Below are 60,948 nucleotides of genomic sequence, written 5' to 3'. Positions count from 1 at the left end.
ACCAGGACACAATTGATGATAGTAGGAGTTCCAGCAAAGGCAAAAGAGAATGTCCCTGGGTGCACCATAAGTTTTTGGAGTTTGGGGAACCTTATAGAGGATGCAGACAATGTAGAATATTCTGGTTGGCAATGGAGCTTGATCCACTGATGCCATAAGCACTGTGATTGAACATTACCAAATACACTCTCATCAGGGAATCTGTTATATAAATATATAAAATAGTAATTGTAAGCAACTTTGAGAAATGAAGTCTTTATTTTTTTACAAAAGTTTTCATAAATGCATTTTATAGTTGGATGCATGCTATAACAAAGCAAATGAAAATATAATTGGTTAAGATACTTTTATGCATATTTAAAAAGTAATATTTTAATCCCCTCAGTTTTCAAAAATTGAAAGTAGAATAAGCAAGTCTTCAAAAAATATCCATTTCCACCCCCCCATGCAGTTACTGCAATGATTTAACAAGGAAAATTAAAATAATCAGTCCAATGAATGTTTAAAAGCCATTGTCACTTTGTGAAAACACTTTCTTGGGACCAAGTTTAGAAGTGCTTGTATTTCAAGTATTTACCTATTGCCTCTGTGTTACAACCCTTAAAGTGATCTCACTGAAGAGTTTCCCATTTGGAGTTTGGTCCTCATCCTCATTTGGATGCTAATCCCATCCTGATTGTAGTTAATTATAGATTCACAGGATTATATAACATATTTGAGAGAAAATTTAGATTACTAGGATCCTTTTTTCTTTTCATTTAAATGTCCTTAAAATAAAAACTGGCAAGAAAACACAGCCAACTTATAGTTTACCAATTTCATACATGATTAGCCATTCTTTTTTTTCCTGAGATATTAAACAAGTTTCTAAGTAGTTGGTTTTCATGCAAAAATACATTTTCCCATTCTTCACATTCATTTTTATAGTATTTTGTATTTTAAATAACTACACACATTTGTGCTTTGTACATTTGGAGCAGAAAAGATAATTTCACATTTTTTAGAGCAGAAAAATAAAAGATAATCAATTTTTTGATGGGTGACATAATCAAATTAAGTGCTAACTTCAGGTTGCTAAAACATTACCTGATTACAAAAATTCCAATGGAAACTTGTTTTTCTCATGCTTTTAATTTTACCTAAATTTAGAATGTAAGAGTGACTTGTGTAATCCTTGAACTTCTGAGTTACTAATACATGGAGCTAGGCCTAGGTACTATACCTGGCCACAGTCTCCTTTCCCACCTGGAGGGGAAGCCTCAATACTATATAAGGACATTTTTATGGCAACAGGAAAAAAATGGTGCATACTTCATGTTATAATATATACAACAGGATTGGTTTGTAAAACGAGAAACAGGTCCAAAAGGCCAAACAGTTAGGAACATATTTATGCTTAAGCAACTGATTCTCTGTTACACCTCTAGTCTTAAACAGGATCCAATGGCCAAAGTGAGCATGACTCTTAAGTACATAGTTTTTTTTTTTTTTTCTGCATTGGTTAAAGAAAAACACAAACTTTTTCTCTACAAAATAAGGTTGAAAAATCTGAAGCAAGAAATATTTTTTCATTAGTACATATTGTTTCATTTGTCATTTATTACAAACTTAAGTGGAATTATAAGAATAGATGAGTACATGCAATGTATTTAAGGCCCAGTGTTTACTTTTCTCAGCACATCTGCACTAACCCTAACCAATGGGCCCAACTATGATAATTTAACTAGAGATCAGAAAGTCTTTTAGAATACAGGATCTTTTGAGTGACCAAAAAAAAAAAAAGAAAAAAAAAAAAAGAAATCTTAAGCTGTCCATAAGTAATTATATCAACTGCTATAAGGTGTAAATAGAATCAAAATAAGTTTCAAATGCTTAAATTACATTACTTGCCCTTAAAATAGTATGAATTTCCAATTTAGGTAACGATTTTCACCTTTAATTGATAAAATATATATTAAATATTTTTAAAAGCCAGTGCTGTACAGATATGATTTTGGACATCTTAAGTATTTGTTCAGTTAGAAATGCCTTTGAAAATTAATATTAATTATGAAGATTAGGCATGGGTGGCACACACCTGTATTCCCAGTGACTCAGTAGGCTGAGGCAGGAGAACTGCAAGTTTGAAGCCAGCCCCAGCAACTTAGCAAGACTGGGTACAGTGGTGCATGCCTGCAATCCCAATCACTTGGGAGGCTGAGGCAGGAGGATCACAAGTTTGAGGCCAGTTTAGCAAGTGAGCAAGGCCTAAGCATCTTAGTGAGACCCTGTTTCAAAAATAAAAAATAAAGAGGTAAAGGGCCCCTGGGTTCAATCCCCAGTAACAAAAACAAAAACAAAAACAAAAAACAATAACAATGTGCACAGAACTAACTCATTTATTAAATGCCAAATTTGCATGTCTTCAGAAAGACTATGCCCAAGAAATATGTAAAAAAAAAAAACTGAATAAATACATCAAATGATGCCGTTGTCTACTTTTGACAAGACTTAAATGTAAGTGTACAAGCACTGATGTAGATTCATCCAGTAGACCCATATGATTATGCAGTTTTTAACTGACAGCATTCATTCAGAGTTTGGACTTCCTCCAGGGGAAGGAGTTTCTGCCCTGAAACACTGAGCACATATTTTGAATTAACATACATAAACTGCATATGAATTGTTTGATGGACCTAAGGTATTCTAAGGGCATTTTAAAGAGATTCTTCAAAATTGTTATTAAGAAATTATTTTCTTTGGAAATAATATCCACTTCTCCCCATATCATACCTTGATAGTCTTATTGAAAGAAAGTGAAACTGTTCAGAATTGCAGCCATATTTGGTTTCCCAGGCCTGGTAAATGGAAGAAGGAAAGGCCCCAGCAGCAAGAAGTATTAGGTATATTACTGCTCCTCACTCTGAAAAAGAAACTCCATGTTTCTTTTTAAGTCTTCCCCAAGGATCTGTTCATCATAGAGTCAATAGATTTAAGAATTCATTATGGTAAGAAATCCACAAATATGTGCAAACTATATTTGATTAGTTTTACATTACATTTTTTTATAGGTAGTTCTTAAATATCTTAATGACATTAATAAATGAGAAAACATTGAAAGACTTTCGTAAGTTGTTCTATGATTATCATATTCTAGAATATCTGAATTTAAATTTTTCATGAATAAAAGTAAATCAGAGATAAAACTTCCACCTCAATAAGGATTGTCATGTTTAACAAATCTGAAATCATGAAGAATGAGTTATCATGTTTTAGTGTGATTCTATACACATCATTTTAATTTTTAAGTCTGACTTGATTGTAGTTTTGATAATCAGTTGTTGAATGAGGTAGACATTGCCTAGATATTTGCTGTATCTGGTTATTATTCCACAAATAATTAAGTACAATATCAGTTATGCTTTTCCTTTATGTTTAATAGTTCTGTGAACATTGAGAATATATTACTTTTAGTGGTACACAGTTCTTGAGAAAATCTCTTAATTTTTACATTGCCATTTGCAATATTTTAGCAGCTTGCTACAATATAATTTTAATAAAAATAAAGTGTACTCAGTGATGATAGAGAAAATATTGTTAAAGACCTCTTGGGACAGGAAAAGGCTCAGTCATAAAATCAGGTGCTTATTCTTTCCCAGCTGTGTCATTTTTACTCGTTAACTTTCAAGAATTACTATAATATTGCTGCACAGTCCATTATACTGAGAAGAACTTTCCTTGAACTTCACATGGAGGTTGAGTAAAGCTCTTCTATTTGTTTTTTGAAGTACTCTCTCAGCTCGGGTCTCTTAGCCTTTAGTGTTGGTGTCAGCAAGCCATTTTGAACTGAGAACATGTCAGAATGGATGTAAATGGCTTTAACCTAAAAATCAAATGCAGAATACATCTTTAACAGGAACAAAACATAGCATTAAGAGCATACATGGTGAAAGTAAACAGGTATATAGGAACAGACAGATGTGTTGATAAACACTATGCTCAGTCAAAAAAATTCAGCCCACTTGATGTGTCTGAAAGCCATTTCCCCCCTTCCTTCTTATTTTTCCAGTGAACAAAAGTGAATTGGTTGCTTACTCTGTGCCAGGTACTGAGGATATAAAGAGGTATTATAAACATACCCACCCACAGGGAGTACACATTTGCATACAGCAGAGCAGACAGAGATGCTGGGCAATTATTAACATGGTATACATGGGATGAAGGACCTTGAGAGTTCAGTAAATGGTAGGTAAGAGGGAGGAGCATCAGGGAAGACTTCCATTTCAGTGAGGATTAGAAAAATGAGTAATAGTCAACCAGCAAAGGGGAAGAGAAGGGTAGAGAAGGGCATAATAGGTAGAGGCAGCCTCAAGAAAAAAGCTAGGGGCGGGGGTTGCGGGATGGTTAGAAATGGCAGAGCATAAGAAGGGAAATCCAAGAGGTTTCTTGGTCTTGTATAAAATAGGTAAAGTGAGTGATGAAGCTGAAATGGTTGATGGGCCACTTTATGCAGGAGCCCAACCTTACTCTATAGAGTGGTACTGAAGTGGTACATGGAGGTTGAGTAAAGCTCTATTTGTTTTTTGAAGTACTCTCTCAGGTCGGGTCTTTCACAAAGAGCAATGGCAGGGCAGAACACACACCTTAGAACCATTTCTCTTGAAGAAATTTCTCTTGGAGAAGTGAGAAGGTGGCTTGTGAGAAAGCGCAGACTGGAAGCAGGGCAACTCTTCAGAAGGACTAGGCAATTCATGGGAGAGGAGTGAAAGGCCTACAGAGATGAGTAAGCAATTCTAACCACTCAGAGATGAACTGGCGAGAAGAGTCGAGAGGAAGGCAACTTCTGGGATTCCTAGGTTTCTGTTTTCGATGGCTGCCTAAAGACAAGATGCTATTCACAGGAGGAATATACAGTCTGGGGGGATATGATAAGGTCCAGTGAAAAACAAGCTTCACCATGGAATTTTATTTCACCAGAGGGGAGGCATGGAGAGATCACAGTGTCCACATTACCTACTCTGATGGGGTAGAACGCAAGCCTCCTCATTCAGTCTCCTTGTGAAGCAGAATGAGGACTGGACAGGATGGAAGGGACTGATCTAGGGGAGCATGGTTAGGCTCCTCTCATGTGCAGCTCCAGCAGGAAGGCTCATGGTCAGTTCTTTGAAAGTCTTATGTTCTGGGCTTGGGTAGGCTAAACCCTGAAGTGACATCATGACTAAGTAGTTACATCTTGACAACTGGACCCAAATTCAGTAATTTTGTTGAGATGATACACTTATATCATTAAATAGCGATGATATTTAATCAAGGCTGCAAACTGCGGTACTGCAGACTTCAAAGAATTAAATAAAAATATATGTTCTAAATGCACACTTACATTCATTCATCATTTGGTGTAATTGATAATTATTGAGCAACTACTATGTGTCAGGTACCATGTTAGGCTTTGGGAATACAAAGAAGACTAAGTAACAATCCCTGCCCACATGTAGTTTATAATCTAATGAGAGATACTGCAGTATGATACAACTACTATGGGCACGGCACAGAGAGGGATACTGATGGCAAGCAGATGGTTGCTTCCATGTACCCATTCCTTCCACAATAATAGAACCATGACTTGGTTTGGGACCAAAACAAGCTATGTCAATCATTACAGTCCTGTTCCCTGATTTCTTAGCTCTACTTTCATCTAAGGGAGAGCCATGAGATCTGTTTTTGGCTATTGAAAAAGGAAAAGTTTTGCTTTGCTATTAAAGTGGCTATCTACACCAATTTTCCTTCTTTTCTTGAAGGTGGACAACGTCCAAACCTATAGCTTCCACTTTGTAACCATGAGGTAATAAACCAATGTGGAGAGTAGAATGATGGATGAGTCTAGGTCTTTGAGGATCTGCACCTACCTGGGACAGCCTGTCTTTCAACTTCTTGTGTGTATGTGTGGAACCAAACCCAGTGTGTTACAGTTGATTGCATTTCTCATTTTTTTTTTGTACTGGAGATGAATCCAGGGTTACTCTTATCACTGAGCTAAATCCCCAGCCCTTTTATTTTTTATTTTGAGACAAGGTCTCACCGGTTGCCCAGGTAGACCTTGAACTTGAAATCCTTCTGCTTCAGTATCCTGAGTTGCTGGGACCACAGGAGTCCACCATGCCTGAAGTGACTGCATTTCTGATATACCACCTAAGCCGGGTATGGGTGGGATTCACTGAAAAGGGATGCCTGAGTTAAACTCTGAAGGATAAGTAGGCTTTAGACAGATGAAGATAGCCAGGGGAGAGGGTGCCTGCTATATGGTCTGTGGTTAGCAAGGTACTCAGAGAGGCAATATGGGCCAACACATATCTGGAACACTCAGTGTAGGCTGAGGCATAGGAATAGGGTTTGTGAGGTTAACTGGTCAAATCATAAAGGAGCAATACAACTAGCTAGGGGGTCTGGACATGACTCTTTAAACAATTTTAAGTATTAAGAAACAGGATCAGAAGGGCTCTTTGGAAAGATTACTCTGTTAAGAAAGAAGTAGGGGAAGAGTGGAAGACGGAAGACCAGCCAACAGTCAAGACAGATTGTGGTTTGGGCTGTGAAGTTGGTGGTGGGGGTAGAAGTCAGCTTTGAAGTAGCATTTGCAATTGGTTTATTGGTTTGGGTAAGTAGTAAAGAAAGAGAGGTCAGAATAACTTTAGATCTCTGCTTGAGAAAATACTACAATGTTAAAAACTGGAGGAGGAACAGAGAGAGGTGGGTAGATCAAGTGTTCACATTAAGATTTACAGGCTTCTGAGATAAAATGGACTTTGAACATTTGAACATGTTTTAGAGACGCAGCCTGGGCTTGAGAGAGTGAAGGAGTGACTTACAGAGCAGAGAGGAATCAAAGTGTGTAGAAGCCATGGGAAGAAGAGTGAGAGGTCACTGTGTTCAAAGCCACTGTCTTATGAGAACAGTTCAAAAAGTCCAAAGACACAATTCAGAAAAGAGCTTATTAAAAAAAAATCAATGTATATGCAAGGAATTTCAATAACTGTTTTCAAACTCTCTGATGCTAACAGTCCGCTACCCCGGCAGGTAGGTATTTAAAGATAACAAAGCATTTTTTTGCTCAGAAAACTCTTAAATACATTCATTAATTTTAATTTTTGGTACTAGGGATTGAATCTTGGGTTTCTTGGCTTCCAAGCAACATTCCCAGCCCTTTTTAAATTTTTTTTATTGTTGCATCATATTTGTACATAGTAGTGGGATTCATTATGCCATAGTCATTTATGGACCTGAAAAACTTGATCAATCTCATTTCTAGTACCTTTCCTTTCCCTCCCCCTCCTTCTCCACCTACTTGCTTTACTAATCTCCCATCTATCATTATTATTATAAATTATTATCATTTTTGAAGGGGTCTTGCTAAGTTGTCCAGTCTTGCCTTGAACTTGTGATCCTCCATAAAAAATTCTAACAGATTCTGCCATTTTTACCCCTATTTGTACCTAAAGAATGTGAAAGTTTTCAGATGAGTACAGCATTAATAAATCAGATTCATCTTTATCTCTTCAGATATTTGTTCAAACAAAGGATACATGTTTGTCTTAGAGTAGCATACTTCAGTAAAACAGCATTTGGAGCCTTTTAAGTCAGGAGTTGAACAAACATTATGCTAAAAATTCAGCTAGCATTACAGGCAGCCAACTAACTTCACCTCACTTGTGGAAAGGATTCCTGCTTGGATTTCCAACTTTAATAGCTGGAAATCTGAGGCTATTGGCTAAAGTTTGGTATTGTGAAGAATTTCGAAATTAATTAAAGTTCTTATAAAGAACATTTTGTTTGCAAACTCTCCCTGTGCTTTTTACTCAAAGAAGCAAGCATTTGTTCAGGAATAGGGATGTTATTTTTTGGACCCTTGTTGTTATCAGGCATAAATCATCCTAGGACATGTGCAATTCTTTGGAAATAGGTCCCAAGAGAGAAGTTTGGTATACTGAGAAGGATGGAGTCTACAGAGATCATCCTGGGGGGAAGTGATGTGGGTTTAGAGAGGTAGCAGGTATGGACATGGAGAAGGGTGGTGGATGAGGTGGGGGAGAGGCAGAGACAGTGGAGGTAGCATGGAGGAGGGAAGAGGCAAGGTGGTTAAGTGGTTAGGGAGAAGCAGGGTATGGAGCGCCAATCCAACAATGGCAGTACTGCTCAACTTTTGTACAAGATGTCATTTAACTTCTACTTTTAAAAGTCTAGAAATCACCATTTGGTGAAAAAATTAATTAGCTTGCAGAAAACATTAACATAATCTAAAGTAATTTAGAGGCTTTCAAGTAACTTTTAATTCTATATAAATTGATGTTACGTAGTATAATACCTCATATTTACTGTCAATATGTAAAATGAACAGTCCAAAAGTTCTCTTTTGATAGAAACAATATCACATAAAGACCTTAGTAGATGTAAAGCATCTCCCCTCCTTCTTTTGCTCATCAATTAATAATATAATTTTTAAAAGGAGACACACAAGTCAAGATATAATTTCTACAGTCTCCATGCAGCCTGGATTTCAGCTAATCTGCATTCCCAATAGCATGCGAAAAGCACTGTGTCAATGGGACAAGGATCTATGCTCATTACTGGGATATAGGGTAAACACCTCTGAAAATATGGCAGTGACAATCTATAAAATACACAGTACAGGGAAGATGAATTTTGTAGGGAGAGCTACATAATGCTATTTAGATGGTGAGTAGACTATAAAATAAAACGTGATCTTAGGACTTTTTCTTACTTAAGCAGATTTTATAGAAGAATGGAAACAAGTACACTTTGCAAATCTGCCAAACCAGCTCTCTGCAGCAAATATTGGTACAGGGATTGAGTGGGATATCTGCAATTCAACCTGTCTACCTTAAAAATAGCTCTGCCTGAAAACAGACTATATCATCAAATACAACCTTGCAAAGTCCAAGCAAACAAGCAGCCTAAATTCAGCTCCCCTTTCAGTCCTTCAGTGAGCAGATTAGAACAGCCCTGCTGCCAGGATGCCAGTCCTTGCTTGAGTCTGACCTACACTCGAGTCCATTTCAATTCTTCTATAAAAATACCTATAAAATCTGCTTAAGTAAGAAAAAGTCTGGTCAGTAAGTGGGGGAAAAAATAAGTTGAACCAGTCATTTAACTGACCTTAACTGTGGGCCTTAACAATAGCTTTTTTTTTAAGAAGTAAATCAATTTTCTATAATAAGAACCAAACTGCCCAATTGTGAACCTGTAAAAAAAGCATGAGAATCCTTCTTCTCCTGTAATGCCACACATGCTATGAAAGAGGCTTCCCAATTTTTATGTCAATTTATAAAAGCATGAGCTTTTCACAATTTTGAAGGAATATAATATTTTAATTTTTTCAAAGGTATCACTCAATGAAAACTTTAACATAACATAGGTAGTAGATAATAAACAGAGTGAATAATTTAGGACAGAAGCAATAAAGAAAAAAGATAAAACATTTAAATGAATTAGGAAAATGATCATTTCTGAGTTAAAGGCAAATTGACTAGGTAAGTAATCAATTCAGTGGGAGGAAATATAGTAAAATATTCCCAGTGAGGGCTTCACTAGTTAGAACTCAAGAAATCTATTACTCACCGATAGTTCATATTGCCTATGCAAATTCATAAGGCACATAAATATCAAGAAAATTATTAATCATGATGTTAAATATGCTCAAATATTTCCCAGTCACCTACATATTTTAATTATTGATACAATAATTATAAGTTGATACAATTATCATAAATGCTTCCTATCTACTCATTAAAATATATCTTCCAAAGCTCTCTATAAATTAATAATGATTGGCTTAATTTGAGGAATTGCATGGTTTTGGAAGTGATTCTTACAGTATATCAAAAAAACTTTTTTTTGGTAGTTGAAAGTTGAATGGAAATTAACCTCTCTCAGAAAATCTGAACTTCTAAAAGCTTTTAATAAATTATTTAAACTCTGGACTTGGCTGTTTGCATGTGTATGTTTAGAGTTAAGCCTTCACTGACCATTCATTTTTGAGGAGGGAAAAGTCCTAGGACAAGCTGACAACGGATTATGGATTAACTGAAACAATTTTGGCTGAGCTTTGGCTCTCCACTGGGAGCATGGCCTCCTCAGGCCTGAGGCCTGGTGCTTGCTCTCCTACAGTCAGCTGAGAGTGCACACTGTGGTGGGGAGGAAGCCAAGGAATAAGGAGAAGGGGAACAGAAAAAAACCTGGAGGTGACAACCTTGGCAATATAACTAAAGACCTTCAGGGATGCCACATGGCAGCTCTGTATTTGAGGTTACCATGGTGAAGACAGATGAAACTGTATAAGGCATGTGGAAAGCCAAGAACACGTCTCCTCTCAGTAAAGGACCTAACCAAGCAATAATTAACACTGGAAACTTAATCAAAGGTCCCTTTTAAGCACAATCTTAAGAGATAGTTGACTGATTTTCTGTGAAAAGCAATCTGGATGGCCTGGGAGGGTTCTTATGTAGCGGGGAAGTCATGCATCTTAATGCCAGCAGAGGGCGTGCAGGCCTTATTAATGTGGAAGGATGACTACAAGAGTTTCTAGAGGACTTACAGCCTGCCCTTCAAATTATGACAGAGGCCCAGACGAACTGGGTCTGGGACCACTCACTCCTTTGTGGCCCATGGACTACATGGTCACATATAATCCAGTAACACAACTCCCCATCAAGGTAGGGCAATGAAATTAGTTCTATAAAATTTGTAAATTTAAATTATTATTATGTACCCCAAATTGACCTTCCATTTAGAAAAATAAATGTAACTTGCCTGAAATCCTCAAGATTTACTTATCCAGGATTTAATTGTTCTAAAAACATACTGACAGATGTTTACATTCATCCATTTAGAGAGAAATAGCAATATTCTTAGATCCTAAAAATATGTTTAGATTCCCTCAGTTTGAAATTAAGACACTAAAATCTTGATTGGTGGAAATGCTTTTTTAAAAATGTTTTTTAGTTGTGGATGGACACAATACCTTTATTTTATTTATTTCTTTTTATGTGGTGCTGAGCATCAAACCTAGTGCCTCACATGTGCTAGGCAAGCACTCTACCACAGAGCTATAATCCCAGCCTGGTGAAAATGTCTTTTAACTTCAAATCGATACATTACAAGAATTTTATATTTAAAACTCATTTTTAAAATGTTTCTAGGTTATCATCAAATAAACAGACAAAAATTTAAAATTTTCATAAACCTTGCAGACCCCCCCCACAATATATGAGGAAACAAAACTTTATAAAAAAATTCTTACAGGATGTTCATTTTTGTGAAAAATAATTATTTTAAATACAAAGAATAATTTTAAATCAAGATGTTATGATTTTAGAATTTTTCTCCTTGAATTTTTGACAAAGGAGGTTATATAAATGTTACATGAAAGTACTTACATGTACCATGTACATGCATCATGTACATGCTTATGAGCTCAGTTATAGTAAGAACATTGCAAAGAGTAAATGTCTTAGAGAATTGCCTGTCCTCTCTTTAAATATTCTTCCTCTTTGTAGAAAGCACACTTAGATGACAGATATCAATGGCCTGAGGGAAGACCCAAATCTATCCAATGTCTTAGCAAGTAAGCGTACCCATGGTAGCCAAGAAGACAGTCCCCATAAAATTAAAAATAATATAGGACTCTGGTCTTTAGTATTACAGGCATCTTGGGATACAGACCAGGTACAAATGAACTACCAGTGACAGTGGGGGTAATATTTCAGCCTTATGAATGCATGAGATTATGAGGACAAGCACTGTCTCACTTATCCAATGACCTATTTTAATTCAGGAAGCGGCTATTGTAGTCAACCCAAACAGGCCTTCAGGGGTCCATTGGTACACAGCCTGCTGGCTTCCACACCATAAAGGGCAAGGAAATCTAGGTCAGAGTTGCCACTGGGTTAATTTAATTTTCATCACTAACTAAAGGGCTATAAAGAGTGTAGGGAGGGTAATAGTTACCTGTTCAAAAGAATGGAGGCCACTTTCTTTTCCTAACCTTACCATGTCTTCCAAAATGGCTTTCTTCAGCTCCTAAATTAAAAATCACAGAAATAAAATTATAAGAACATATTTTGAAATGGGCATAGAGGAAACAACATATTTTGAGTTAAAAGCAACTGGTGATGGTGCAGACATCTGATCCCTTGCACCTGCCCATCTGGAGGTGTTGCTCCCTGGCAGCGTCTCAATCACTACCTTGCATCAGACAAAAAAGGGCTGCAAATGGCCAGAGGAGTGGCCATAAACAGGCTCAGTGATCAAAAAAAAAAAAAAAAAAAAAGGAAATTTTTTTTTTTTTAATTTAAAAGCAGCCTGTTGGTCAGCCTGGTGAGTCCTGCTGCCCCTAGATGAGCCCAGGGCCTGGGGTGGGGTGGGGGGTATATGGCTGCTCCTCAGAAATAGACCAAGAGACTTGAAGGGCTAATGCTAAGGTTAGAGAGCAGCAGTCCTCCTCTAACATGTGCTATGAGAAGGTTTCAGGAAGGTGGGAATGGCCAATGCTCTAAGCAGAAAGAACTGTGTTCCTGTTTCAATTCCACGACTATCTCTATAAACCCAGAACATACAAAATCACATTTGGAGAGTGCATGTTCAGTGAGTCAGAAAGCCTGGGTTTGCATCTGACTCTGCTGTTTGCCAGCTGTGTGGCCTTGGGAGAGTCACCTCCTCCCTGGCCTGTCCTCCAGGCTGTAACACAACAGGGTTGGATAAGTGATGTCTCTTGATTCTAAAATCCAATAGCTGGTCAAATTTCCCAGAAACATGAACTTCTTCAATAGTAACTAAAAGACAAACCTCTGGTTTAGGATTTCCACTGTATATAAAGTAATATTAGAAATTCCCTCTGTGTTCAAATTTCACTGGTCCAACAGTTTTTCTGTCTTTTTCTTATGTGGCATCATAAAACACTCAACAGCCTTTGAGGAAACAGCCCTAAGATACTGACCTTATTTATGCAGAGATCTGTATATAGTCCTTCAATTCCTCTCTTCAGAGCCCAGCAGGGCATGACTTCAGGGTCAGGCACTACTATGCCCACCAAAAAGGCCTACAATGCCCACCAAAGGAAAACATAATCATGACAAAAGCTTTTAAAGTGGTTATTTGTGATCCAGCATTAAAAATAATCTCTTGGTATCTTCATACTCCACCCTTTTCTAAAAATAAGCATATGCTTATGAAACATTCTCTCATGTTATGAAACATTTTCTCTAATATATCACACATTCTTGACTGTTCATTTCCTGATATATCCCCCTACATATGATATGGTGGATATTTAAGGACATCAAGAATCAGTAAAATTAGACTGATATCCCAACGTTGATTCTCATGCCAATCTTAAACCTGCATATTTTTTGATGTTAATCAAAGAACTCTATATCCAAATTCTACGATCCCATGGTTAAGACCATTTAGAAATTTTTACACTAATGAAACTTCATTCATAAAGAACTTAAATTCAAATGGTATTTTCTTCAAAAATAATTTAATATTTAATTATATTCATGCAATGACAACATAGAACACATTTGATAACTTTGATATCATAGAATGTTAATGATCTAAATAATAATAATGGCAAAATAAGTATAACCCCCCCAAATAATTTAATCTTAATAAACTATATTATCATCAGAACCATTATTTGTGTGTAATACTATACCCATTTATCTATAAAATTTTGTCTTTGCATCTCATCTCAAAAATCTCTCTTGGAAGTAAGCGGAACATAAGTTAAAAGTAGTGGGCATGTTTATGATTGCTACTTCAAACAATTTACTTGACCTAACTGCAGTTAACCAAAATACAAGTAACCAAGATTTCTTCTTTAGAAAGGACTTGTTTAGGTGGATCCTAGTGTCTGATTGGAAACTAAAATTTAATTTAGATTTTTCAGCAGTACTGTGCTTGCAGAAGGGATGGAGCATGGGTAGCCTTACCTTTAAGCTGTCTCCATGGACATAGATTTGTGCCACAGGTTCACTACGGATATAGATATTCTCGATCTTCTCAGGTGCAACATATTCTCCCTGAGCAAGTTTAAATATGTGCTTTTTCCGATCAATAATTTTAAGAGTTCCCTCCTGTGGAGTTGGACAAACAGCTTCCTAAGATGATACCCTCAAGACAGAGTCCCTCAACTCTGCCCTTCCCTACCCTGCATACCCCCTTCCCAAGTTCCTCCTTCCTGCTGTGCATCACAGGTCAGTGACATTCAAGCTCTGTTGAGTGCTGAGTACTCACTATCCTATCTTCTTCCTTGGCTACTCCCACATCTGTCTAAGATCTCCACTTCTTTTTCACAGACCTCCCAGAACCTCACTATTCTCAAAGTGCTTCAAAAATTAGGCTGTTTTTCCAGCAGGATGCAACACACCCTAGGTGAAGCTCCTCAAAACTGTTCCAGCCACCGAGCCCCAAACCTGGACCTGTCCTTGATGTTTGCCTCTCCTGGATCTTTAGCTGTCAGGCTCATCCATCTTTACTCATAAATCCCTTTCTTCTCTACTGCCTCCTCCCATCAAAACCACATCCTGACCAGACTTCTGCATATACTCTGTCCCCACTCGATCTGTTTGAGCTAACAGAGCCAGAGCAACCTCTATAAGACAAAAAATAAGCAGGCCCTGTTTTGCTCAAAACCCTGGTGAACATCAATTGCTTTTCCTATACTGGTTTCTTTGGTTCTAATTGCATCCCATGAGCTGGGAGTTGTCACCCTTGTTTCACAGGTGAGATGAGGATCAGACAGTTCAGGTAACTCTCCCAAAGCCATACAATTAGGAAGCAGGGGGATCAGGACTTGAATTCAGGTCTTTCTAAATTAGAAAACTATACCTCTTCCTTGATCTATCTAATGCTATAAAATAATAATGATTTCTGAAAGCAAATGTCTTTTTTAAAAAATGTTTCAGAACTTGTATTTGTTTATTTTTATTTGATGCTAAGGTTGAACCCAGTGCCTTACTCGAGCTAGTCAAGTGCTCTGCCACTAAGCTACAGCCTCACCCCAAAGCAAATGTCTTTATAGATAATTTCTACCTAAATTTCAAGAATGGCACATTCAAACCTTGCATATACTCTTCCAAAACACAGGAAAGGGGATGTATCAAAATACTCATCAACTCATAATAGAATAGTACATAAAAAGAAATTACAGGCTACTCTCAAAAACCATAATAGACTTGTATAAAAGGAAAATTGCAGACCAATCAAATGTATAAGTAGAAAGGCCAAACATAATTTTTAGAAAAACAATATGAAGAAAATCATATCATGGTTAAGTGGAACTTATGCCAGGAAAGCATGGTTGTCTTACATGAGAAATTTAGAAAGAATACATATTTATTTCAATTGTTATAGTAACAATTTTAATTAAAATTCAGCCATCATTTAAAAATAAAAACTTTAGAAACTGACTTCACAGGCCTCCTGCCTGCTGTTTTAGGCTGTGTTGGAGTGCATGGAGCTTCACATGAACTGATTCACTTGCTTCTCACCATGCCCTGTGGGGTGAGTGGTTTCATTCAAGTTCAGGACATCAGCAGCATATCTAAGTTTTGTGGGACTTTGAACTTTTACAATTTTGAGAGCCTTCTAATATAAAATAAAGTGCAGGGCTTTGGAAGGTGTGGATGCAAGCGAGAGCAGATGAGATAGTGTGCCCTCTGCAGGTGAACAGGACCCCACACCTGTGGGCCTTCAATTGGGACTGCTTGCCTTATAGCCCTCCTCATATCTCTACTCTAGCCTGTGCTTCTCAATCTTTCCTTTCCTCTTAGATCAAGGCTTATTCTGAGAACTGGGTTCAATAGGCACCTGTCCTCTCCCACCTTTCCCCAGGTGTATGTTCCCCTGCTCATGCCCATCACATCGGGCTGGATAGTGCTGAAAAATATATGTGTTCCTGAACAGAGTCCCTGGCCCAGAGCATACACTGGGCATAAATTCCTGTCTGCCCCAGGCACGAGGGTTTCTTAAGGGAAGCATATAGATCCAAGTAAGGGCAAACTGGCCTGCCAGTCCACAGGGTCCAGACAGGAATCTATATCATTCATATGCCTGATAAATTTAATGCCTCTCAATGTCTAGTTCAAACCTTAGCAAAACTGTCCAGACACTGAAGAGCCTTCCAGACTGGGCTGCACCAAGCAAGGGCTCTCCATGTTGGCAGCAGAGCCTTATACTAGTCAAAGCATCCATCAAAGTATCTCCTATGTACCAGGTATTGTCCTAAGTGCTTTATAGATATTTTCATTTGTTCCTCAGAACAGCAAATAATGTTACTATTCCGGTTTAAACAATGAAAGAACAAGGCAAATTTGACTTGGATAGAAGTTGTGGACCATGACCAAAGAATGCTATGAAGGCTTGCTCTCTTTTTCTATAAGTGTGTCATTGTGGAGCCCAAGAGAGGGATGGGGCTTTGCTCAAGGTGACAAGAGCAACTGCTGGCAGAGTCAGAGGAACTGAGGCATCCTCCCTCTCCGCTCCAAGCACTTCTCAGATCTCCCAGACATCTCCCTTCTTCTACTCCAGAAGATTTCTGCCTCAAGGTTCCATATCACATAACCTCCCACCACCAGAACATTTGGAGCGCCATGATTTTAAACACACATACCGGCAGCCATTTCCCAATGTCTCCAGTGTGAAGCCAGCCGTCACTGTCCAGGGCCTCCTTTGTCCTGTCCTGATCTTTTAAGTAGCCTTTGAACACATTTGGTCCTCTCACACAGATCTGTGGGGTGAAACGCCATGGCTTCTCTCAGCCACAGTATGATGAATGCCAACAATGAGAAGCCATCACCAGGCATAGGGAGAATGAGGAATGCTACCCACCAGGAAAACCACTGTATAAACCACAGTGATGGGAACATTGGACACCAAACACTTGCCAGCTCTCTCTCTTTTAAACTGTTTCTTGTCTTCTCTCAAGCAGGGTCCTTCCCATGTTCCCCCCTGTTCTCATTATCCTTCTCCCTCTGCCAACTCTTCTGCAAGAGCCCCATTGGCCCTGACCATAGGCTACTTTGTGACACTCAGTGGGGTGTCATCACAGATATTGATGATTGGCTGATTCTGCCAAAGATGCTTGTTTCATTACCAGGCAGTCAGCTCTCCCACCCCTCCCATGGAATGAGCAAGCACAGAGCTCAACCCACCCCATCTGGTCTATTTGTACATGGCCATTTCTTCTGGGGACAGATTACACAGAAGCAGGCCAGGCCACAGTTAGGAAAAAAAACAGGGGATTTTAAAACAAATTTTGGGAGTTCAAAATATTGATTTAGACCTACTCAGTCCCGGCAAGGGGGCCTGTTTGAAGTCAAATTAATCAATTACAATGACTGTATATACAAGGTGAAAGGAAAATAATTTCATTCCTACTGTTTTTATTTGCTTGTTTTTACTCACAGACATGAATGGCTATATCCTTAAGTTTACCTCTCCCTCTCCTTTGCAGGTCCAATAGTTCAGCTCCTCCACATCAACAAGCTTGATATGATTGCAGGGCAGAGGTGCCCCCACATGCCCTAGAACACCAGAGTAAGATGGCACTAATCAGTGTTCAGATCCAATTCAGCACTGAAAATGCTCCACTTGGCTGTAAACTCCTAAGTGGTCAAAGTGGGGAATTATGGATCGAAACAAAGCAGCTTTAGAAAGGTATTTGTCACAGGCAAGCACTGATGATAAAACAAAGTTCTGGAGAAAGCAAAGGCCAACCTCCACCTGGAACTTCATTTTACATTTGATTCTTAAAAGAGAGAGACAGGCACACCTGGTCTAGCACCAACCTGCACAGGAGCCTGGGAACGGAGGGAGTCAGGAGCTTATACAATAGTGTCCACATTAAAACATTGTCCACATTGTCAGATCACGCATCTTGGTTTGGGGATTATACAATACAACTATCATTGTTTTTCCTCTGGCCACTAACCTGTGTATTGGTGCATAGAAAGGACCTAGCAATTTTGTTAAATTGTGGGTTCTGACTCAGTAGGTCTGGGTTGAGGCATGAGACTCTACAACTCTTAAAGGCACCACGGTGAGTGATGTTGCTGCTGCTGGTCTACACATGACACTTTGAAAAAAAGGGAGAGAGACAACTGGAATGTGGTAACTCACCCTCTTAGGGTGGGGAGATACCAGATTTTCTGGTCTTATATATACACCAACCACCTAATTGTATCTGTTATTTTCTAGTCATTGTTTGTGGTTTTAAGTTGAAGGATTTTTACAGCAGGTGCTAGCCAAGGTCCTGAAAGAAAAGTAAACTAGTCTATGAAAAACAAGCAGTGACACTTTGGTTTCTCTTTTAAAAGAAAGGCCGCTGAACCTTTTACAGTACTATACAAAGATATCAAACTCCCTCATATCCAATAGCTTTATTGATTTTTAAGGTACAAAGGAATAAAAATCAAACATTTTGGCTAGGTGCGGTGGTGCATGCCTGTAATCCCAACAGCTTCAGAGGCTGAGGCAGGATAGTAAGTTCAAAGCCAGCCTCAGCAACTTAGTGAGGCCTTAAGTAACTTAGCAAGATCCTGTCTCTAAATAAAATATTAAAAGGGGCTGAAAATGTGGTTCAGTGGTTAAGCGCCACTGGGTTCATTCCCCAGTACAAAATATGTGTCCAAAAGGAAGGAGATATGTGACAGTGATTTGCCAATATGATGGCAGCAATAAGGAAAAAAAAATTAGTGAGCCAGGACCTCTAAAGATGATTCCTGAAGATTTGCCAGTGACAGAGTGATTAAGGAACAACCATAAAAAATGAGCTTTGGGGTTGGGGTTGTGGCTCAGCAGTAGAGCGCTCGCCTAGCATGTGTGAGGTACTGGGTTCAATCCTTGGCACCACATAAAAATAAATAAAATAAAGGTATTGTGTCCAACTACAACAAATAAAAATACTTTTTGTAAATGGGCTTTATCTGGCTAGAGTTTAAAGAGACAGAATTTAAAAATGTATAAAACTTCCATACTTGGACTGGCTACATATGATTTTGTTTAGGATGCTCCTATCATATGTTTCTACAGACTATCTCAAGGTACTCTGAAAATAATGTTGTAATAATTATAAGCATATTTTTCTTGCATGTACATCATCCCCAATTTTCCACTTTGGAGTTGAGCAAACTCAGGCACAAACAGTGGCCTAGGCTCACAGAGAAGTTGTTATCCTGAAGATTTGTTGTTTTTCAGCTTCTTCCAGTATCTGGTCTAAATCTGGTGAAGGACAGATGGGCTACTTATCACAGACCTACTACCCACACACCTGAGGGACAAATCTCCTCAGAATGGGAGTGTGGAGGGGAACTGCTCCTTATCAAGGTACCACTGCCTCCTAGGAGACCATATTTCCCAAAAGGACTCTTAAGAAACAGTTCTCGCTCAGAAGAATAGAGGGGAGGCCAATAGAGCAGAGGAAGGAGGTTGAGAAGAAGGGAAGGCAGATGGGGAAATATTGGGGAACAAAATCTCTACCAAATTATGCTATGTCCATGTTTAATTATGTTACAAGGAATTCTACTTTTTTATATAATTGTAATGCACCAATTAAAATATTAATAAGCTATGGGGCTATGGCTGTGGCTCAGTGGTAGAACACTTGCCTAGCATGTGTGAGGTACTGGGTTCAATCCCTAGCACCACATAAAACTAAAAACAAATAATAAAGGTATTGTGTCCATCTATAACTAAAAAACATTTAAAGAAATAAAATATTAATAAGCTATGTACAGTGGCACATGCCTATAATCTCAATGAGCTGGGAGGCTAAGGCAGGAGGATCACACATTTGAGACCAGCCTCAGGAACTTAGGAAGACCCTCAGCAACTTTGTGAGACCCTGTCTCAAAAAATAAAAAGAACTAGTAATGTCACTCAGTGATATAGTGCCTCTGGGTTCAATCCGTGTGTGTGTGTGTGTGTGTGTGTGTGTGTGTGTGTGTGTGTGTATACACACACACACACAATAGAAGGGAGATCAGTAGAGTAGAACAAACAATAAGAAGAAGGGAGGAGGAGGAGAGAAGGAAAGGGAATTTACTGGGGAATGTGATTGATGGATTTATGGTATGTATATTATAAATGACAAGTGAATTCTGTAATTACGAATACTTATAATGTATCAGAGAGAGAGAGAGAGAGAGAGAGAGAGAGAGAGAGAGAGAGAGAGAGAGAAAGAGAGAGATAGAAAGCCTGTCCACTATAAACATGCTTCTCCTTTACAAGTTATATCCAATTCATAGCCTTCTTTCATTTTAAAACCTAGTTCTGAAATGATTACAAGAAAGGCTGTGTGATATTTAGAATTCATAAAATCAAATACAATGATACTATAAGCATTTTTCCACCTAGAATCGTAATCTTCTGGTCTATTCTTCTATGAAGGAAATGGGAAAATATAAAAACAATAGGAAAACACACAAAAAAATTCACAACAAAGAAAACAGACCCATAACATCACAACTTGTACATAACCATCATCAATGTTTTTCTTCTATTCCTTTTAATTTTTTCCCCTAAATGACTCATGCAAACTCAATTTCCAGGAGGGAGTTTTAGAACCTGCTGTTTTCGTAACAGTGGCCTGCAAGCTGTTCCCACATCTCTAGTCCATCCTACCTGAAGTCCAGTCCCCGGGTGTGGTGAAGGTGCATCCAGCAGTACACTCAGTTTGGCCATAACCTTCATAAACCTTCAAGAAAAACTTGAAAATCACAGTGGGCACACACCCTCCCAGAACTGACTGGCTGCCCTTTTTCTGTATAGTCAGCTAACATCCACTGGGCTGCTTCCTGGTAAGGAAGGTCAAGGGAAGGTGCTCTGGAGGCAGGTAATTCCAGGGAAAGCTGAATACAGACAACAATCATAGCCTCATTTGCTTAAAAACAGTGCTACTTTTTTTCACAGACACTTAGTAGTTAATGTTATGTAGACTGGGATAAAGATTTCTGGCCTGTTTCCAAATATTGACGGTATTTTTTATTTGGATAAATGAGCATTAGAGATACACATTTCAGAATTCACTCCATGTTTAATTTTGTCACCTCCAGAGCCCTTCTTGTTTGTAAGAATACACCACATGGGAAAGCCTGCCTTTAGAAAAGGTCCAATGCCATGTGGAATAGGAGGATAGTATAAGAACTGTGCAGCGTCTAAAGCACAAGTATATAGTCATGCACAATTATGAAACAGACATATTTACTTGACTTGAAACCCATCAGCCACAATCATGTTACAATACCCTGCATATGTAATAAATTAATAAATACTAATCGAATGAACAAATGAAGAAGTAAATTTTTAGAGATAACAAATCCACTGAATCAAATAACATAAAATTGGGTTTTCGTCCCCACTCTTGTGCTCCTTTTCTAAGACACTGGGAAGATATTTTGTGAGCTGGAGAATGCAGAGATGTGGTACAGGTGGGGTACAGCTTCCCTGGCTCATTGATGATTCATAATATAGTTTATCTGATCCCTTTGTCCTCTACAAAAACCTTCCAAGGGCTCAGGGAAAGGAATTTTTCAGAGTGCATACATATGTGTTTCCAGAATGGGGCAAGGGTATCCTGGTTTTAAATGGCTCTGGGATTTTTCTGCATCCTTGGAAAAGGGAGATCTATGCCACAAATCTTGTTCCTGGGATTTTTTTCTGTATAGTAGAGGGTAAAATAGATCTCATCCCTGATGCACATCCCTCTGCCCCCATGTAAGGACATGCAAGGCAATACCTGGCACCCGAGAGCTGCCCGGAGAAATCCCAGGACTGTTGGTGATGCAGGGGCTGCTCCAGTAACAATCATCCGAACATGTCCACCAAGACTGGCCTGTGGGAAGAGGGAAGAATCTGCCAACATTTGTGACACCTGAGATGGTGTCCTTCCCATGTGAACCTCATTCAGGTCCAATATTCAACTGGATGCTAGGATTTTGAACAAAGAGAAGACCATGAACTGATGAAGTCCCTTCCCCCTTGCAAATGATAAACCCAATCAATTACACAACTTAACCCATGAATAAAACCAAACATTTATTTTTTTTTTTTTGGCAGGGGGCTGAGGATGGAACCTAGAGTCTTGCACATGCTAGGCAACAACTTTAACACTGTGCTAAACCCGTAGGTCCTTGATCAACTCTTTTGTTTATTAAGATAAGTGTTACTAGTCTGTGTGGCCTTCTATGATACTGGTTCTCCTTTCCTTAAAATATACAGCTGCTTTCTCACTCTTCCATAATTCATAAGCAACCAAAACAATTACTTAGGGCAATTTCTTCCAACATCCATTTTAATGACATTATCTTTTTTTCATGTATAAATCAATACAATGCTTTATTTACTATGCACTACAGAGAACAAAAAACACTTGAAACACTTTGTTTCTGTAAGTTGAGCCAAGAGAGTTTAAATATTAATTTTCATAGCTAAAAATAGAATAGCAAGAAAAAAATGAGTAATTCTACTAATTAGCTAGAGATTTCTTGGGTAATACAGAGCTTGAAGGCTTCATACAAACATACAAAAATGTGCAATTCTGGAATGGACTGGTTTGGAGAGGATGAAGGGACACAGGAAAAGAATATCCCTGAGCATCTAGCTAGAAGCTGGTGCTGCTGAAAAAACCATGGGGCCAGGGTGACACTGAAAGGCAAGAGAATCTTCAGACTCTAGAAGCATCTTGATGGAGCAGTATCAAGCAGTACTAGACTATCCAAGGGCAAGGTCACCCTGATGCCTGTGGAGGTCAAGAGAACTACTTAACCATGGGTCGTTTAAAATTTTAATTGTAAGATAAACTTTTATTTCATGAGTTATTATTCTATAAGATTATAGGTTACTGGGATGAACTTCTCTAGTTCTCTTGTAAGATCACCCACTGGACACAGGTGTCATTCTTGCTCATTTCTTACCTGAATCTTATTAAAGAAGAGTTCATCCCAGATACTATTATTCCTGATGATTCCACTCCGGACTTCCGCCTGCTTGCGTCTGGCTGCAAACTCCAGCAGCCAACGCTTCAATGGAGTGTCTGCCTGGCTGAAGATCTGAGGAACACACATTGCAAACATCTGTCAGGGTCTGAGGGCCTTTCCTTAGACATGTCCCCAAGAAAGAAGGCCCAGACTGGCCATCAGAAAAGCCACGCTCCATGATACTCCTGCAGAAGGTCACTGACATCAAGCTGAAGGTTAACTCTGCCAAAGTCTGGGCATCTTGTGGAAATGGAATTTCCTAAAATAATGCCTCCCAACGAAGATTTTAGAGAAGAGGAAGAAAAAGAGGAAGGAAAAGCAAAACAAGAGTTGGGGAATACATGCAAAGAAGCAACTTCTTTCAGGACAGACTGTCTAGATAAGCAGCACTTCAGCCTGGCTCCACCAGGGCTCACCTTGTCATACATCCGGTTCAGCAGTCGTGGGACCACAGGGAAGATGGTGGGCCGTAGAGCCTTCATGTCATCTGAGAGAAGGCGGATGTCTCCCTGGAAGAAGCCAACGCGCCCTCCGTGGCAGTAGACAACAGACTGGAAGGAGAGGACAGGAGTCCATTAGGATGGGCAGGTCACTCCTGGCCGCAATCCAGAGCATCCCAAACTCCATAAAGGGCACCCATAACCCAAACCCAGCTCTGGCTGCTGCCACAAGACACAAAGAATGCTACCTGAATGACTTCCCCATCCCATACCTTCACACTAAGTCCCACTCAGACGCAGGGAGAAGGCACAGGAGGTGGAGTGGGATTCTGAGCTTTGGAAAGACGCCAAAATAGCCATTTTCATGGATGCCTACCCCCACACCCACTGCCCAATGCTGGAAACTAGGTCTTTTTGAGATATGTATAGCTTATTAATGGGTCTATTTCAGGTCCTGGACTATGTGGATTTTCCCAGGGATATCTCAGCAATGATGGAAGGACTTGTTATCCCCACAGGTACTAGAGCTACTGCTAGAGTTGGCTGTGGATGCTGTTTGGTGAGAGGCTAAAGAGGGAGTCTGACTATTTCTTAGTGGGACTAAGAGCACATCAGGGTCCTTATATGTGCTCCTGTCTTTAATGCTTATAGCAACCCTACAAGTGAGGTCATATTCCTAACCACCCCCATTACAGGTTAAGAATGCGTAGCTCACTTTACCCGGGGTTAAAAAACTATTTGACAGTAATTACTGGCATTCTAATTCAGGCCAAGAAAGCTGGAAAGCTTGCCTTATTATGCCAGATCACTCTCAAGGCAAAATCGAAAAGGATTAAAAGATGCAGTTTATTTATAAGCTGGAACCTTGAGTGACACATGCATGGAGAATTCTTTGTCCCCAAATCACATATGGATTCCTCCCCTCACTCTCTTTACCCCTACAGGCCTGACTCAGACTCAATCTAATACCAGTCCCCATCTGCAGCCTGAGGAGCTGTGACAGTTTGATTCTTTACAGCTTGTTCTCTCTTTTAGGAATCTGTGAGTTATGAGAGTCGTGAAACAGGAGTGTGCTGGCCATACATGGACACAGAGCTTGGATGGTAAAGCAAATGTCTGCAAAGTTGCAATGCTCTCAGAGCAGATCTTATGAGCTTGGGTCTTCCCTAGGGAACTGATGGGGTGACCAAGGTCCTTGGACCCTTCTGACCCCTGTGGTACCTTCTGAGCACAGATCTTTTTGGTCCTACTTCATAACACCAGTGACCAATGACATCCTGCTAGGGTTATGGGTTCTAGGCATGGGTTGTGCCTCTCTAATGCCAGGGCCTTACCTGCACCATTCGCTCAAACATGTGTGCTAAAGGCAAATAGGAAAAGTGCACATCCGCACAAGTGGGAGCCCACTGACTCTGCAAGAAAACAGAAGGAGCCCAGGCAAATCCCAGTCAGTCAGGTGGGCGTCTTACCTGGATTACTCTCTCAAACATGTGAGCCAGAGGCAGGAAGGAGATGAGCACATCGTCCTGTCTCGGAAAGATCACTTTCTGCAGGTGACGGGCATGGGAGACAGAAAGGAAAGAAACACTGACAGGAAGACAACAAGAGAGTCATAAAACATTAAAGAGAAATGGTCCTGGAGGGGCAAACAGGGAGGGAGGGAAGGGAAGGGAATGGAGGGTGTGAAGACAGAGTGATGTGAGAGAGAGAAAATGAGAGGGTGTGGGGGGAGGGAGGAAAGGTGCAGAGAGAAAAGAAGAGAGAGACAGGGCAGCATAGGAAGCGAAGTGTTAGGTCGCAGCGCCAGTGGGTCTAGGTTATCTGCAGAAGCAAAGAGCCAAATGAAGCACACATAAACCAGCAGAGTTGTGCTCCGCAGGGAAGGGCCTGCATCTCACTTGCAGTCAGTCGGCGCCAGCCTGGCTCTCTCCCTTTCCTCCCCACAACTGTGGGATCTGCCCCAGACTCCATTTACCCAGTCTCCCTGGGGCTTGGCTTGTCAGTACTTCCTAGTCCTTTTTCAGAGAAAGGGGCCCAGAGAGCCCAGGACAGAGGAGGAGACAAGGCCAAGTCCAAACCAGATAGCGGAAACTGGCTTCTCAAGCCACAGCCAGGGATGGAGGCCTTAAAGGGGAAAGCTGACAGGGAGTCCTGCTGCAACCCTCCAACACAGGTGAGACTAAGGGTAGGGACAGGGGTTGCTCTGGCCAGGTGGGGGCCTGAACAAGAAGAGTTTCCTTTGCTGGACTGCTTGGCTCTTCTGGGTTGCCTTTTTGGACCAGTTTGGACAAACCCTGGGAATGTGGCTCAGTCACCAACCGTCTCTCACAGTTGTCTATCGAAGTATGTGATTGGGGCATAGGCAGGCTCCATACTATTACCTGGAGAGAGATGTCTCCACAGTGGAGACAAGGCCTAACTTCTATGAAAGGCACCATCCTTTCCTCTGAAGGAAACTGCAGAGCATACTCACCATGCTGGGGATTCTCCTTTCTTAGCTGGTTATAAAACACTAACATGCTTTTGTCAGGCCAAGGTCTCAAGCTTTTATGATTTTAGGTTTACCTTTAAGTACAGCCTTATAAATTGGCAGTTGTGGTTGTTTCTCAGACTCTAGTAGTCCTTAAACACAAAATGACTGAATTAAACCCTGACCTACTTGAAAACCGAGTTAATACGGGCTACTTGCTGAATAAAGGTACACATTCAAAAGCACAGCTATCTCAATTTTTGAGGTTAAAAATGCAAAATAGGTTTGCAAACTTTTCTTTCCAGTATCTTAGTGCTCTTAGAAATCAATTAAGGGCTGGGGTTGTGGCTCAGTGGTAGGGCACTTGCCTAGCATGTGTGAGGCACAGGGTTTGAGTGTGGCTCATACACATATAAACAAATAAATGAATAAAGGTCCATCAATAACTAATAGAAATTAAAAAAAGAAATCAATTAAGTGTTTGTCAGGTATGGATTGATTCAGTGTTTGAAAAGGGATTTTAAAAGTGGGGTTGAAAGGGGCTTTAAAAGTGGGTTTGCTCTATTGAGAACAGAAACTCATGCTTGGGAATGGCAGGAAGCCCAGATTGTATTGGGGGGCAGGGGGGAGAAAACAATAAAACTGATTTGAGGATGTCCTCAAGAGACACCTGTAGAGTAAATTTACTTTATTCACCTCTGTCACTTTCAGAAAGCCTGAGAAATCAGCCACCACGTTCCCATGGGTGAGCATCGCACCTTTGGGGTTCCCTGAAAATAGAAGGCAAGAAGAGGAGTTAGTTGGGAGTTCAAGGGCCACTCCTTGAAAATAGTGCCCATGTTAGCGGTCCCGGACACCACCTGTCCACCCAAGCCTCTGGCCTTCATCCTCAGCCACTTCAGAGTTTGAGGAAGATGAATGCTGCTCCAGGAACCTCCATCCTATAGACCTTCAGAGCCTGCACAGATGGAGTGCCTCAGCCTGAAGGGCTTTCTACTTGAGGCTCTGTATCTTCTCCTGTTTCCCTCTGGGAGCACAGGCTCTGCACCTCTCCTGTCCCCTTACAGACTTCCAGTGCTCAATGCTGCTCTCTAGGCCTGACCTGTCTCTGCTAGCAGAGGACTTCCTGCTGCAGCTGGTACCTGGCTCAGGCCAGGCTGGAGGTCTCTGGGGTTTGGGCAGCCCCTGCCACCTGCTCATCAGCAAAGATGGGACACAGATGTTCTTACTTTGTCTTCAGATAACCTTCCTCTATGATTTGTGAGACTTGGTCCTGAGGGCCCTTGAGGAAATCAGGTACTGCTAGAATAATTTAGGGGGTAGAGGTAGGTGGGGACCCAGCAAAGAGCACGCGGGGAGGGAGGCCATTGTGGCCACCATTTCATATCCATGTGGATGCAACCCTGATGTCGCTACTGGACAGATCTGACAGAGCTTAAATCCTAGCCAGCATGACATCACTAAGCCACTTCTCCTCTCATAGTTTCCTTGCCTGTATAAGAGGGACAATAGTTCCCATCTCACAGGGCTTTTATAAGGTCACAGGACATAATCCATGAACAAAAGATGTTAAATTAGATGTTTTCACTGAGGCAGCACATGTAATAGCCATGAAATGCCAAATGTGTGGGGCCAGACCACATGCAGAAGTTACACAGGAAGTATCAAATAAACCAATGTTAATCTTGAAACCCTTGTCAAGAATGAGGAAATAAAAGAGCTAAATGAGGAGAGACTAAGAGAATACTGTATTAAACGTCCCTGAATTATCCACTTAAAAAATGGTTACTTTTGGTAGTAGAGATTGAGCCCAGGGGACACTTTACACTGAGCTAATTCTCCAGCCCTTTTTTTTTTTTAAATTTTTGATAGGTCTCATTATGTTACTTAGGGCCTCACTAAGTTGATAAGGCTCACTTTGAATCTGTAATCCTGCTGCCTCAGCCTCCAGAGTGGGGATTATAGGCATGCATCACTGTGCCTGCAAAGGAGCGTTTCTTTGATGAGAGCCATACTAAGTTGTATAGTAGCCTATCAAAAGGGGAGGAAAGAAGGAACCTCCCTGCCCATCCCAACCTGAAAGCCAAAATAACTCAGACCCTAACAGGATCACTTGATGAGACCAAATGTGCTGCCTAGACCGAGGAAACCAGTGAGACAAGTAAAGAAGTCAGTGATCATCGTGATCATGCCAGGGATTGGATATGGAGTCCAAAGAAGGAACATCTTCTGAGCAGATAGTGGGTACAGATGGTGTGTTAGGAGGAATCTGCCCACAATTCCCGTTTGCTAGGGTAAAAGGCTTGTCCCCCCTCCACCGCTCCACCCTCAACAAAAGAGGTAGGAATTGCAGCAGAGGATGGAGCAGATAGCCCAAGAGATGGGCTGGGAGGTACTATCTACATCAGGAGAACTCAGGGAAATGCCCAAAGAAAGAGTAAGTTTTAGATATTTGCCCCAAACCATCTCCAAATGTTCATTAACCACTTACTCATTCTCCATCCCTACTTTGTACCTGGTGGGAGAGGGCAGAAGCCTCTATTAGAGGGGAGGAGAAACAGCAGAGAGGAAAAGAGGAAAGAAGGGACCATACCACGCGCCGCTCCACCCCCCCACCCCAGGCTCACAGCAAACCCTGCGGAGGAGGGGGAGGAGTCTCAATGAAGGAGAGGATTCCTAGTTTAGACTGATACTTGTAATTTTGAATTAAGATTTTGACTGTGACTTGCAATGGCCATGGAACTTTTTATTACCTGAAAATGGCCAGAAAAGGCACAAGATACCTGAGCTTTTATTTAGGAGCAAAAGAAAAAATACAAACACTGGCTCTCATAATTACAGCCCATGAGACCTGCTTGCTCAACTTGTTGGTGACCCATTTGACAGAGACAAGAGCATCAGTAACAGCCCCACGTATGCATTCAAGAGGTGTGGTAGGCAGGTTTTGACCAGTGATCCAGCACTTTGACCATATTGTGAACAATAGAGGTGATTTAAAAGTTACAAAAACAAAAAGAGCCATGGGATCTGAATCACCTCCACCTGTCCTTCTTGTATCCCTGCTCTTTTCCTCAAACCTATGTCCACATGAAGAACCCCTACCCCCCACCCCGTAGTTGTTTCTTAGATACAAAGCCTACAGTCCTGGGACCTAGAAAGCATTCTGAGTTTCATCTGGCAAATTTCATGTGTGTGGGCTGGGGATGTGGCTCAAGTGGTAGCGGCTCACCTAGCATGCCTGAGGCACTGGGTTCTATTCTCAGGACCACATAAAAACAAAACAAAGATATTGTGTTTACCTAAAACTAAAAAATAAATTTAAAAAATCTCACGTGTGAACTCAGGTCCTGTGAACTCAGATCCTGCAAATTTCTAAGAAATACCCTACCAAAAGAATGTTGGCAACAAATTCTGGGAGCAGATTGCAAGGCTCAGTTAGGACGTGAGAGATAACAAGCTTTCGGAATTCTCTGCTTGCTTTTCTGATTTGGGAAGATATATACCTCTGACAGCATTTCCTTTAAACATGATATAGAGGTTTTTCCAAGTTGCTGGTATGGAGAAACAGCAATAAATCTTCCAACATGGATCTAAGCACAATCAACTTTGCAGAATCCAGGGGCAGATTTTCCTGTTTCTCTCTTTTTCTTGTGTGAAGTCAGTGACAGGGACTGTCACTCAGGCCTCACATTTCTTAGCACTTTGTCTTAGCACTATTGTCCATTTCTGCCTTCTACTCATAAGCATTAAATGTATTTGCTTAATACCCAAGAAAACCAAGGCTTAAGAGAGGTCAGGTAATTCTAAAGTTACACAACATGAGTGCTAGGAAGTACCAGGAGCACCAATAGATGGTTTTATGACAACATCCTCTGAGTAAATCAGCCACAGACAACGCTGACAGAATCTCTTCTCTGGCTCTTCAGCTGCTCTTTCATTTGGAAAGCCTATGCCATCATACCTCCAACTCCAGTGTCCCCAGGCCTTGCTCCAGGCCTCCTCCACCTTCCCTCAAAGCAACATTTTCCATCTTGCTCCTGATCCTCTGTGCATGCTGGGTCCTTTTCTGGGAACAACCTTCCCTCTCTTCTTCTTCAGCTATCAATCTTTTAGAACTTGCTTAGATCTGAGAATCCTTTGTGTCCTGCTATCCTGATGACTCGAAAGTTGGGTAGCCTATATAGCCTAGGATGCAGACCCTTGGGCACATGGTACTGGAACTGCCTGCTGATATGCATTGTGAGTTTATGAGTGCAGGGCTATATCCCATATCCTCAGCTCCCAATAATAGATCTGATGCACAGTGGGTTTTCAAAAATGATTCAATTAATATGCATAAATAAGAAAATAGTACCAAAGACACATAGACTGAGAAGGGTATGTTTCCTGAGGCTATTATATTTTCTTCTCTGGGAAGAGAAGTTATATTAACTCATAAAAATATAACTATCATTCAAGGGTAGTTTTACCCACAATTTTTATTTGCAGAGTCAGATTTCTGTCCAGTTGGTGGTTATTTTAAAATGAACAACCAACCACATACTCACCCATCAGACTTTGCTAGATAAAATAAGCATAACCTCTCACGTCCTTTCAGACTGTCCTGGCCTGACTATGGGCTCTAAGTACTGGCTGATTCTACAGGGTGTCCACCATGAGGTGGAAGGAAATAATTCCTGGAATTATTCCACCAGAGGAATAAGGGCCAAATATCAGGTTTAGATCATATTTCCCACCTTTCCCCACTCAAAGAACAATGTAGCCCTGGCTGAGGCTGAGCCAGGACACTGAGCATGCAAGGGAAGCTGTAGCTGGGCTGTGACACTGAGGACACATGTGGCTGATGTGCTGACAAGAGGATGGATACAAGAAGCATAGCATGGGCTTAGCCTGAAGTCTAAGGAATCCAAGTACGTGGCCAGTCTGGGTGCTATCAGGCCAAAGGTCTGCTTACTGCTTCAGCTGTGCCCTGGCACCAGCCATAGATCTGAGTAGGAGGGGACACTAAATCACAGCCCATTTTTCTAGGCCCCATACGTTCTGCTTCCACCAGAGAGCTTGAGTAGGGTGCCTTGGCTTTAGACAGTGAATGCACAGTCTGGAAAGCACTGGACATGAGGTGAGCCCTCTCCAGGGGGCAACAGCACTGTTCTGCATCATGAAGTACTTTCCAGGTATGGGGCAATACCTGTGACCAAGTATCCATTGAAAGCCTGAAGGCACACTTAGAAGGCAGGGGTCCAAAGCCAGAGGTCACAGCAGTGACCTGCTCTTCAAAATCATGTCACCAAAAATTCATGCTGTAAAAACTTATGTCAAAAAGACCTCTGAAAGCTCTATTTAAAAAGCAACATAAACCTTAAGGGCATTTTTGAGTTCTGAGGTTGGCTCTGGATGTCAGCTTCTGAAGAGTAAGGGCTCTATTTCTTTTCTGAAAGGATTTAGTAGAGTACAATGGAAAATCTTTAAGCCCACTTAAACGAATGGTAAACATCCATCTCCTTTTAGTAAAACCAATTTCTCATGATCCAATGACGTGCGTGGATAATCCTGCAAAGGTCTGCCAAATGCCTTAGAGGTTGTTTCTGTGGAAGGTGTGGGAAGCCTCAGTTCACTGTCCCCTAAGAACTGTCATCAAGGTGAGCCAGTCCATCAGATGAGATGGAATGACAGCAATGAGAACAATTCAGGATAGGGAGCAGGGCACAAGTCCTGGCACCTCCTCTTGCTGCTAGTATCCCCTGGGAGCAGGCCTGGTGTTCACTTGTTTGATTCACCGACTGTACTGAGGCCCCAGCAGCACAGTGACAGGGTGGACAAGGGCACTATAAACTGCAAAGAGCCATGTCTTTGCCGTGGTCCTCATGTGTATTCTGTCCGTCCCAGGAAGCCTTCCTTGACTACTTCTGCCCCATGCTGATACATGTGCCATTCTGTCAGTGCCAGGCACAGACTTGTCCTCTTCCTGACAGTCTTACGGAGCATTTGACCTTTCACATGCCACCCCCATCTCCTACTTGGCACTATTAACGACCCTCTTCACAGATGAGAAACTGGGAACAGTAATGGCAGAGAAATAGCTGGTTCATAGTACTCTAGGAAAGTGGTGGGGATAGGACTCACACTCAGCCTCCATCCTTTGATGGAGTCTTAGACATCCTCAGACTCCTTCCTCAGTCCCTGATACATAGACTAAGTTGGGGGCAGGAAGCAGAGGAGTAAGAGCTATTTCCCATGAAGAAACGAAACTATGAGAAAAGTCCTTTCCCCAGCACATAACCCAGCTGTCCCAGACTTCACTGGCTCAGCTATGGGAAATCCCAAGGACCCCATCTACACCTCCCAGTCCACACTATCTCTCTATTTGGCCACTCCTGACTCGTCTGGTGCTGGATAGAAGCAGCAGGAGGAAGGACCAACATCTGGAACCACCCACAAGACAATGTTCAGCCCATCTCACAGAGGGCACCAGAATTCCTGAAATCACCTGCCAGGCTGCCAATATAAGGTGCAGGAGGCCATGGCTGGTAATCTGGGTACCACTGCTTACCTGTTGTGCCACTTGTGAAACACACAATGGAGAGGTCGTCAGGTTGTGGGGGCTGCAGGAATGAGAAGAGATGTGTTTTAGGGAGTCTCAAGTGTGAACTACCAGGGACCAAGACGCCTGGATCCCTCCACCACCTAGCCTCACATGTGTGCTGTGTATGTGGGTTATATAGGTAGGGGTATGTGTTGGGCATGTGTGAGTGTCCTCATGTGCTACAGTTAGAAAGGTAGGCAATTGAGCTCCCAGGAGAGGGGGAAAGAAGCTACATGGTGGACATGGATCTCTCCCACCAACCTCACAGCTGATCTGCTGTTTCCCAGCTCTCTTAGACTGAGTGGGGTACAGTGGTCACATTCAGGTCTCTACCAAATACCCCTCATCTTTTTAGTGGGTATGACCCAGTTCTCTTCTTCCTTCTCATTTTCTCCCAGATACCTGAAATTAGTCTTGGGAATACAACATGTGGCTCAGGAATTGAGTTACCCATTAAATCCCCAGGACTACTCTGCATTAGGTGCTTCCCTGGCACTGGGCACATGGTTCTGGGATCACCAGCAGGAGCCCATCTAATGTCTGTTTGCACAGAGAGATGGCTTCCCAGAAGAGGTGATATATATAAGTTAAGATGGAAGGACAAATAGAGTTTCTCCAGATAAAGTAAGATCATGTATTCTGGGAGAAAAACTAGCTGGGAACAAGTACAGAGACATAAGAGATAGGGTACGTGGAAGGACTGGGGAGCCTGGTGCGTGGGAGATGAGCAAAGACCCAGGGCTACCTTTGCAGGGTCCTGGGAAGCAGGGCTATGATCTGTTCAGGACTGCCTTTCCCTCTCTCTCTCTCACTGTGGCTTGAGGAGTAGGAAGGACTGAGCTAGAGGGAGAGGCCTGGAACCTGAAATCCTGAAAACTTCCTGATAGCCCAGCCCAGAGGGCACTGGGCTATGATCTAACCCCAGGCAGGACCATTTGGAGATGGCACACAGAAAAGTTCACAAGGGAAAGATGAGCAAAGACAGTAGATGCCACAGGTCACTTGACCCAGGGGTTCACTTTCAGTTTTGTTGCTACTTCTGCCCATTCATTCTCTGGTGTGTTCACTACATTCAAAGGGAAAAAAAGTAAGACTTCCCCAGGAAAAACTCACCAGAGAGCCACGGGTACCCAGGCCTGGCTGCCCTTGTCTCCCTCCCCAAACATGGGACTTCTTCTAGGTCCTTCCCTGGGCCCTCAGCCTACAGAAGTCCTAGACCCCCAAGGAGGTGTTCCTGAGTTATGCACAAGATTTGCATATTAACATGGAGGTGCTTCTTTGGCCTCTCTACTCTGGGCTCTGTGAAGACAGACCATACCCACAATCTTGCTCAACAAAGGCCTGCTTATAGATTAGCTTACCATAGGAGCATGGTGATTTGCTTGGCCACAGTCCTGAAAAAAGAAAACACTGTTTAAATACATATCAAGTTCTCATCAATTAAAAACAGAACAAAATAAATTCAGCATCTGGGCTTGCTCTTGCACCAAGCCCAGAGTTTTAGATCCTGTACTTATACATGGGCTGCTGTGGAAGATGCCACCTGAGTTGCCTCTCCTCAGACATATGTCTAGCCTGGAACTCCTTGGAGAGAGGCAGACTGCCTAGAGGTTCTAGGCCCACCCCATACAATATAGACAGGGAGCCCAAGATCTGGGGAGAGGCTAGGCATTATGTACATGACAATGAGTTTGGACATGTTGGGCTAAAGATGCTCACAGTACATCTAGGAACACAGGTGTGAGACAGAGTGGCTGGGTGGTGTGGGCTTCTGAATGAGCATTCAATGCTGGGCAACAGGTGAGAGTTGCCAGTGCAACTGTGGCTGCTAAAGTCATGAAGGAGGTTCAAGTACACAGGAATTATGGATACAGGGAGCAGCAGACAAGAAAGGAAGGACTGGAGGCCCTGGGGCCCTGGATCCAAGAGCACAGTAAAAATCAGTTGAGCAGTGCCTGAGATCCTGGAGGCCAGTTCTAAAGGCTGCTGGGAATCTGGGTCCCACTGAGTCCTGGAACTCAAGTCTATCCTCAGACACATACAGGCTGACACTAGCTAGAAGTGAGGAAGCTCCAGAGCCTGTGCAAGTGCTTCTCATGTTGGCGACCATCATCCACCTGGTGGTGCCTGGTGACATTAACTGTGCCAGCCATAGTGTCTTTTCTGTGGCTTATCCAGGCCTCTCTCTACCAGCCCTTGCAAAGCCCGGCGTGTCTCAGCACACACCTAAAACAGCCACCCAGCACGTGAAAGGGGCAGATGACCAGCAGCTCTGATTCAGTGACTATCCAACTATGGCTCAGCAAACAACCAGAAGCAGATTCTCACCTCCACAGCTTGCATGGGCTTAATGACCACCCCGCACTTCTGCCCTCTCTCTTTCAGGGCTTCCTCAAACGGCTCCATCAGGATGATCAACTTTAGCCCTGGAGTATCCTTCCTCTCCACATGCTCTAGTAGAAGCACAGCTTTCTGAGGTTTATCCACGATCACGGTGCTGATGTCCGCTGTGGGGACCATCAAGGAGAGTCAGGCTATGGGGGTGCAAACTATGACTATGAGCAACACATGCCAATCAGCAGCACCATGGGCTGTATATACCACAGCTTGTATAAATAAATATTCAAGACAGGCTGTGGGGGTCATGTGTTGTGTGCAAAGGAACATGCCATGGGTCCTGAGTATAACCAAGGGAAGAAGGCCCAGGAATCTCCAGACGTCCCAACTGGCAGACTCCAAGCTTTCCTTTGCTTCAGACTCAGCCCCCATCATCCCAGGTCTACTGTGTTTTTTACCCTACCCCCATTCTTGCAACTATGTCAAGCTGCCATGAACCTGAAATGGTTGTAGCCTTGTGTAGAGGCTGGTTCAGAGGCTTCTTATTGACATTCCATCCCTGTGCAAGGAATCTTTAGGTGAAGCCCAGCTGGGGCCAGCTGAGACTCAGGAAGCCAACTCAGGGGCCAAAGTATAAGCCCCCATTGTTTTCTGAGAGCAGAAGCAAGGACCTCCTATGAATGTGAAACAATTGGCATAACCTGAGAGACTGGGGACAGGCTGCCTATGGTGGAAGTGGGTGGCAATGGGGCTCACCTGTATTGATGATGTAGCGGATAGCACCAGGGCCTAAGGTGTCATAAAGTGGCACCACCACCATGGAATATGTGTAGCAAGCCAGCTCTGCAATGATCCACTATGGAAACAAAAGGTCAGGATGGGGGGAAAGGAGCTAAGAGGGCGGTACTGCCTTCCAATCAGGCAGCCAGAGTACCTGCTCTAGGCCCTATACCTGACACTCTGAATAGCAAGGAGTCCACAAGGCTGAGAGGTTGTGGTTGCCCACCCACAGCCTTCTAGACCATGCTTGACCCATGGAATTCTATTAACTCCTGGATTTCATGTCCAAACAGCCCAAGGTCCATTTCTAGGACATGCATGCACCTTTTCACCATGACTTTCCTCCCCCCTTGGTTCAAGGGACAGCTGTTTATGGGTCTGATGTGGTATGGATGAAGTTCTGCTGGGTAGCTGCTCCTGATAAGGAACAGAGCTAGGGGTGGGGTAGAGAGGATGGTGTTAAGGTCTCCCTTTTATTTTCTTGTCCCCAGTCCTACAAATTGTGGGAGCAGAATTATTCCATGTAGTGCCCCACCCCTACTCCGCTAAGATTTTCTAAGACCAGTCAGGACAGATACTCACCTCTGGTCGATTTTGTGCAAAAACACCAATAAACTGATCTGTACTTGCTTTACAGTTGTGCTGGAGAAGTCCGGATCCCAGAAATTCAGCCCTATTAGCCACCTGCACACAGATGCGGGGAGGACATGGGCAAACGAAGGCTCTTCCAAGCAGGGAGACCCCCAGGTGGGATTCCTATAGGTCTAACAGACCTCCCTGACTCCCTGCCCAGGTAGACCCAAAGTCCCTCAAGGCTATTTCAGGCCAGAGAAATAAAAAATGACCCTATAGAACCCAGCAAGGTGCCCACAAGCCCCTCCCTCCAAGTGCCAGTTCTACAGGAAGACAGGGTGGGGCCTGTCTTTTGTCACTCACCTCCTGGTAGGATAGCCACTGGTAAGGCTGCTTGGGTTTCCTGAAGCCGAGGCAGGGTCCATTCCCTGCAGAGACAAGCAGGTCTTGTGCAAGGGCGGAGGCGGGGTGGGTATACTACCCCTGCCTGTCAGGCACCTGGATGGACATCCCACACTGTGGGTATCCACGGGCCATGAATGTCCCCCTAGCTTCCTAACCCAGAAGGACATAAAGCATGTGAGCATGGCATCTCAGAGATCAGGGAGGCCCAGGAATGGGACTGATACAATAACTGTTCCTACCATAACTTGTGTGACCGTCTGTACTACAGATCCAAAAAGACCCAGATACCTGGGGCAAGGAAAAGGTGGCAGGCTGCCTCTCTGTGACAGTATCTCTTTGCTTCAAACCCTTGTGTCACCCAGACATCTCAGAGGCTCAAGCTTAGAATCATGCCAGTTAGTAGTCTGACAGCTCAAGGCTCACAAGAGGCTGACAATATGGTGTATACAGTGCGGAGCCTAAAATCAGGGAATCCTAAGGGCTGAAAAAAAGCTAAGGTCAGCCCTTGGCCATGTAATGCAGTTGCTTTTCTGACTGGTAAAGGAGGGCTAGGAATGGCTTCTCTGATGAACCTGGGCCCTGCTGACCTGCCCATATGCCTGTTACCATGGTTCCTTGTCCACTTTTATACCCACCCAATGCCTGCCACAGCCCTTCTCACCTGAGATACTAAGCCCACGGCGAAACACCTGGTACATGGTCCGGGCATCATCATAGTAGTGGGTAAGCAATTGAGGGCTCCCTCCAATCACAGATCTCCGGGCCCCGCCACTGTCCTACAAACCAAACATAGGCCAGAGAAGCTGGCTGAGGCAGGCAAGGCTGTCACAAAACTGTATACAATTGGCATGCACAAAGCTGAATAAAACTTGGATGCACACCCGGTTTACACTGTAGGGCTGGGAGATGCTGTGTGAGCACACCTGTACTATATACTCTCAATCTGTGTGTATCCATACTCAAACATAATTGGCCAGTGAACACAGGCCCAGTACACTGATGTGTGACTCTCCCCCTCACTTTCTCTCTCACACACACACACACAATACTGCATTCACACACCAAGCCAGCACACATGAAAAGTCCAGAATTTTCAGTAACTTTTCATATATACCCATATAATGGAACAGGAAGCATTGGCTGGAGCCAAGTCTTTCCTGGAATAACCTCCCAAGGTATCCCCTACCCCATCAACTGCTCTTAGGCCCCTAGGTTAAAAATCATTTAGGTGTAGTCTTTAGATAAGAAGGCTGCCATCCATCATTCACATAATAGTGTAAATTAGTTGAGGACTGTACTGAATAGTTTTCCAGGAACTAAAGCCTAGGATGGAGGACAGGCTGAGTTACACTAATGTCCAATGGGGATGGGCAGGGCAGTGGGACACTGGACCCTCAGCAGTACAGACCCAGAGTAAGAAGGAAGGAATATCTCTGCACTGGGGTAAGGGAAAGGAGCTTTCCTTGCTTCTTCCTTTCTACCCCACCCAGGCTCTCCAAATTAGGACTCTTTTATACCACAGCCTTGCCTGTTCTCTAAGCATTATTCGGGCCTACCACTTCTTAGAATACTAGGTCTGAGGAAATACTGTGAGCAACACAGAGCAAACAGGCAAACTTAAAACCAGAGCAGGTCTCCACTGTTTTGAAGTGGAAAGTTCTGTTTGGCCAGTGCTTCTGAAGTTCCAGGCCCAGCAAAGACCTGTGTGGGAAGCTGGAGGCACATATTTGGACCTGGTTAGCACTGGGTGACAGATACGATATAGCAGGGGGATGGTGTGCTAGGGACAGAGGAGGCTCCAGCAGTTATGTGTGTTGGGGTGTGGCTGCCAGGCCAGATTTTGGAAATGCATAAGTGTTTGCAGAGTAGAATAAGGAGCAGGAAATGGCACTCTGGGCACAGGCAATAGCAAATGCAGATGTGGGGCAGGAGCAAAGGTACATCTGGGGACTGGAGAGCAACTCATGGAGCTCTAGATGGATATGGTAGGACAGCAAGCCAGAAAGGGCTGCAGATCAAAACAAGGAGTCTGGACTTTGGCTTGAGGGCCATGGGCAGCCAGGGAAAGTGACACAATCTGATTTGTGTTTCTCACCAAGCAGTATATGGAGTAAGTCTGCCAGGCCCTGTATGTTGCGCTTGCCTCTCTCCCTCCTTTCCTGCCTCTGTTCTTTGCCTCCTTTACTCCAGCCACTCTGACTTTCTACTCTCCTAGGTAGAGAGGCCAGCTCAGTCTTCCTTAGAAGGAATACTTGACTTTGTCCCATGTCCTTTCCTCTCAGCTAGACTCAAAAGCTGACTCTTTCTGTGGTCCCGAGACACTGAGCTAGGCCATCCCTGTGGCCACCAGACCCCACCCAGATCACTGTATCACCTGCAACCCAGACACCTGCTGATGCCTCTTCATACCTGCCCCTGCCATGGCCACCCTTCCATAGCATGAATTGGCCCTGTCTCTCTATATTGAAAACCCACAATAAATCCATGCTGCCCATCCTATGCATCCCTTCCTAGTTCATGGGCTTCTGTCCAGGCTGACCTCTCCAAGAAAGTTATAATTATAAGCTTAACCAAAAACAACTGTTCTCAGTGCTCTCTCTGTACCACTCTCAAAATCCTTACTACACCATAAAAAAACAGGTGCTCTTTTTATTACCCACTTTACAACTGAGGACACTGATGCTGAGAGAGTAAAGAAACTGCCAAGAATCATACAGCGTGAGGCACTTCCAGGCTCCAAGCCCAGGACTGCTGGTCATCAAAGGCCATTCTTATTTTTTTAAAAATATTTTTAGTTGTAGATGAAAATAATACCTTTTAGTTAGTTTTATGTGGTGCTGGAGATTAAACCCAGGGCTTTGTGCATCTGAGGCAAGCACTCTACTGACTGAGCTATACCCCCAGCCCTCAAAGGCCATTTTTATTAACACTCTGCTAGTCCCAATCTAGCTCCTCTACATTGCCTAGCACTCAACCATGTGCTTTATCACACATCTGAGCTTTGCACACATCACTCCTTCTCTGGAAAAATGTCCTTAGGATCCAGACGCCTATCTTGATCTATGTCCTCCCCTACCAGGCAAATCATTTCCATGTTTAAGATCACCAAGATGTACCATCAAGAGCAAAAAAAAAATCACAACAATGTATGTATCATGATATAATTTAAAAGCTGGGGGACAGGGGTGCTATCTACACATATTCTCAAGGCTAAGAAAGAATCATTAACACAAGTTGCCTCAGGGTAGGAAAACTGAGAGACCAGGGGAAGAAGGTAGAAGCTTTTCAGTATATGTCCTTTTGTTTCTTGCAAATTGTGTGAATGTATTACCTGTTCAAAATGAACAGAATTAAAGTTTAGAAAAAAGGCAAATTGTAAAAGGGCAAAATAAATTCCATAAACTTATATATATATATAAAATATATTTAGTTGTAGGTGGACAAAATACCTTTATTTGTTTTTATTTTTATGTGCCGGGGATCTAACCCAGTGCCTCAAGCATGCTAGGCAAGCACTCTACCTCTGAGCTACAACCCTGGCCCCAAATTCCATAAACTTAATAAAGATGCCTGGAACACATTTGTGTTTGTGTGCTGGGCCACTGTACCCTCTTCTCCACAGAGATCTACATATAAAGGGCCATGTGCTCTGAGAGGGCAAGGCCCTGGGGTAGGCTCAGGTCTGGATCCCTACACTAACCAGGACTGGGCATAGAAAGAGTTTAGGAGGGAATTTACCTGAAGTTCACAGGACCTGCTTAGCCTACTGAAGCATAGATGAACGAAGGTCCCCTATTTGAGAAGCTAGCAAACCAGATGCCCAATGCAAGGTCAAGGTCAATCTCTGCCATGGGACAGTTACTAGGAGAGGAGCATCTGGCAAGAGATGCTGCCCAAGGCTCCTGTAGAGCATGCTGGCTGGTTGGCAGGGAAAACTGGAATTTTCTGGGCCACTTGAGGTCAAATGAGCCACAAGTTTGGCTTCTACCTTCAAGATGCCTGTCCTCTTCCTGCTACTTTCCACAGCCAGACTGCTCCCACCCTGCTCACCTCCACTTCTTCTGACTGCATCAGGAGGTTGCATGGTGGTCTCAGGGCCTTTGGCCGGTGAGTGAACCAGTAGGCAAGGATGGCAGCCAATGCACCCATGCTCACAAGGGTGGTGGCTGAGAGACTGCGGAAAAACTGGCCCAAGTCGCCCAACTCGGGCAGCCGCAGTATCCTCAGGATCTCCTGTGTCTGCATCTTCTCCAGAATTGAGAGGACAAACTCTGTAGGAGACAAGAGATAGATGAGGGAGGAGACCCAGTAGACAGGCTGGGGAGGGATCCTGGCTCATAAGTGGTACACTGACCATGGCCAGCCAGGCTCTGGCTCAATATACTGAAGAGCAGACTATGGGCTAGTTAGGGTGTACAGTTCAGGTGCACATTCAGAAGGCCTTTTCCTATGAGAAGCTAGAGCTCTCAGCACTCACACAAGACAGTCATATAATCTGACCCAGTTTTCCTGAGAATCACAGGCACTGGGCCATGGCTGACAGCTGCTTCCACATCTTCCGGGGGCCAGGATGTGCTCTGGCAGCTTTGGTCATGGAGCTGCTCAGGCCCTAGGACCTGGGTACTCTGCCTTTCCTGTGTGACTCTGCTCACAGGGCTGTGTTTATCATCGCTCCTGGGGTGTAGAGAAAATGTAAAGGCAACAGAAGTACTCAGAACACTGCAGGATGAATGGGATCGAGAGATATAAGCTCTACCTGCTCCACCTCTAAGCTCTCAAGTCCAGGCCCTGATTCTGAGGGAGAGTTCAGCAGTGCTCAGGTATCTGCAGGCCTGATGACACAAAGACAGTGACCTAGCTGACTATGTGAGCTCTATAGTCCTGTGCTGCCACACACTGAGTACAAGAGGCATTGCTGGCCCCACCATTGACTGGGCTCTGTGCTGTCCTTCCTGACTCCTTCAGTTAATGTCCAGAGGAAACAGGAGGTAGAAAGTATTAAACTGGCAGGAAGAGAAACAAACCAAGGCCCAGCAAGAGAGGGATCAGAAAAGTGCTATGTGTATTCCTAAAGGTAACCAGTACCTCTTGGGATGTTATGGGTGCTGGCCAGTGTGCCACCATCACCCACTGCAGCCCAAGTGGTATGGTGGGCCTTTCAGGGAGACATGGGGATGGACAATGTGATCCATGAGAAGCATTGGTAAGCAATTTTGGTTCCAAGAGAGCAGGTCCCAGGGTGATCCTGGGTCTTCCTGTTAGCTACTAAGTAAATAAGTATTGACAGAACAGATACACAACTAGGCTGGGCTCAGGGTGAGCCAGACATCAGATGCTGGCATCCACATTGAGATCCCTTCATGTCATTATCCCAGTGGGACCTGAATCTAAGAAGCTCCGCAGAACACCTATAGGTCTACCATCCCAATGATGGCAGACTGGGCCCCCACAGGTACCCTCCTCATGGGCCCTCGGTCCTTGGAAGAGGTCCCTGTGATTTCCTTTCTTGGGAAACAAGAAGAAATGCAACAGTGGCTACTCTGCAGCCCTGGGATATGAGCCAAACAATTGCTTGACCCTTAAGGGAGGAGAGATCTGCTAAAATTTCAATAGATGGAATTTGTGCTAAACTGTAACATTACCACATGGACTATGAGGTCAGTGTTGTGCAAGTCATCGCAGAGGGGGAGGGGAGGGAGAGAGAGAGAGAAAAAAGAGATGGGGGAGGGAGAAAGGGAGGGGGAGGGAGGGGGAGAGAGGGGGGGAGAGAGAGAGAGAGAGAGAGAGAGAGAGAGAGAGAGAGAGAGAGAGAGAGAGAGAGAAGCTCCTTGGATAAAGTCCATTCTCATTTACTTATAAGCTATTGATAGTTGAGCATATTCCACCTCTTTGAACCCCCACTCCTCAGTCTTTAAAATGGGATAGTATTAGGCATGTAAAGCTCCTTGTACTGCATTTAGTAGAGTCAGAGGACCAAAGAAATGGCTAAAGGATATGCTTGTCTGACAAGCTGCTGCTCAGCCTAGGAAACAGAAAAGGGTTCAGAGGCAGGGCTGGCCCATGCTGGTCCAAATGGCTGGCAGAGGCCATTGGGTCCAGGTCCTGCAGCCCCATAGAAGGAACTGATGATCTAGAGGTGTACAACAGGCTGAGTTCTGGGAACACTCACCAACCTCCCACAGGCTTGGGTGCTCCAAGCACCCAATGAAAGTGAACCCCCAGCCAGGCAGAGCATTCTCCCTGAGCTCACCTGAGCCTGAAGTGTGATTTTGTCAGCAGCTTTTTTAAGCTGAGTCAGTTATGACTGCACCCCACAGGAAGGACCTACTCCTGGCAGAGCAATCAAATTAAGGTTCTGCATCATCAAAACAGAGGCCTAGCTGTGCATTACAATGGTTCACAAGGAAAACCTCTATGGGGGCTCTGTCCTAGCTGGCATTCGTGGGACATTGACTTCCCTGTACAGCAGATGAGAAGATCAAGTCACAGCCAGGCCTATGAGATAAATGACTCATTACTTTGGAAAATCTAGACATGCTCTGTAGCTCTTGGGTGAGCTGAAAGACAGACAGATGACTAAGTGGAGGCAATGGGCCTGAGAAGTCCCTGCCCAGCCTCTGAGGCCTCAGCTATATGGACCCAAAAGTTTTAAAGAGAACCTGGGAGGATATCTCATGAACACTAGTCCCTGGCCCTTGGAAGTTGCTCACAGACCCTAAACTTCCCCAGAGAGTGGGTATTTGTGGCACTAGGTGCAATGTTGGAGTTGTCACAGCATACAGCAGAATGGACATGCCATCCATCCATCCTTCCATACATCCATCAGACCCCCACGTGGCCCTTGCTCTCCACAGATCAGTGCTGGGCCTGCTCTCAGTCCCATTGCAAGAAGACATGAGGGAGTGGGCAGAGTCAGGAAGTGTAGTCCAAGCTGTGATCATACAGAGCGAGTGAGAGAAGGTGCCTGACTCTAGCATGGCGAGTCTGAGCACGCTTCTGACAGGAAGTGATGCTGATGCTGAGACCAAAGGATGAAGAGGAAAGTGTCCCAGGCAGAGGGCATCGACTACACAAAGGCTGGAGCTGAAAGAGCACACAGAGTGCTTAGGAAACTGAATCTTCTGTTCAAGATAATAAAAGTTTTGAGCCTGTGGAAACTTGTACAAAGGTCAGCACTGAAGTCTGGGAGGCCGGCCTTGCAGATCTGCTGAGCTCTGGGTTGTTACAGTATCACAGTTCTCTCAGAGGTGAAATGCAGGACTTGTCTTAACTTCCTGAATTCCTGATGCCTGAGAAACCCTTTCCATCACACTGCACTGTGTGATCCTCCACGTACTCACTGTGAGGAAGTAGAATACAGGGCTCCTTCTTCACTGAGAGAGGAACATGGTAGGTGCCAAAAGAACCAGGACTCAAACCCCAAATCATTTCTTTGTCTTGTGTGGCCACCCCACACCTTCCAATATTGGATCCAGTTTCACAATGCATCCTCTCCTTCAACTTGGTATTGAACCCACAGAAAGCCAGCTGCAGCCTGCTCAGAAGAGCCAAGGCCCAGTTTCTAAGAGGTAAGGTCAAGTGTAAGGCTGAGACATCCTGGACGTGGGGATCAGCCTATCAGATCAGTCACATGCTGTTGTCTTCCCTGCATACACCATGTGTAAGCTTCTTCTTGGCCTCACATGAAAAACTCATCATCTTCTCCTGGCTGGGTTCTTGTCCTCCCCCTGGGGTTACAGAGTCCAGTGGGCAAAAGGCTTGGCTGTCTGCTCCTCCTCAGGTGAGGTGCCCACCCTTTAGGAGGCATCTGCAGTGGCTGTAACTCCTCTGTCCCTGAGGCTGGGCCTGCACCTTTTCATGGCTGGACAGCAACCAGGGGGTCTCATTCCTCCAGGTGCACTGGCTTTCTCAGATAGTAAAAACGGCTTGCATTTATTCTGAGATTCCATTCAGACCTGGGAGCCACTGAAAAGCAGAACTGTTAAGTCCAGGTCCTCTAAGGACACTGGCCTCAAAGCCAAGCCACGCCATCAAGACCTTGGCATGTAGGAGGATAAGAACAAGGTTTGAAAGTCTGGACTCCTCTCATTACTTCAGGGGGCCTTGGCCTCCTTTGACCTCCTCTCTTTGTCAATATGAGCTGAGGCTTGGTGGTCCCTGGGGTTCCAGCCATGCCTGCCTCCTTCTATGCCCCAAGAGGTTCTGCAGATTGCAGCAGCTGTGAGGGGGGATGGTGTGTGGACAGCACTCATGGGGATCAGTGGTGCTGGTGTTGCCAGGTGAGAGACTGTGTTTGTAAATATTCACCTGGCAGGAGGACCCAGCCCTCAGCAAGAGCTAGCCTCCTTTTGCCCCCAACCCCAGCACATCCCTTTTTCTCCAGTATAGACCCATTCAGAATACCAAGTAGTGACACAGTCTGGAGCACTGGGACTTCCTCCCACCTTACCATGTCCTCTGCTGACTCAGGACACATGGTGAAAGCAATAGCTCTTGTGATCCAGGATGGGAAAGAACAGGAAGAAAGGGGCCATAGAGGGTGGCATGTTGGCTCCAAGGTGGGAGGGTGGCAGAGGCAAAGCTCTGGAACATAACCCCTGTGGCAATGGCCCTGAGGCCAGTGGTTTGACTCCAAGAACCTTCTGCTAGTACAGCTCTCTGCCCCCGTCCCCCACCCCTAGCACTCTACGCCATCAGTTTAGTTGGATGACTCTGCAAGGAAGGACCACTTCCTAAACATCTCTGAAGCCTGAGTACTCCTCTCCACCTACCCAGTCCTGGGCCTGGTCCAGCCACTACCAAGGGCAGCCCAGAATGGTATACCAGACTTCTCCTGGTTCTCCTTGCTCTCGCCTGTGCTTATACTAATGCCAAAGTTATTTTCCTGATAAATCAATGTGTCTATGTCATGCCACTGCTCCAAAACTTTATCTGGTTCCCTATTGCCTTAGTCTAAATGCCAAACTCATACTGGCCCTCCATGCTCCTCATATTCTTCCCTTCCCTTAGACTCACACCAGTTTGTTTCTGTATCAGAAAGAAATAATAGAATTCTGGGTCTCTGCAAATCCCCAAGAACTTCAGAAATAGTGGGGAAGCTATGGTATCAAAGAATATCCTCAATTTCCAGTAAAAACTCCAAAAAGAAAATTACAACCTCTCCCAGGGCTTAGGCTCCAGGACCCCTAGCAAGCAAGCTTGGGAAAGGGCCCAAAGGGGTTTCCAGTGCTAGACTGACCTTGGTCCAAATCCTAGCTCAGACTCTTGATAGCTGTGTAGCCTTGGGCAAATCACTGCACCCCTCTGGGCCTCACCTCAAACAATCTCATGGCAGAAAGTGGGATGCCAGGTACATAATAGAGGAAACACTGGGTAGACAGGAGCTAGCTGAAGCAGTTTACTCCCTTTCTTTGCCAGCCAAAGGAGCTCAAAGATAACTTGCAAAAGCAGATGCATTCACACCCTACCTTTCCAGCGGGCTCCTGGCACTGAGAAGGTAGCTTAGCTGGTCCCACTAGAACCAGCGTCCCTTTACAGGGCCTGTGGGGCCCAGGGAAAGAGGTTACCACATCTTGATCAAAGCACGAAAGTGGCGAAGGCCCTGTCCCTGGGAACAGCTGATGGTAACAGCCGCCTGCTCTCAGAAGCCGGGAGTGGAGAGGTGTTAGCCGGGGAGGCAGTGGCTCCCGGGTGGCTGTGGGAGCAGGTCTGGCAGGAACCAGGGTACAGAGCAGCTCTGTGAGGAGCTACTGGCCCCTCAAGGCCCCCGCTGCCCCCCCTTCATCTGTACATGGGGCGGTGCTGGCTCTGATCAGCTGGAGCTAAGCAACCCAGCCTTAACCCTCACTCTGCCAGCTTGCCAGAGCCTCCGCCCACACTCCTCTGCACCTCCACTCACCCCACCTTCAGTCCTGGAGGGGAGTCTACGGGGTGGGGGGGTTATCAAAGGACAAAGCCTCCTTACACATCCATCTGAGACACTGATTAGGTGCCAGGAGCTTTGTGCATGGACTGGTGACCTACCCTGAGCAAGAGCGGCAGGGGTGGTAGGAAGTCATGGGGAGTGAGGGGGTGGGGATACCAGATCTCTGATGTTGAAGGAGGGTGGCGCCATCCACCCGGCACTCTGCCTCCAGCCTCTCCTAGGGGCCACCTCCACTCCACCCCCACAAGGTCACAACCAATCTTGGAAGAGAAAAGAAACTGGGCATAGTTTCAGATACAAACAATATCTACTCAGGGATGCTCTGGGGAGTAGGGTCAGAAGGTGGCGGATAGTTCATCTTCTCTACAGGACCCCAGGGCAGCACATCAGCCCCTCCCTATTGCTCCCTAAGAGGCATTCAGGGATGACCACCCTGGAACTAGAACCCACACCCTCTCCTGCTGGAACCAAAGCCAAGTTCTCCGCAGCTTTGCCAGACTGGGGCACCTAGGTACCAGGCCTCCCAGGGAGAACCTCACTCTTGAGGTCAGTCTCCACAGAGTGTGGGGAGGGGGCTGGCTACTTCTGTAGCTCTTTCACTCTGTCCTTTGCAGCTTTTCACTCCTACTTCCCTGGCTAACATGTAGCTGGCTGGGCACACAAGGCACGCAGCTGTGCCTGCTAGTGAGGAAGACACACGCAGGCCACAGGGCCCAGTTCAACACCAACCCCAGGCCCTACCCCGACACCAGGTGCTTCTGGGCACTTCCCAGTCTGTTACTGACACTTCCCAGCCTACTGTTCCTCCAAATCCAGTCCACCTCCCTGCAACATGGCCTAGTGCTCCAAGCTCCCTCTTGAGACCTGTTTGCTCAACCTGCCTGGGAAATCCAAATCCCAGGCTGAAAAAACTTTCCATTGCTCACCCCATCTTTGGGGATAAGACATACAGACACCTTCTGCCTCAGCATCTAGGAACTAGGCCCCCCATCTCCAGTCCTCCCTGATTAAAACTCACAGATACCTGAGGACCAAATTTTGACCCACGCAGCCCTTTTCCTTCCTCTTCGCAGGATCCTACTTTTCTCCTCCAGACACTGTCAAATCTTCGTTTAGTGCTTCCCAGGAAATTTAGTGGTCACAACAAAGTCCTGGTTGATGGAAAACCATGGAGGATGCCGGGCTTGAAGTTGGGACAGCAGTTCTTTCCTAGGAAGCATGTGTTCCTATTGCCAGGTCAAGAACTGCATAGACCTTGCCAGGTGTGGTGGTGCACACCTGTAATCCCAAGCAGGAAGTCTGAGGTAGGAGGATTGTAAGCTCAAGAGCAGTTTCAGCAATTTAGTGAGGCCTTGTCTCAAAAAAAAAAAAAAAAAAAGCCAGGAATGTAGCTCAGTGGTAAAGCACCCCTGGGTTCAATTTCCAGTACTAAAAAACAACAACAACAACAAAAAAACACCTCTCACATGCACCCTGTAGCCACTGACCTGTGGAGACGCACATACGACAGACCACACTCAGCCCAACAACCACCCCATCTGCACAGGGATTCAAGCTCCTGTGGGTGAGGGGCTTTCTCTCCACTTTCCTCTTGGGTTTTAATTACAATCAAAGAACCACAGACGATTGGGGCAGAGATGGAACCTAGGGCATCCACGACTCTGGAAGCGTCAGGGGATACCCACTGCACATCCCCCTAGAGAAAAAAAAGGGCCCATGATACTGGGTTGCTGAGTTACAATCTGAGCCTCCCTGTGGAGCTCAATTATAGCTCTGAAAGTGGAAGTAAGCCCCTGGACATGGAAAGGCCTAAAGTGTCCCAGCTTCCCAAACTCACAGAGAACATCGCCCCTTTTAGCAGCCTTCATTACCCTTTTGTCCCCATCCTCACAACAGAACTTCTCAAAAATCTCACTCACCCAAGCCCTGGCCAGGGAACATGAACCCACATTCCTGATGACAACAACAGAAAGCCAGGCTCAAGCAGCACTTTCAGGAACTCAGAAAGATGAGTAACCTTGAGAAGAGAGGAGCAAACAGAAACACAGTATCTTTTCCAAGCTTTGAGATAAAGCTTGTCCCTACCATGAATCAGGCATAGCAAAATTCTCACAACAGAGGGTCAAGAGAAGCTAAAACAATGGCAGCAGCTCTTTGGAAATATTTTCAGGGAATGATGACCAGGACTGATGGTCCTTGGATGAGCCAAGGTCCCAATTTCCTTCATTCCAAGACCCGGGAGAGCAGGCATAACCCCAGGGATACTGGTGGGGACCATGGACACCACACAGGCAGGGGGACACCACCTGGCCAGGCCCTACTGTACAGGAAGCCAAATCCTGTGGTTGCAACATGATCCTTTCCCTTCTCAGTTGTGTCCATATTAGGACTGCCGGTGTCCTGGCCTCCGAAGCAGTGATCCAGTTCCCTCACTGGCACAAATGTGGACGCACCACAGGCCTCCAGTGAAGGACACATCTGCCAGGAGAGATGAGCTCTCAGAGTTCACCTGCACGTGGGCAGGGTACAGGTGGGATAGAGTGTAACTTCCTGCAATTAGGAGGAAGGTCCTTGAGGTAGGAGGATCCTGGCAAGATATGGTTGAGTTACTGAGGTGGGAGGAGCAAGAGAGGAATTTGCTCACCTACTTTTTCACTTCTGGTCTGCTGGGAACACCTGCTCACGAGGAAATTCATGAGACAGAATCCGAGACACATCCTCCCATCCAGAGAGTGAGAGCAAGGTAACAGTGGAGACAGGGTGGGAAGGAAAGGAGAACCAGGTGAGGACAGAGTGACACAGTGGGTTGGCAAGGCACAGGAAGAGCCTGTAAGATATTGGGGCACCTGACAAGAGCACAGTAGAGGGAAAGAGGCACAGCATGGCATTTAGCTGTAGAAGGCAAAAGATTGTGGTTGGTACTGTGTGTATGCCTAATTCCTTCCAAGCCACAGCCCACAAGCTAATGATGCCCACCAGCTCACCTGACCTAGCATCCTGGGAACTGGGGATACGAAAGCACCCCAGGCAAGCTGTGTCCCTCTATCCCTGCCAAAGGACTACCACTATAGCCAGGAGCCTGCCTGGCTCTTTTACCCACCATTCCAGGTGTATTGTCCCTCTGTGTGCATTGACAATGAGCAAAACAGTTTTGCCTTTGGTTGAGGGTACATTTCCTGGAAAAATATGATACATAGCTTAATTTTCTGGCAAATTTGATAAATAGCTTAATTTTCTTGGCTGTCCCATACACTGGCAAAATTCTTCTCAATTGCCTCAGGAAGGAATAAATTTGAATTTCTCTTCAGTTTAGCAAACCTGCACCCACCTGAGTCACCCCTCTGTGGCTCAGGGCTCAAGAGGGCAGTTGCAGTCTCAAATGGTCCTCCTGCCAGCAACCACCAAGTCCTATGGTACCCCTATGAGAGCAACCACAGGGTTAACACCAGGCTCCAGCAGCCCAGCCCTTAGCTGGGCAGGGAGTACTGGGAACTCAGGCCTCCTTTTCAAGGCCAGGATGAATGGGGGATATGCAAATGGCCGCCTCCCGAGGAGCGAGGAGGGCAGGGGAGGGCTTGTGGCTGGCAGGCCTGCAGCACTCCACTCGGCCTGTCACATGAAAGGGTTTGTACTCCTGCTGCTGGCTCCGGTGCCCAGCCAGGCTAGGGCTGTTCTCACCAGAAAACAAAAATCTCTTTCAGACCAAAGCAAAATGAGGCCCCAGCTGGCCCAGGAAGGCCATTGGACATTGTTCACGCTGACCCAAGGAGAGCACCCATCACTTGAATTCTCACTTTTCACCCACTGAAAAGAAACCCACCATGTTTCCAGAGGGAGCTGGAGGAGCTCTAGGGCCATAGAGAAGAACACCATGTAAGGTCAGGGTGGGTGGGACCAAGAAATAGGGTCACCTCTTCTGAGGCTCTCTGTGGGCATTATCCTTTCCAAAAATATGAATGGCTGAGACTGAGGTAGCAGCCTTTTTTGGAGAAGGACATTTCAGTGATTCTTGTGGAGCTCATGGTAAACACAGAGAAAGAAATGGGGAAAAAAAAAAAAGGTGCTGCTAAACAAGAACACCTTGGAGTGTATAGAGGACTTTTAAGAATGGAGACCTCATGTATACCCTGCCAGGCACCCACAGCACTGCTGACACCATGCCCTCAAGCTGTGGGAGGAGTTTATGGTAACCCAGAGCCCAGTGTGTGGGATCACAAGCTTCCAAGACAATCCAGGGCCCAGATACCTTCTTCAATAGAAGCACCACAGCAAGGTCAGTCTCCAATCTTTTTCAGACTTTTAGCTGCTAGAAATGCTGTTTTTCTGCCACTCTAGGGTCACCAGGAGCTGTCCATTAATTGCTGCATAAATCTTGTACCCCAGGAGCACAGATGCGACTTGGACTAAGGGGAGACAATGACACAGCAAGATCATTTAGCCTGAGAGCACATCTAGGACAAAACCACTTAGGAAAGAATTCAGAACCAACAGGAAGGCTAGTGGGTACTTGAATAGATGTCCCACGACTCAAGGGAGATAGGACTTGTCAGCTCCTCCGCCCAAATAAAAGGCCCAGCTCTGAAAGGTTGACGGTCCACTGTCGCCTCCCTCCTTGGGTCTTTCTGCTTTTAGTTGGGAACACATAGCGTGCATGTGAAGCTACGGTGCAGACATGTCTGTAAGAGTTCAGGGAGCCATCCAGGGAGGAAAATTAAGAGGCAGCAGGGGGACAGAGAGAGGACACTTCAGAACAGATTTTTTTTTTTTAAGTGGGCTTCACAGGTAACCACCTACACTTCTATCTGGCCTGTGGCAAGGAGATCAGGGTCACATGTACCCAAATCCCCCACCAGCCCACAGGCTAAGGGAAGGCCTGCCTTCCCCTAGACAGATTCAAAATTTGGGAGGAGGTGCCCAGAGGCAGAGTGGGGCTGAGCATGGCAAGTTAAGGGTGTCCTCCAGAGAACCATATCCAGGTCTGGAAGGTAAAGTCACTCAACACTCAACAAGGTCTCTGACCACTAAGCAGGATCCTGGGTCCTAAGTGACTTTAGGTAACCTTAGTACTAGAAGCAGAACAAAAAGGCCAGAAGTGCTGACTCTTTCGAAAGGGTCTCAGCTGTGTCCCCCTTCTCCATTCTGATAACTGTCCCCTCTCATAGACCTGGGAACATCACTGTCCAGCCTCCAGCCAACCTCCTTGTCCACTCTCACTGGCTGGCCACATCCTACCTTGCTCCTCTGTCTCAGCTCTAACGGTCCTTGCTGTGTGGCCTCTTCTGACCTTTCTGTTCAATCTCTGGTTGACCTCACTATCAATTGGCTTTTCTACCTATTTGGTAGGATCTCTGATCAGGGTCCAGAGTGGTCTATAGCTAGGGCTGGGATGGGTGGGCAGATAGAGCTCCACAGAAGAGCTTAAGGCTCAAAAACAGTTCACACACTGCAGGGGAAAATGGGGCTTGGTAGCAGGGCAAGTCCTACTTAGTCCTTCAGGGTCCAATTTCTTTCTCTTTTTTTATACATTTATTTTGTTTATTTATTTTTATGTGGTGCTAAGGATCGAACCCAAGACCTCACATATGCTAGGTGAGCGCTCTATCGCTGAGCCACAACCCCAGCCCCCAGGGTCCACTTTCTATATACTTGGGCCACACAGTTCTGGGAGTGTGGCAGGGTCCTAGGAACTGTTTAATGGGGACTGTCTCATAGGTGCCCATTCAACCTGGACTTGCCTGTGCTCTCTCTCTCATTCCTCCTATGCTAGTCCTAGAGATCTGTCCCTGGTCCCAACAGGTGCCAATCCAGATTTGTTTGTCCCAAGGTCTGCAAAATGTCCTAATTTTCTGCTCGAAAGCCCCAGAAGGCAACTATCTTGGAATATAGGCCTGAATGGGCAGATGGCAAGCCAGAAGTAGCTACCCCTAATTCTCCTTGGACACCGCAACAAACTCTAGCTGAATGCCTGGACTAAGTGTGGGGAAAGGAAGGGTGTCTCTGGGAAAACTAGGTGAATAGTCAGGTAGGACTACTTGGAATATTAAATCTTTCAGACTCTTGAGACGACTGATTGAGTCTCCAAATAGCTCAAATTGGCTCAGACTTTCCCACCCTACTTCCCACTTTCCCACTTCTGTCTATCAAAGACTGCAAGCTTCACATGAATCAGGGGTTACACAAAGAACCTAAGCACACTTCCAGGGAGGTCATTGAACAGGTGAGTGAATGATGGGGCATACCCCTGGGCCTAAAGCAGCATGTCACCCACAGCGTTCCCCTCCCCCACCAATTCTGGGCCCAAAGACTGGTTGGTGGGAACTCCTGTGAGACCAACACAAAGAATGGGGCTACCATACCAGGCCATCCATGAGGTGAGGACCTTGGCTGGACATTCCTTTTGGCTATGCTTGACAGAGTGGCCAGAACTCCAAGTTTGCCAGGAGGCTAGAACCTTGGAGCTCTAAGGAAACATCAGTTCTCAAAGAAGACTACCTTCCCCATAACGAGTTCCTCCTGAAGCTGTGAGTTGATTCGTTCATTCATTCTTTCATTCATCAAGCCCTTTCGGAGATCCTGCCACTGCATCTGTTCCAGGCTGCACTCATTCTCAGCATTCAAGGTTATCCAGTGAAGGCTGACCTAGACTTGCCAACAAGGAATTCACACCTGCTTTTCCCTGTTGCTTTCACCATATTGACATCTTCCCCCAGCTTAGCATAGAGCTTGGCATTTTAATAGATGCACACTAAAAATCTGTTGTCTGCTGATTGACTTATTGTGGAGAGAAAACAGCTTGTAAAATAAATACATCTTTACTTATAAATATATCATCATTAAAATAAATTATTCCCAGGGAATTCTTTATTTTTATTCATTTACACAATAAACTCTGGTGTACACTGCATGTCTACCCTGGGCTGGGGACATAGAGATAAGACATCCTGGCTCTGCCCTCAAGGAGATCATAGGACTTATGGAAAAGGTCAAGCACTGCTGTTCAGTGGAACATGTGTCACTAAGAGATGCATATGGCTTGTCTAGCACAGGGATGGTATCATTCTGGCCATCCATATTCCCAGTTCCAGCCATATCTCCTGATGGCTACCATAGAGAATAATGTCAACATGGTGTGGCGTGGCATTCTGGCCTATGGAGCCCAGCCTGGCAACCTCACTGGCAAGCAGAATTTGTCCCTCAACTTCATTCATTCCTGTTGACAATCTTTTCTCATACCCATCCCTCTGCCTGCTATGCCTTTTCTTTCCCTACTTCCTTTTTTGCATACTGAAATCCTGGAACGTCCATGGACTGGAAGTCTAAGGATGTGGGTATGACTCAGCTCTTGCAGGTTGTTTCCCCATTAAATCTCCCTGGGTCTCAGTGCTTCAAGGCTAACAATGCCACAGGGCTGTAGGAAGACTGAAGGATATCTTAAAGAATCATACAATATGGTTATTAACAATATAGTAGCTGCTCAGTAAGAGTAGCTAAATCAGCCAGGACAATGACACACACCTGTAATCCCAGAGATAGGAGGATTGAGAGTTCAAAGTCAGCTTCAGCAACTTAGTGAGGCCCTAAACAACTCTGTGAGATCTTATCTCTAAATAAAATACAAAAAAAGGGGCTGGGATGTGGCTTAATGGTTGAGTGCTCTTGTGTTTGATCCCCAGAATCCCCCTCCAAAAGTAGCTAAGTTTTCAGCAATACTCCCCACCCCACATATACACACCCAGAACTTCATTCAATGAACATCTGAGTGACTACATGTGTCAGTGTTGGCCAGATATACAGTATAGCTTCTGTTATTCAAAAGCCTAATTTTCACTTCTTTTTGCAAACATGTCAGAACCTCATCCTCACTCACCTCACCATATGCATGGGACACCCCTGGTTCTATCTGGTGCTGTAGCTGAGCCAAATTCAGCCTTCTGAAGGTCATCCTAAAAGCCCTTATACTCACAAGAGAAAGAAACAGCTAAAGAGCAGAATGGCTGGTTCTGCCGCCCCCTGGTGTCAGTGTGCTCTTGCAGGAGCATCCCACCACCACCAGGCTGTAGAGAGGAAATGTTTCTGAGGTCAGACTCTCCCACAGGGTGACAGACCCTGTGCCAATGCAGGCTTTCTTCTTTTGTGAGGCATATCCCTAGCTGACCAGACAGCTGTCTGTTCTGTCTGGAGTTCCAGCACCATCTGTCTCAATTTTTGGCTGCCTTCTTGGGCCTCCTTGAGTGGCTCTAGACCTCATTCTAGTTTTCCCTGCTAGTGGAAGCCTCGGGGGAGGGGTAGAATCTGATGGGGTTGAGCTGAGCAGGGTATGCAATTCTGCACCTGCCCTGGCAACTGAAGCCAGATGCCTGCCTTTCCAGTCTTTGAATTGGCAGTTCTGCCTCTTCCCACCAGGGCCAGTTCCACTTCCCCTAGAGTAAGGACCAGGGCTGGGGCCTCATTCCTTCCCCTTTCTGGAGTCTAGCCTCAACTCACACCATTCTTAGGCCATATCTACTTTTACCCATAATATTATAACAGGCTCCCATCACATTTCTGGCCTCTACTCTCCTCCCCATGGCTCAACTTGTGGCTAAATAGAGGGTTCCTCTACTCATCTCTCACCCCAAATAAAACCCATTCCTCCATGACCTCCTTCTACAAATCAGGTTGCCCTGGCACAAGATGCTGGAGACATACAAACACACACACACACACACACACACACACACACACACACACACACACAATGATACACTACCTTGGTTTTCTCTGCACACATTTGCTGGTTTGACTTTCTCTACTAGCCTCTGAAAAACACTCCATTATGCCCCAGAAGCCTACTCAGATATTCCAGTGATCAGGTATGCAATTGAGCAGATTGGACCCTGTACAAGGGTATGGAACTATATCAGGTTAGGACACCCTAAGGATACCCTTTGAGAAATCTATCTACCAAGAATGATGCCTCTTTCTACTTTGTACAAAGGAGCCACATAGGAAACTAGAAATTCTAATCCATTTGCTCCCAGGTGTCCTCTGAGTGCTTATGGCACATTTTCTCATGACAGGAATAGTGTCTGACTTATACTGGACCTCTTTTATTTGTCTCGTTGTTTACTATAAAACTCAGGTAAAACCCGGGCTGACCCAGGACTCAGTGTAGCCCAGAACACATGGTTGACAGCCCTTCTTTCAGGTGACTCCCCTCTCCTCCTTTACACCATTCTCTCCTTGAAGACCCTGCTGTCTGCCCAACCGTGATTCCATCCTTTCCAGATTGGGAAGCAAAAAAGCACAAAACTCTGTATTAAAGAGTGACATTGGCTTGGGGATCCCTGCCTATTGCTGGCTGAGTGGAAGAAGTATCTTGTAGTTGCCACAGGACCCTGGATTACAAGGCATATGTTACAAGGCACAGTGCATTCTCAGGTGTGTTCACTAATCTACAGTTCTTACCCCCTGAGAAAGGCTGGGGTCCAGGTAAAGTTCCAAGGAATGTGGACACATGACCTAGGAAAGCCCCACTATGTATGTGAGGTATTCCATCCAATGAGAACCATGCACCAGCACCAACCTCCTACTCTGCCTTGAAATGTTTGGTCTCTATTGAAGCAGCTATTATCTGCCCCCACTTTTAGGTCCACTTTTAGGTCCCTGGATAGTCCCATAGAAAGCCAGTCCCCTCATTTTCTATCCAAGGAGATGTCTGGCCACTTTGGGAAATGTTCCACAAGGAAGCAGGACAGAAGGCTAGTTTAAGTTGTTGACGACTGATCTTGGCTTATAGACAAGAACCCCATACACTGAGGGGGTTTTTCTCACAAGCTGTTGATGACCCCTGTCACCAAGTGGTCTTGCAGCCCCTAGACACCTCCCTGAATCCACAGAATACCAGATTTTCAGAGAGCTTCTTTTGAACCCATGGCTGGATGGGGCCTCCTGTGGGTAGGGCTAAGGAGAAGCTCTGAGACCATCCATCACTCAGACAATAAATGGTGACTATTACTATCATCATCAACATCATCATCATCATCATCACCACTACCACCACTATCATGATTTTGATTATGCCTGACCCTAGTGTTAGCACTGTCCTTGCCTGTTGGGTGTGTATCAAGACCAGAGAGGCCGTGCACAGCCTGTCATCAGACACTGGCAGACAGAAGGAGCTTAGGGAGCTGAAGAGATTAGGGAGGTATTACTCCCCCAACACAGGGGGAGTATCCCTGTGGCCTAACTTAGGACAGCAGTGGGGGAGGGGGAAGTGATTACCTGGCCCATCAACCCTTCAGGTTCAGGCCAGTTACAATCAAACACCTGGCACTGGTTGATGAGTTCAAACCTCAGATCAAATCCCAGTCTACTAGATATTCATGTGACATTGGGCAAGTTGATTAACCTCTGAATCAAAAAGAGTTAAGACCAACCTCCTAGGATTTTCTGTGAATATTAAATAACATGCAAAATCATCTATAAGGATCTCTAATGGGTCAACTTCTTCCCCTTTTTTGTCTCAGTAAAAACTTCACAACCATCTCTGATAATGATGATGTTTAAATGTAAAATAATAATAAACACTGACATTCATAGGACATTTGCTCCAGGCTAGGTCAGGTTGAAGGCCAGTTTAAGGGTAAGCACTTCACATAAGTAATTGAGCAGAATCTGCACATGGGGGTGGGACTGTAGGTGAGGGTATTATACTCAGGAGAACCCAAAGGCTCAGTCAGAGAAAGGCCAGTACCCAGGTGTGGGTGTATGGGGGTTGAAGGAAGCCAGAGATACTCATAGACTGCTAAGAGGGTGCAGGGATAAGGAATTCGCAAAGAGAAGGGAGTGGAAGCAGTGAGGACATAGCCCCAGGCAGAGCCGGGGCAGATGAACTCAGTTTTATAGCAATCTTCTACTCTGGCAGGAGGGCAAGCAGGGAGTGATTGTAAGGAGGTCCCTGGCAGGGATTCAGAACCCTGATCAGTCCTGGCTACACACTGACCACCTACTGCGGGACCTAAGAACCAACATCCTTGGTTTCTGGTCCCAATAAATGAACAAGGACGCAATAAGTCTGTCCCCACTTTGACTCAGGGCCTAATCTGATCAGCAGGTCCTCACAATAAGAGGAGAGGGGCGCTAGAAGCCAATGGAGGTTGTTGTGGAGTCGCAATGAGCAAGGCCCCCCCCCATCTCCGCAGACCCAGCTGCTTCCCAAACCCCGCCCAGAGCCCGCCGGAATTGGGGGCGACCTAGAGACCTTGAAGGGACAGCCAGCAGCCCGGGCCGGGGACTCCACAACCGCGGGAGTGTAACACCCGCACCTTGGGCCAAGACAGCACAGCTTACGGGAGATGGAGGTCCGGGACCAACAAGGACTACGCAGGGACTTACCCACTAACAGCCAAAGGGAACCCCCCGACACCAGGAAGAAGGTCAGCATGTCGGTCAGCCGGGCCCAGCCTGGCCCGGCACGGCCTCCAGGGCCCGCAGCCCCGCAGCCCCACTGTAGCAGCGCTGCCGCGCCGCCGCTGGGTATTTTTAGCCCCCGCCTCCCGGCTCCGCAGCTCCCAGCCTCCCTGCGCCGCTGCGGAGACTGGGCGGGAGGGGGAGGGCGCGGCGCGCGCTCGCTCCGCACCAGAGCCCCACTCCCCGCCCGCAGCCTGGCCGGGTCGGGGCTCCTCCCGCGCCGCCGCCTCGGAACCGCCGAGCCCGGGCGGGGGAGGGGTCGCAGCGAGCACCAGCCCTCTCGGCCTCCGCCCCCCCAACGTTCTGGGGAAACGGGCTGGAGTGGGGCGCACGGGCGACGAGCAGTCGTCACCCACCCCACCAACGCGCAACCCTTACCTCCGCGCGACCCCGCGGTCTGGGTTTTATTGCTAGGCAGGCTCCGGTGGGAGCAAGTCGCAGTCACTTGTCTAAGGGGTTGCAAAAGCTGATGGGCTGAGTGCCCACTGAGCGCCCACCCTCCATCCGACCTAGTTTGAAGAACTGACAGCCTGCGGGTGCCACATCTGCTATCCAATGAGGGAGCCATAAGGGTCTACCTAGGTTCTGCAAAGTAGTGCCCAGATCTTTTGGGGATGCACAAAGTCAGATCTGGGGCTGCACAAGGTCACAGAAGCTTCATGTGGTCCTGGGCTGCCAAATGTGGTCACCAGTTATAAGCATGCCACATGAAGTCACAGGCAGCCACATGGAATCACGGGTGTCCCATGAGGACAGAGACTTTCATGGTCTTCATATACAACAATGTGTAGCACATGAGGTCTCAAGCCCTTCATTAACTACTATGAAAGGTCATACAGCCACTCAGTCTCAAATGGTCCTACAGCTGACTGAGGTTTGGAAATCATTTCAGTGCCTGAAACTAAAAGGAGGAAGCCCAGTTGCATAGGTTTTTTTTTTTTTTTTTTTTTTTTTTGAAATAAGAGCAGGCATCCCGATAGGGTCTCATAGACATTTACACCTCGATTTCAGGATCACCTCCTCCCAAAGGTCTTGCTTCTCAAACATGCTAAGTCTACTAAGCTTCCAGCACCGAGGACAGCGCTCAGGCAGCCCTGCCCTCTCCACATGCACCCTATGAACCCTGGAACCGGTTAAGAACCCAGGAAGAAAAGGGTAGGAAACTAGAGAACAGATCAGAAAGCTGATGGTGGACAGATGAGACCACTTGCCCTGTGTGCATGTAAGCCCACAACTTAGCAGGTAGGTGTGGGGACCTATATCCATAGCATGAGTATCTGGCATGTGTGCACCCAGGTCTGTCCGTGTGCAATCTATAAAGGCACAAGTCTGCAGATGTGTCACTTTCAGTCTTTAAAATAGAATCTTTTCACAGGCTCTGGATCCTGGGAGAGCTGCTCTTGCTTGAACTCAGGCGCAGCCTGGCAAGGACTTTGCTGAAATCTCAAACTTGGCAGGGTTCCTCCAAGAGGTGTCAGAGGCTGTGTGACAGGATCCCTCCCAGCAGGTGACACAGTTGTCAGAATCCCTCCCCCAACACCACACTCCCACTGGCAGCAGACTAACTGAAGACCCAGAGGTTATCAGGACACTCAGGAGAAACCAGAACACTGGGCAGAAAGAATGTATCTCCCCAAATCAGATTAGCCTAGGGATTTTGGCAGACAATTTCTCCTTAGGCCAGGGAACCAATAGAGTGTTTCTTCACAGAGTAAGGGGCCCAGGATCAGGCAGAAGTCACAGGCCCGGTCTTCCTCCGCAGCACTGAGAGCTGCAGGAGTGCTCCAAGCCCCTGGGTGGCTCCTGGCAGCCTCCTCTCCAGAGTGATGTCATGGGACACATTTAGCTTGGCCTCCTGCAGAATGTCGCATCCGGTTACTTTTCCTACAGATGTCTCTGCTCCTTGCGAATTTTTTGATTCAAAAACCTATGTAGGAGCTGTGACTGATTACAGCTTAACTGAGTATTTTTCTGTTTTCCTGAGTATGACTTGGCTTTTCCTGAGGGATGGAGAAGGTCCTGTGCCTGGCTGTGGGATCCTGGCCAGGTCTCTCTCCTTTCCAGTGGGTAAGGAAATTTGTTCTTTTCTGTCCTGGGTTCCCAAGGTCTCCTTCCTTCTTTGTGGTTGCTCCATTCATGGACCATCCATGGGCAGCTGTGACTCTGAGGCTTCTAGACTTCTTGAGTGCCACAGCCATGGAACCCAGCAAGAAGGAACCCAGAGTCATGCTGTAGGGTGGAGGGAGCTGGCAGCCTCTTAGACATTCCTCCTGGTCAGCAACAATGGTGGGCAACTCTGTTCACACTTATTTCCACCCACACTAGCATCTTTGAGGGCTAGCAATTGTTTTCAACCCTAGCTCAGGGTCTGGCCCAGTGAGTACAGAAAGCACTATCCCTTTTGGCAGGGCAGAACATCTGCTCAGACCACAGAGCAGTTCTGGCCTCCTCCTATCCATTCACTCTAGGTACCCTTTGTCTGGCCTCCTGCTGGAACTTGGAGGCAGGGGAGACAAATCAGAAACAACAATAGCAGTAGTCTAGCATGGTGAGCTTGGTGACAGAGGACTGATCCTATTCTAACCAGGGCAAGGTCTCCTAGTGGAGGAAATGTTCAACTTGAACCATAAATCTTTGTGTGAGAGTTTGCCAGGCTTCAAAGTGGGGCAAAGTATACCATTTCTAGACCTGTGTCTGTTTCTGTCATGCCATACAGCCCTGGGTAAGCTTCTGCCCCTTTCTGTGTTCATTGGTACAAGGAAGTGTTGATCCAGAGACTTCAAAACCCATTAAGCAAGACTCTGCTGCCTTTTTTATCATCACAGTTGAATGGTCACCCTCTAGGCCTGAAAGGCACAGTGTCCACTGCATTCTGTCTGTTAGTGGCTCTAAGAAACAGCCTAAGATGAGCTCAGCCATTATGGGTTCAGGTTTTCCTGCTCCTATGACATCTG

General features: G+C 45.1%; 1 protein-coding gene across 7 annotated transcripts; it reads right to left on the bottom strand.

The window, feature by feature from the left end:
* Positions 1–239: 239 nt before the first annotated feature.
* Positions 240–58,129, bottom strand: Acsl6 (acyl-CoA synthetase long chain family member 6). Of its 7 annotated transcripts, XM_021733604.3 has the most exons (23): positions 57,920–58,126; positions 50,790–50,946; positions 49,872–49,962; positions 40,669–40,889; positions 37,280–37,394; positions 36,577–36,641; positions 36,223–36,324; positions 35,617–35,716; positions 34,852–35,030; positions 33,885–33,917; positions 32,491–32,542; positions 26,637–26,710; positions 24,940–25,017; positions 23,447–23,581; positions 22,968–23,102; positions 21,791–21,886; positions 20,677–20,749; positions 17,491–17,579; positions 16,667–16,783; positions 13,986–14,129; positions 12,989–13,090; positions 12,001–12,072; positions 240–3,862 (listed from the first exon to the last, which is right to left on the bottom strand). In XM_021733604.3, exons 4-23 carry the CDS (start codon positions 40,861–40,863, stop codon positions 3,725–3,727), a joined length of 2,094 nt encoding a protein of 697 aa, XP_021589279.1. In that variant the 5' UTR covers positions 40,864–40,889; positions 49,872–49,962; positions 50,790–50,946; positions 57,920–58,126; the 3' UTR covers positions 240–3,724. The 7 variants fall into 7 exon arrangements, with proteins under 7 accessions (XP_021589279.1, XP_021589281.1, XP_021589278.1 ...); XM_021733606.3 differs by lacking the exons at positions 49,872–49,962; positions 50,790–50,946 and adding an exon at positions 24,805–24,882 and having other exon boundaries at positions 57,920–58,129; XM_021733603.3 differs by lacking the exon at positions 49,872–49,962.
* Between the last annotated feature and the right edge of the window lie 2,819 nt (positions 58,130–60,948).

Source organism: Ictidomys tridecemlineatus, chromosome 1 (assembly GCF_052094955.1).
Source record: "Ictidomys tridecemlineatus isolate mIctTri1 chromosome 1, mIctTri1.hap1, whole genome shotgun sequence".
Classification (NCBI taxonomy): Eukaryota; Metazoa; Chordata; class Mammalia; order Rodentia; family Sciuridae; genus Ictidomys; species Ictidomys tridecemlineatus.
The sequence above is the reverse complement of the archived record's forward strand: the minus strand, read 5'-3'. Positions and strand labels throughout refer to the sequence as shown.

Excerpts from the sequence above, each read along its gene's own strand:
- Acsl6 (XM_021733606.3), bottom strand. The coding sequence starts at position 57,968 with ATGCTGACCTTCTTCCTGGTGTCGGGGGGTTCCCTTTGGCTGTTAGTG. Across the intron at positions 36,325-36,576 it reads AGTGGCTATCCTACCAGGAG|GTGGCTAATAGGGCTGAATT; the intron begins GTGAGTGACAAA and ends ATCTGTGTGCAG. Across the intron at positions 16,784-17,490 it reads CCTGCAAAGGAGAGGGAGAG|ATCTGTGTGAGAGGACCAAA; the intron begins GTAAACTTAAGG and ends TTCACCCCACAG.